This window comes from Vicugna pacos, chromosome 5 (assembly GCF_048564905.1).
Source record: "Vicugna pacos chromosome 5, VicPac4, whole genome shotgun sequence".
NCBI classification, from domain to species: domain Eukaryota; kingdom Metazoa; phylum Chordata; class Mammalia; order Artiodactyla; family Camelidae; genus Vicugna; species Vicugna pacos.
The window spans coordinates 78,689,703-78,761,791 of record NC_132991.1 but is presented as its reverse complement, the minus strand read 5'-3'; the positions used below and the strand labels follow the sequence as shown (position 1 = coordinate 78,761,791).

Here is a 72,089-nt window from a genome sequence, read left to right as displayed (position 1 = left end):
TCTCCTTCCTAGTTCTTGTTTCCATCATCTCCGCTGGACTATGGCTGCAGACTCACAATATGCTACATTACCCTCAGAGTGGGTACCATAAAACAGGAACTTCTACTGAAGTCTCACAACTAGCCTACTCGCCATCAATATCCCAACACCACGCCTTTCCCCTGCCTGGCCCCAGATTGGTATAAGTAGAAGATGGAAACAGTAGAGGAAAGAATCATTTTGATGACTTGCAGGCTGACTAGGGACTGAAATATGTTCCTCTTACATAAGCCAAGTGAAGGGCTTACCAAGAGAATCTCTCTTAGAAACTCTGGATGCCCCCAAAATAAAGGCTGGAACCCCAGTCCCCCATTAAAGGTTTGCCTGGGTAGCACACTTGATGAACTTGTTGAATTCCCTGTATGCATTCTTCCAACTCCCACCCACACCCCAGCAGAGAAAAAGAGATCTAGATAGAAAAGGGGAGAGTCTGCACTCCCTCCTTGCATGCTGGCATGGAGACATGAGATTTCTTTGGGTCAAAAGGACAGAATGGAACTGGGTATGTGCTATCTGGCTGTCTTTCCCATTTCTCCATTCAAGGTGGGTGGCCAACGTACCTTAGCACCCAGTCACGATAGGAAGTCACTCTGTAGGGGCAGGGGAAAGTGCTTCTGGAAAAAAAAAAAAAGAGCTAAAAACTAATCTCTCCAAGTCAGACAACTGATATGAATCTCCTTTCTCTGAAAGGGTCAAGAAAGCATCAGTGTGCTGGCCAGTGGAAGGTATCCACTATCAGCCACATTAGCCAGAAAGGCAGAAACAGCCAGTGGAAAGAGTACAACAGAGGCTACTTAAGCAAGATGCTCTTTATTTCCTTTTTCTTTCATTTCCAACATCTTGCATGGGCTAGAGCCTTGAAGAGTGAGGGGAATGCTTTGACCTTGCACTGACTATTCCCCTACACCGACCCCTAGGATGGGGAGCAGAAAAGAAGTGAAAGAACTGACATCTCTCCTTCTGGTATCCTCTAACCACAAAAAGGGAAGAGGATTATTTCTAATAACTGAAAATGATCAAAACCTGACCACCAGGAAGCTGAGTCCAAGATGTCATTACAAGGTCAGCAAGGCATGCCTGAAGGCAGTGCCTGGGGAAAACACCCCAAAACTACTTCATGTTTGCAGCCACTGAGTAGAGAATGTCCAAAAAATGAGTTGTCATAATGACACGCAAGTCCCATCATGTCATTCTCCTGATGAAAAGTTCCCAGTGACTCCTTATTCCCTACCCTACAGGATAAAAATGTACTGTTTGGATGACTCACAAGGCCATTTGTGATCAGGCACCTTTTGCCTCCATGGTGTCATTTACCCCTTAATTTTAGGTTTGACATTTGCAATTATCCCAGTGTGTCAGGCCTCCCATCCCTCTGCATCTTTGCAAACACAGCTTTCTCTACCAGGAGAGAGCCCTTTCCCAACCTAATCTATAAAGGAAATTCCACTAAGTCTTGGTTTAAGCGTGATTTCTTCTATAAAGCCTTTCCTAATACTTGCAGAAAGAATTACTTATTTTTTTTCTACCATGTTCCCATTGTACACACAACTCAATGATCATATTGAGTTACTTCTTAGGGCAGTAATTGTGTGTCTGTCTTCTCACTAGACTCCAAGTTCTTTGAAGGCATCAACTGTGTTCTCTCTTACAACCCCATGCCTGGGTGGGAGGGGTGTGATTTAAAAAACAAATCCAGAGCCAGGGCCAAGAACTAACCAGACACTGTGAAATTTGCTTCAAAGAGATTGCTGTAAGTCTATTGATGTGGCCTTTGGGCTGAAGAGTCAAAATCTGACTTTATCTGCTGGGGTTCTTTCTGTTAGATATGTTAGATATCTCTCCCACAGTCTAGCTGACCCTGAACCCATAACTTTAGTTAATTTTAAAAGGCCTATACCCACCCTGACACCACAAACTCTCATCGCACCACAGCAAAGTCTCAGTTGTCTGTAAGAAGTCAGTTTCCCCACTTCTCTGACCAGTGCCTGTTTTTGATATTGTCATGATAAGACACATACAACTCACTTATTACACATTGTCTTTGGTTGTCTCTCCCTGGGTAGAAATCCAGTTTCATTTAGATGATGACCCTGTAGAAGGCAGGACTTACTTTGCTTTGTATTCCACATGGTAGAGACATGTTTAATTTGGTGAGTGGCTTTTTGAAGTCTGACGTGGGCCAGACACTGCAGAGTGGCAGACATCAGAGGAAACACCCTTGGTCTCTGCTCTTAAGTGCTTCAGAGAGGCTGGTCCTTCTCTATCTTGGAAGGTTGTTTTCTTTGACCTTGAAGAAAGCTCCGGAGAGGGCCGGGGGAACACTGAGGACAGAGAGAGGTGCCAAAGCAGCTGCCCAGGTCATCAGGGGAACCAACCCTGCAATCCCTGGGATGACAAAAGTCCCATCGAAATTATCCTTACAGACTCTTTGGGTTCCAGCCCTTCAGACCCTTTTCGTCTGCCACACTCAGTTTTGACTACATAGCAACTGCCCCAAGAATGTGAAATAGTAGAAAGAGATGGGCCTTAGAATCAGAAATGATTGAATTTAAATTCAATTTAGTCTAAACTGAGCTCCTTAGATTTAGTCACTTATTTTTCCTATTAAATGTTGATTAGGTTGACCAGCCTTTTATAGTCCTTTTATAAATACAGGAGGTTGTTGGGATCAAGGCATAATGTTCCAGATCACTTCCTTGCCTTTCCCCGTGGCCTGATAGGCTGCTGCCTCTACCACCAGCACAGATTTTCCCAACACACACACACACACACACAAACACACACACACACACTCTCTCTCTCTCTCTCTCCCTCTCTCTCTCCTAGTGGGCCCTTTCTCTCACTTCTCAAGTAAACCCTCTCATTTTCCCTGAAATGATTCCTCTCCCATCACTATCTCTCAAAAATCTTACTAAATTGCAACAACATTTTAAAAGCTTTTGTTCCTATAAATGAGATTTCAGGCCTCTGAGGTTCTTTATCGCCATAATCAATGTTTCTGGAATTCTAAATATAAGTAAATCTGGCTTTTTATTTCTGTAGACTTGGGAATAGAGAAGTGCACATCTAGTCTATACACACAGAGACCATGCACATGTGAATTTGTGTGTTTGCGTATCATATGTGTTTGTGTATGTAGACACTATACATCTAACAAACACAAAGTGGAAATTACTTTCTATTGCTCCTTTACTCCTGCTCTAGCCTGAGACAAAAGTTTTGCTTCCCTCCCTCTTGCTGACATCTCCCTCTCCCTCCTTTCATTCTGGCTTTTTGCATTTTTACTCCCCTCCTTCACTCTCTACCCCCCTCAACTCATTCTTTAAACCTAGTTTTATCCGGACCCTCTTAAGGAATTGCACCGTGATACTCTGAGAGCAGAGACCTGGCCTCCAGGCTAAACGCTGGTGTGTCTTTTAGTTACTAAGGACATAAATCTTCCCCTTAGTTCTCTCTCAGGGATTATTTAAATTGGTCAGATTGAGAATCCATCTATTTCTTTAAAGCCCAACCCATGAAGAGCTGTTAACACAACACAAGAGTTTAAGGCATTAAGCGTGTACCTGCAAGTACTTTGCCGTCTTGGTTCTTCATTTCCTCCCCGCTGGGAGTGCTCTCCAGTAGACTGGGGGACAGGGGAGAGAGCAGAGCCTAAATAAGCTGACCTATCTGGAAAAGCACTCCTCTCCATCTTTGCCATGTTAATAAAGCTTAGCTCAGGGAGAGATGTGGAGTCCTTCAAGAACAGGCTCCGCTAAAACAATCGAGGAGTGTGTAAAACACAGCTCAGGCCCCTCGAGCCGGGCTGCAAACTGACGTCACCTCATAAATCCACGGGCTCTGTTCTTGGCCCCAGTCTGCGAGGTACAGCCTGGACTCATCAGCAAGCTGCTTTTTCTGAAGATTAATTATTTGTTCAGACAGAGGTCATATGGAGGGTCTTTAAAAGATTGCTTCAGTGTTTTGCCCCGCCCCCTCTCATCTGGGTAAAAGAAAGTGGACTTCTCTGTGCAGACAGGCTGTGGAAATAACACAGTGTACACAGAGGCCGAAGCAGAAAGGACTGGGGCGTTGTTTGACCTGCACTGCCCTTTAAAGGGGAGAGACTGAGAGGCAGGGAAGTGAAGGGGCACATCCTTGGGTTCTTCTTATCTTACTGCCCTAAGGTCATAGGTTTCCAACTGTCCAGAGTGGGGTCTGTGGTCAGATTGGAAATGCAATGAATTGAGAAGGGCACAAGGTTTGGGGAAGCCACCCGACAGCGGGGCAGCTGGAAGTGCCCGCATCCAAGGAGGCCTGGACGCTGTTGGAGGCCTCAGATCTTCCCAGGGCATCCTGGCATTGTCCCATCAACCACCTTGATCTCTCCCTGGGGAACCTTTTAAACACACCTGAAGGAAGGACAGCACTCACTTAGCAGAAAGCAGAGAAGAGGAGAAAAGGCTGACGTGTAGCAGTTGTCCAATGCCTGAGAGCTTCCAGAAGGATAGCAAAGGCTGGGTCCACTGAGGGCAAGATAATGGGAAATGGATTTTTTTTTCTCTAGGAAAAAGAGACAGGAAGTGATTAAACTGGAGTTGGCCAGAAAGTTACTAAAATTTTGTTCACAAATTCTAGGAGAGTGGCAAGCAGTGTTTTGTTGATAAATATTTAACAGTTGTCTTCCTAGAGAAGGGTGAAAAAAAGCCTTGTTTTACAGCGTTTACTGATTTCTGTGGTGTAAATACGCCTGTCAATGCTGATTTCCAACATCAGTGTAAGGCCACGGCACGTGGCGATGGGAAGTGATGTACACAGTAGGCTCTTCTGAGCTAGTGGGAGTGGCTCCAGTCCATGGCTGGTTGGAACGAATACATTAAAAGGTGACTAAGGCATGTTCTCAATTCTTGTCCTGCAAGAGTCTTCATGGTACAGCTAAAAATGCTGGAGCCCCTTGCTGGTGTGAATTCTACGCAGTTGTCTGCTCCTAGCTGTGCATTTATAATTTGTATACTTTACTCTATATACTTCAATAAAAAGTTGAAATATTAAACAGTGTAAAGTAAAGAATTCTTTCCATCCCTTGCAATTACAGACGCGTCATTTCTCATCATCATCTCTCCAACAGTTCTTGTCTTTGAGAAGTCTCAGGGTTGGATTGCATTGTCAAGGGGTGAAAAGTGGAATTTCAGACGGCAAGTAGTGTGTGGTCCCCTTTTTAAGGAACTGGAGAGAGAAAACCTAGCTTCCTTCCAGGTAAAGGGCCTGATTGACGTAGCCTGATGGGAATCATGGTGAGTTCTGTAATGCAACTCTGTTCATAGCCCCTGGCTCCTCTGCATGCCCCAAATAAACACAGACTGTTGATGCTGCTTTCAGATGAATCCCCTGCAAGTGCTGGCATAGCAAACTGAGCAGCCATGGGCCCTGCCCTCCGGGGAGGGAGCCCCGAACACAGCTGCCATGCAGGGGATGGAGGGGTAAAACGGGGGCGGTCTCTGAAAGCCAATCCCAGCCTCCTGCGGTTTGGCAGTTGGCCTGGGAGCCCTGGGGCTTTCTGGGGAAAAGCCAAGAAGAAAGGACAGGGTGAGGGAAAGAGGGAGGAGGAGAAGGGGGACCTGCTTTTACAGGCAGGGTAGGGCTGCATGTGCCTGTCAGGGCCAGAATTGTTGACTCTTTCCTGGAATGACTTTCTATAGAGGAGAGGAAAGTCAACCCGACCTGCACAGTCTCCTTTCAACCTCATAACCACCAACCCCATCAGGTAGATTTTCACATTTCTCAGATGGGGAACCTGAGGCCTGGAGGATAAAAGAACTGGCCTGTGCCCCACAAATGTTAAATGCTAAAGGAGAGATTCAGTCCCACTGTCTACCTGTTTTGGCACCTCTGGATCAAATCCTTTGATCTACTGGCTAATTGAGTGCAACACTTCTTTGTCTGCTTGTCTTATGCTCCATTCTCTCCCTTGTAAACAAACCCATTGATGGTTGAAATGACTAACCAGACTGATCATGCTGACCTCCAGTGATGACAGGGGAGGGGTTCTTCTCTGTAGGGGTAGGTTCGGTGTGGAATTAGCATCTGAAAATCTTAGGCACCAGTGCAACCCTCCTGTCAGAAGACAGTTAATAATACCAATGATTTATTTCTTCAACTTCTGGCTTGGGAGAACAGCAACTTGTGTTAAATCAACTGTGTGTCCTCACTGGAGCATCAGCACGGTCAGCTGCTCTGTCATGAATCCAAGCACGTCTATCTCTCTGTCCATCAGTCCTTGTGGTTGCATTCTGCCCTTCAAACCCTCCCTGCACAAACACGAAAATCAGCACAGACTCCTCACAAGGGCATTCGCCCCTTGGCTCTCAGTCAGAATAAACAGGCAAGGCTCTAGATGCTAAAACCCTGCCCCAAAGTGAAACAAAGCCAGCATGGCCACTTGCTGTCCTTACCCATCACACTTTCTGTGTCCTGTCTCCTGCTGCCATTTTGTACTTCTCTATTAAAAAGTCAAACGCTGAAATTTCTAATTGCTCTCTTTGAAGAACTTTTGTTGAATTTTCATGGCTTAGATGTTCTATTTTCTCTATTGATATGGTGGTAGTTTGGGGACTGGGAGGAACAGCAGGAGCTTTTTCTCTAGTTTGAGCAGGTCTACTCATGTGTAGGCATTAGCAACATTAAGCTGAACCATACAAAAGGGTCATTTTGTAAGTGAGAAACAATCCAGTATTAGCAATTTCATAAGGTTCAACCTACATCACCAAATGCAGAATCTGAAACTGAGCAGGATCTTGCAGGGCTCTCCTGGGTACAAAGCCCCTTGGTGTCCCCCATTTCTTGTTTGTAAAAAAAAAAAAAAAAGGCTATAGTCTCCTAGGCCTTTTCTGACTTCCAAAAAGCAGCCTTAATCAGTTACTAATTAAGGAAGTGAGGGAAGGCAAAATCAGAAGAGAAGTAGTCAAGAAACAACAGTTCAATGATAAACAGAGTCCTATTTCCTCTTCAAGGGATATACATAACAATCTGATGCATAACTTTGTGATGTTCTGCAGGGACTAAGACCCCTGCACCCAGATAGAGGATGGTGACTATATGCAGAACACAAGAAGGTAGATTCAAGACTGGTTGGAACGAGAAGGCTAATGATTGAGATTCCTCAAACATCATCCTGTTACTTCACCACCAACCGATCAGAAGAAAGCCATGCACCCTGCAGCCCTCACCCCAATTGTTGCCTTTAAAAGCCCTTCCCTGAAAGCCATTGGGGAGTTCAGGATTTTTGAGCATGAGCTGCCCATACTCCTTACTTGGCACCCTACAAACAAAGGCTGTACTTTTTCCTTCACCACAACCCAGTGTAAGTAAATTGGTTTTGCAGCATGGTGGGCAAGTGAACCTAAGTTCTATTTGATAACAAATCCTCTGAATGTGGTTACCAGACTTGATTATCTTTGTACTTTGATGCATTTCTTAGATCAGGCTTCTATCACTAAATGTTTTCTGAGCACAAGAATGAGGGATTGAGTGAGTGTGTGAATAGGAGAGACATAATATATGAATTATCAGAAACAAAGGTAGGTTTCAACTTCAGAGGGGAATGAGCCTGGGGACAGGGTAAGGGTTGTGTGTGTGTGTGTGTGTGTATGAGTGTGTGTGTGTGTGTGTGTGTGTGTGTGTGTGTGTGTGTGCACATGCCAGGAGCCAAGCCATTGATAGGTGGGGGTCCAAGCTTCTTAAGAAAGCTCCACCCTATCTTCACCTTCCCTGTACAACTGTCTGACCACTTGTGTTGCCATCCTATATTCCTCACTGATGTCACTAAGTTCTTTTTTATCACAGTGTCAACATATTACTTCCAAAATAAATCAATGAACAGATGTTCTTTTGAAGTAAGTGGTATGGTCTTAAGAAACTCCCACAGCTACTTTCTAACAGCCCAACATTGCCAGAGACAATGTTCTGGGCATCCGAGGAGCAAGGACATCAAAACTTAAGATTCAAGAAGTGGGAAGCCAAAGCTCATAGCTTACTGTCTCCTCCCTGAGAAGCCTTTGGACATGATTCAGAAGAGCAAATGAATAAAAGTCAGCACAAAGGAGTGGAAGGAGGGTCACACACCATGGGAGAAACACAAAGAGGAGAAACATAAGAGAGACAAGAAGACAGACCCCCTGTTTGCTCCCACAAAGCATAGTCTTTATGTGTTTTAATTTTTTGTTGTACATTCTTATCAGTAAAATGTTTTTATTACATTTCCAAGTAAATATATGTTCATTTTGCAAATTATATGCACTTGCTACTATATTGATATACTATGTACGTCTGAGACAGACTCAAAATTATAAGTTACAACATAGATAAAATAAAAATGCATAAGAAGTTACACTTTCTTTCCACACCCTTGTAAAATCACCTTGTGCATCCCCTAGGTGAGCTCATGTCATTTTGGAGACCTTTGGGTTGGAATAGCATTGCCAGTAGAAATACAATGCAAATTGCATAGGTAATGCATAATTGTATAGTAATCCCACTTAAAAAAGATAAAAAAAATAGATGAAATTCCTTTTAATAATACATTTCATTTAACCCAGTATGTTCAAAGTATTATTTCAAAAGGTAGTCAATATAAAAGTCATTAATGAGTTATTTTGTAACTAAGTGTTAGGAATCTAGCATGTATTTTACACCTCCAGTACATCTCCATTTGGAAAAGCCACATTTCGAGTGACCAACAGCTGCACATGGCTAGTAGCTGCTGTATTAGTCAGCGCGGGGTTAGAGGAATATGACAGCAGGAGGAACGGGAGTCCTGGGAATGTGTGTCTGCAGTCAAGGCTGGGAACTATAGAATAATTACGTTAATCAGCCATTGCCACATGGAGAGTTGTAATCCTCCAGTTCCTTTAACTAGACAACCTTAAATAAGCATATCAAGTTCAGAGTAATGTGATCTTGTTAAAAGGGAATTTTATGTAAGTACATAAATGTATGAGAATAGTAAAGATGTGCATAAACACACAGCAAACAGTGGATACTGGTCACTGTGGGGTTAGATTGGAGGTCAGTGAGTAATAGGTTATTAAATTTTCTTTATATGTGTCTATATACCTTGAGCTCTCAAAATGTACACTTTTAAAAAATAATTTTAAATGACAACAATCTTTTGAAGGATATGCACTATTTTTTCCCCCAGAGAGTATACAATATTAATCCTTATTGGTAAAATAATGCTTCTCCAGTCATCCAGATTTGGACCTACTCATCTTACCCACACAGTCAATGCATTCCTCTTAATGAGTAAAACAGACTTTTTTTTTTTTTTGGTGGAAGGAAGGTTGGGAGAGGGAAGCTGGGTTTAAGTTTGCCAGATAAAATACAGAACTCTCAGTTAAATTTGAGTTTCAGATAAACAATGATTAATTTTTTAACATAAGCACGTCCCATGAGACATTTCCTATGTATGATCCAGGGATAAGCATAATATTTGCATGGGGCATACATATTTATCCTAAAAATTATTCATTGTTTATCTGAAATTCAAACTTAACTGGGCATCCAATATTTACATTTACCAAGTCTAGCAACCCCACTTGGGCTGCCGTTTTCACCTGCGAGCGGCAGTTGGTTATCTCGACGTGCTGCTTTTCTCTGCACTTACAGGAAAATGCTACCTCCAAGGGAATTATTCTCATTCCTGGTTCCCAGCTGGGATCCCTCTTGCCATGATAAAATAATTATGAAAGTAAATTCACCTTTCAGTCTTTCAATCTTTCTCCCTATTTCCCACCTCCCGCCACAAATAAGGTCTTAAATTTGTTTAATCTGAATTTCTTCTCTACGGGTATTTTCAGAAATTTGACTGGAGAGAAATATTACAATTCTTGAATGTTTTGAACAAGCACACTACTAACCACATTACTTATGTTAGTCTCAGCTCTCAAAGAATGTATAGTATTTTGCAAAGAATATGTTCCACTATTTTTATTACATATTTATATGTTAACACAGTGCTAGAATCATGACGAGTGTGTATCTGTGTGTGTGTGTGTGTGTATGTGTACCCTCACCTTATATCCAGGGCATTTCCACTCTTTCATTGCTTGTCACTGATTGCTGGTGTTCAGATGGACATTGATTTACATTAGGCTTGCAAGAAACCAAAGGGCCTGAAATCTCATGCATCTCTATTCACTGAATTCAAGTTTTAGATATACCATCCAAGGGTTTGTTCTTTTCTTTGCATAATCCAGGGAAAACCTCAGCCTCCAATAGCTAACTTGTCAATCCACTCCAAAATGCAAATCCTTAAGAAATTAGCCTGGGCACTCATGTCAGGAAATCACAATACTCTCCCTGAGGTTTTAATGATGCATGAATCCTTTGATCCAGAGCTTTCTAACGTCTAATCCATTAGCAGAATTGCTTTTTTCCATTGTATCCCCCTTCACCAGATTCAATTAGCTCTGTCTATAGAGTTCAAACCACAAATAGAAGGACAGGTGCTTACCCAGTCTCCAAACATCCCTGTATGCATTTTGAATGTAAGCCCAGGGCTGAGTGATAGTCACATTGGCTCTCCTGAGCTCATGCCTTCATCTTACCCTAGCCTCGTTTTCTCAAGCACACAACTGCAGGGCCAGAGGACTAGAATGAGGGAGATTTTCTAAAGACATAAGTCACATGAAGCGGAAATCCTAATTTTAGGGCTGGGATAGGTCCTGTGAAGTCATGTTGTTTATCCTCCTGTTCCTGGAAAACAGCAGAAATCATTATAAGGACAAGTTCTTGGATAAAAGAAAACATATTAAAAGTGCCTGACTGAGAGGCTACAAAAAATCAAATTGTGACAGGGTTAATGAAGAAGGGCAATGAAAACAATATTTGCACTGCTTGAGAACCTTGTAAGAAAAAGAGTGCTGCTATCTTCTTTTCAAATAGAACAGAATAAATTGAGATTAAATGAGTCTGACTCCAACTACAAACAAGAGATCATCTTGATTTGCAAGTCACAGCAAATACTCATCCCCAATTTCAACTCAGGCTCTTCTTCCTTTGTCCTGAAACTTTTGTTTTATTCTTTCCTCCCAATTTCTTATCCCAATTCTTTTTCTTTCTTTCTTTCTTTTTTTTTTTTCTTTTTCCTTTGGAATTGATTTATTTTCTGTCCTCTTGGAGGCAAGGAGCCAGTTCACTTGAGAAATGTGCTTGCTCTTTGGGTCTGGGTTCCAGAACACCATGAAAGCTAAAGTCTTTCCATGAACCCAACTACAAGAAAGGTTTTTATTTGCACACAGAATATTCTCAGGAAAGACAAATGTATCTTCTGAAAATTATAAATGGTCATTAAAGCTTAGTCTTTTAAAATATGAACCATGCTGATGGCGCATCAAAACCCACATAGTACCCTTTCTCAGGACACTTTACACAAGGAAGGATTTACTAGTTTTTTTAAATTAATTTCTCTAAGACACTAGACAATAGCTAGGTCACCTTTTGCAAATATATACAAGATAGTAATCTAAGCTCAGTTGGAAAGATACACCGTGTTCATGGATTAGAAGAATTAATATTGTTAAAGTGACCATACTATCCAAAGCAATCCAAAGATTCAATGTAATTCCTATCAAAATACCACTGGCTTTTTTCACAAAACTAGAACAAGTAATTTTAAAACTTGTATGAAAACACAAAATATCCTGAATAGCCAAAACAATCTAGAGAAGGAAGAACAGAATGGGAGGAATCACATTCCCTGACTTCAGACTATACTGCAATAATCAAAACAATATGGTACTAGCACAAAAACAGACACACAGATCAATGGCACAGAATAGAGAGTCCAGAAATAAACTCATGCACTTATGGTCAATCTCTGAAAAAGAAGGTAAGAATACATAGTGGAGAAAAGACAGTCTCTTCAATAAGTGGGTTTGGGAAAACTGGATAGTTACACGTAAAAGGATGAAATTAGAACATTTTCTCACAACATTTACAAAAAGAAACTCAAAATGGATTAAAGACCTAACTGTAAGACCAGAAACCATAAAATCCCTAGAAGAAAAAATACACAGAACACTCTTTGATGTAAATAGTAGCAATATTTTTTTGGCTCTATCTCCTAAGGCAAAGAAAACTAAAGCAAAAATAAACAAATGGAAACTAATTAAACCTAAAAGCTTTTACACACCAAAGGAAACCACTGACAAAATGAAAAGATAATCTAATGAACAGGAGAAAATACTTGTAAATGATATGACCAATAAGGGGTTAATATCCAAAAATATACAAACAGCTCATATAATTCAATAACAACAATAAAAAAAACCTGATTAAAAATGGATAGAAGACTTAAATAGACATTTTCCAAAGAAGACATATAAATGGTCAATAGGCATATAAAAAGATACTCAACATCTCTAATCATCATAGAAATCCAAATCAGAATCACAATGAAATAGCACCTCACGTCTGTCAGAATGGCTATCATCAAAAAGAGCACAAATAACAAGTGTTGGTGAGAATGTGGAGAAAAGGGAACACTTATACACTGTTAGTGGGAATATAAATTGGTATAGCCATTGTGGAAAACAGTATGGAGGTTACTAAAAACAGAACTACCATATGACTCAGCAATTCCACTCCTGGATATGTATCTGAAGAAAAAAAAACACTAATTCAAAATGATACATGCACTCCAATGTTCATTGCAACATTATTTACAATAGCCAAGATGTCCATCAAAGATGAATGAAATATATATATAATGGAATATTACTCAGCCATAAAAAAGAATGAAATTTTTGCCCATTTGCAACCACATGGATGGAACTGGAGGGTATTATACTTAGTAAAGTAAGTCAAACAGAGAAAGAAAAATACTGTAAGTTGTCACTTATATGTGAAATCTAAAAAAAAAAACTAGTGAAAACAGCAAAAAAGAAACAGACTAACAGATACATAGAACAAACTAATAGTTATCACTGGGGATAGGGCTATGGGAAGAGGCAAAACAGGGGTAGAAGATTAAGAGGTACAAACAACAATGTATAAAATAAATAAACTACAAGGATGTATTTTACAGCACAGGGTATATAGCCAATATTTTGCAATAACTATAATTGTAGTATCATCTATAAAAATTTTGAACCACTATGTTGTACACTTGAAACTAATATAATATTGTACATCAATTGTACCCCAATAAATAAAAGTATCATTGTATTATTTAAAGATGAATGGTAAAATCCATTTTAATAATTTATAATTTTAATTTTTCTTTACTTAAAATAATATTAAATTGAAAAAAATTAAAAGTCAAGAAAGAGTATGGAAAAATAGAAAAATTCTTACATTCCTATCTTTATGCCAGCTTTCCTGTGAATTTTGAGCAAGAGGCCCCACATTTCCATTTTTGCACAGAGCCTGAAAATGAGGTAGCCACACTGTTCTGTTTCTCTCTACCAGTTTCCTATATCATTACTACTCCCAAATAATTCATTTCTCCATCTTTATGTTCCTCTTCTATAAAATGGACATCCCAGTAGTATGTATCTTATGAATTTGTTAGAAGGATAAAATAGCAAGATGATTAAAAATATTTAGCATAGTGTCTGCCTGGATCAATAAAGGAATGATAAATGCTGAATGAGTGAATGATAGTATTGCCAATTGGTAACCACTGGGGATACAGCTCTACTCTGGTTGTGGCGGGTGGGTGGCAGTGTGAAGGAGGTGATAACAGTGGAGATGACAATAGGAGTGGTGGTGTGGGAGAAGGTGGTCGTGTTAGTAGTGGAGGTGATGGTGGATATAGTCGGGAGGTGCACATGGATAGGTGGGTAGAATAGGATGCAGAGAATGGAGATGTGACATAAGAATCAACCCAGAGTTCTCCAAAGGATTTAAAAGACCAGGACCCTGATCAAAGCATTCTCTGCTCAAAGGTCCTAATTCGTGTACATCCTGGCCCATGGGTTTTATCTGCCTCTAAACTCTCTACTCTTCTCCCATTTCTCTCCATTCAAACAGATACACTTGAAATTTCCCAGGCATACTTAGTGATTTCATGCCACCCGATTATGTAGTTTTGGTCCTTGCCTTCGTGAATGCTGTCTCCACTACACTGGGAGGAAATGCCCTCTGCTCTCTTCTTTCTATTCACCCTTGAAAACTCAGTCATTCATCAAACTTCTTTCTCACTTCCTTCCCAGAGCCATCCCAGACCCATGTGCTCACCTCATCCCTTTCAGATTTTTTCACTGTACTGGCTCTTGGTTTGTTGGACTAAGTGGAAGGTACCATTTGTAGTGGAGGGGTATGAGGAAGGACTGGAGATTCGGAGAGGATTGATACATAACTTGTAAGTAGGAGGGAAATCTGAGGAGAAATGAGCAGAAGGAGTGTGTGTGAGGCATTTTTTGTTTGTCAGACAGGTGATGGCAGAAGGGAGTGAAATGAAATGAGACAAGGAGCCCAGGTCAAAAAGTGCCTCAGTCTGGACTCTTCTGGCAGTAAAGCCCATGGTGGGGTCTTAATTTCCTCTAGAGATGGAATTTTTCCTGTTTGTCTTGGGATGTTAATTTACTCTCTGGTATACAATGTCTCAGATGAATTTTCACTAGGATTCATCTTTGGAGGATTCTGATGTTTGATCACTATTACTTTTTCTCTTTGAATGTGTATCTCATCCACTTAACCTAAGCCATCAACTGAAAGGGAGATGCTGCCTCATTGCTAAGTCCTTGGAATTTCACAGTCTACCTCCAGTTTCTCAGCTATCGATGTCAGTTCCTTCCTGCATTTGATTGAACGGGAGGGGGAATTTTCTTCTACCCATGAGCATCCTTGTCTCACTTCAGAAATGACATTCCTAGTTCTTCTAGGGGCAGGCCATCTTACTTAGTCCTTGCCCCCAGAGAGCTCTGCCTCTCACGCATCCCAGATTGTGGGAAGAGAAAAATGCAAAGTTAAATATTAAAAAGGGTTTAATTACAGTCTCTTCTGCTATTAAAACCACTGTTACTCTGTGAAAATGAAAGTTAATGTTAGGAGATGTAGACTAACTTTTTTCCCTGAAGAAATACAAAAAATAAAGTTGATTTTAATAATTTTAAGTTATTTTGTTGTGGCTAAAGTAAGCAAAATATAACAACTTGAGAACCAAAATAAATCTAAATGTCTCTGAGAAAAATTCTCAAGGGAGCAAAAAAAGTCCTAAATCAGCAAGTACCTAGGTAAATTTTAGGCCAGTTCCCAGCTATCAATGTTAAACAAAAACACAAGCTGCCAAATGAATAGCCAGCTACTCAGACAAAGCAGCTGTGAATTCTTATAATATTTTTGGAAAGATTTTTCCCCCAAATTTGCCTTTGTGCCCTATTAGCCACCAATTGTGAAAACATTTTTACCAACAATAGAGGGCAAAGTACCAGGTACTTGTAAGAGGTTATATAACCTTGAGTAGTGACAGAAAATGACTGAAATTCAAAGGGATGATATTTTGGTAAGGAGATGAGTGTAAAAGATAAAAATTAGCATCCTCAAGTCATTTTTTACAGAAATCCAAAGATGTTGCTTATAAAATGAACTCCATAAATCTTTAAAGGAAGTATGTCCACAGAAGCAAAATGTGGTTCAAGCTGAGAAGCAAAGGTGATATTCATCAGGCAGGTCAGGAGGATTGGTTAAATTCAAGGAGAGAGATTCCTATTTCAAGAAGAAAGAAGCTATTTTCATTTTTTTCTGATGTACATTGATAGTCTACAAGGGTTCCTTTTTCTCCACATCCTTGCCATCATTTGTTGTCTGTAGACTTTTTGATGATAGCCATTGTGACAGTGGAATATTACTCAGCCATAAAAAAGAATGAAATTCTGCCATTTGCAACAATGGGTGGACCTAGAGTGTATTATGCTCAGTGAAATGTCAGACAGAGAAAGACAAATATTCTATGTTATCAGTTACATGTAGAATCTAAAAAATAAAAATAAATAAATAAATTCATATAACAAAACAGAAAAGACAGATGTAGAGAACTAGTGGTTCCCAGTGGGGAGAAGGGAGAAGGGCATGATGGGGGAAGGATTAAGAAATACAAACTACCATGTATAAAATAGATTAGCAACAAGGGAACTATACAGCATAGGGAACTATAGCCATTGTTTTGTAATAACTTTAAATGACGTGTAATTTATAAAATTTTGAATATGTTATACACTTGACATAATGTTATAAATCAATTATGTTTCATTTAAAAAGAATAAAAAGAAAAAAAAGAATAAAAGAGCTGAATAGGAATAAGGAACTGAGAAGGTGAAAAGCAGACATGCATATGGCAGGGCTAAGGTAGAGGATCTGGAGTGAAGAGATTAGGAATGGAGTCAAAGGGAGAAGACAGCAGGAGAAGAGACAATCCAAGACCTTAGTTTAGACACATATTCCTGAGGACAGAGCCAGGGCACTGGTAGACCAGCTAAGTGATGCAGTCGTGATCTCCAACTCAGAGAATGTTAAAGTGAGAGAGACCCCAGCACTCATCTAATCCAAACCATTCATTACCAGGAGGGTAAACTGAGGAACCAAGAAAATCATGACTTACCCAAAGTTATGGAACTGAATGTTCCAACATTAATTCAATGTGTTTTCTGCTGCACCACAAATTATAGGTCAGATGGGAATACCTAGGATCTATATCAGAATGTATCTTTCTCTTCTAGAAACATGTGGTGGAAAGATGATCAGTTCCACTTGGCAATAGTAAATGTGGTAAAAGAACTGGCCCCAAGTCCACTGCCTAAATTAACATTTGATTCTCCAGCACTTATCAAGTTCAAGGCATGTGCTAGGCTCAATGCAGAAGCCACAGGCTTGAAGATTATTTCCTGCTGGACTGTAAGCCCCTTCGTGTCAGGAACTGATCTCATGTACTTTTCCGTCTCCAACCCCTGGATGATTGTCATTTTTTAATACATATTTGTATCTTTTAACAAGTAATTAATTATCCCAGGGTCCCACTGGAGTTGCATCCCTATTGCCCTCATATTACATAGAAGTTCACTGAGATCAGAAAAGCAAAAAGTCTACAGTCACAGAATGAATTAAGAACAGAACTCTAATCTACCCTACTCATCCTCGTCACCATTGCTGTTGCTACCTCTTTAAGAGGCCTAGGAAAAGGTAAGAGCTGAAGCAAAAATGTATACAGAATTGAATCATAATACTATTATCATGAACAATGATCATATATACAATCATCATTTGAAAGGCAGAGTCAGGATGAAAGACCTATGAACTGAAATAGGGATACTCAGTAAAGACTTCTTTAGAGTCTAAGGCTGGGACTGTTCATAGCCATCTTGGTAATCACAGCATCTAAAACAAGGCTTGGCATATAGCCCCACACTGATACTAGAGGGAACAGCTCCAATTTTAAAGTAATAAACAGCATATCCTGTAGTTAAAGTGCTTACCAATATCTATTGAGTGCTAGCTTAGTGCTTCAAACTTGAGTTAAGTTGACAGAAGCCTTCAAAACAATGTTGTGTGAGATAAACACAATGGTTATAGTCTGTGGCCTGAAATTCTTTTACTGTGGGAAAGCCAGTTTCAGTCATGATTTGAAGGTCAAATGAGGTCAACATCAAAACAGCACAGTGTACTGAAGTGTGGGCAGTAGGCAAAGAGAAGGAAAGAAAATTTTTTGGAGAACTAGACATTGGGGAATAGTCATGCTTTGATAACATTATCCAAAGATGGCAACAGTAAATGGAATTGAATAATCAGACTATGAAAGAACACAGTTGGGTTCTATGTGTGGAGGAGAGGGAGGGAGAGCCATGTTCCAGGGCTTCAGGGCTTCTCAATCTTTAAATATCCTCAAAGAAGGGACACCCCACAGCCTCCCCAGAACCATCATTCCAGTTTATTATTATATCACAATGATGACTATATGATTAATGACATTTCACCAGAATGGATAGTAATTCATATGGGTTGGATTTTGTTTTTTAACTACTAGGGGAAAATAAATTCCAGTTGATTTCTTGGCCTAGCAAAGCAGTTTTTTGGATTTTTGTTTTTTTTTCAGAAAAGGGGATAAAGCAATCTTGATGAGGAACAAACAAAATTGTCTTGGTGAAGAAACATCAAATCAGAATGCAATTCCCTTGTTCATGTTTTTCTTAGAAAGCATTTCCATTCTGCCTGGTTCTGGGAACAAAGCCAAGGTCTGCTTCAGAAGAACAGAGATTTCCAGTAAATGGGGCGGGTGAGGGTGGCTGGCTGGGTGGGAACCTGGGGGAGGTTTGTAGGGGGGAACTGTTCAGAAACCTATACGCAAACCGGAGAAGGACAAGGTCTTGGTCTGCCTCTTCCTCCTGGACTGACAAGGCGTCTGAGAAATGTTTAAGACCTGGAAGGGGTGAGAGTGAATCAGAAAGCAGAGGCTAGACGTTCCCTGGCCTCAAATAATTAATAAACCGCAAAAGCAGGGTGGGGAGGGAGGAGAGGGAGGAGGGGAGGGAGGGAAGCCGATGTGGAGATGGGCACTGTCTCCCACCCTCTCCTCTGGTTTCACCTGCCAAGGTCATGCCAGATGCTGGGTTTCACAGCAGCATCAGCCTCGTCCTCAGGAGCTTGTCTTAGAACCGAGTTCAAGCACCGCATTTTCCCTCCTTTCCTTCTCTCCAAATCACTCCCTTTGGTCTATTTTTCTAGCATGGTGTGTGGAAAAAAGAGCAGCGGACCGGGATTCAGAAAGGAAATGAGGAACGAAACGAACACATTCTGAACAAAATAATCACAAGACATTTTGTTAGCTGTTTTAGCTATCCGCCTTATTCGTATGATCTTTACAATTCAGAAAGCTTGAACTTTAAACTTTTGAACTGGTACTTCCTTATACCAAGCATTGAATGACTGTGGACGAGTCACATAACTTCTACGCTCCTTACTAAGGAGCTCAGGGTGTGTATAAAATGGGGATGATGGTATTTTCCAACTAACCCTGGAGAACTGATGTAAAAATCAAATGTGACAACATACAGAGAAGCACCTGGTAAGCTGTGAAATACTGAACATGTGGAGGGGATTATTATTTAGTTAATAAACTTCTCTCCAAGACACCGGTCCCTGAGATCCCCCTGCTTGAGAGATGATGTTTTCTCCACTTATCCCAAACATGTGTTCTGACTCCAATCCAAAGCCACTTGGGAAATTGGCCTCAAAGATTTAACTGTATCTTTGGCACCAGCCAGCAAATCAAAACTCAGTTCCTGCCACTGTCTTTATTTGCAATGTGGCTTCTGAAGTGAGAAGCCAAATCTCAGGTTCCATTAATGGTGAAACAAGGGCGATCAGAGCCTCACATTCTGATCCTGTGCTTGACAGAGAAGGAGGAAGAATCAGGTGGTGATGATGAAAGGTCCAAATACACAGTGAGAGTGGGAGTTGAGCTTCAGGAGCGGGGAGATTGCCCAGATCATGAGAGTAGGGGCTTAAAGGATGTTTTTCGTAGATGGTCAGGAATATCAAATCATTCAGGGACAAAATACGAGTTACTGGAGGAGGAAATTAGAGAGGGAGACTGTGAGAAAGTGGCAAGAAGAAATTTTAAAAGCAAGGGAGAACACCAAATCGTTCGATCACCGGCATTGTGCCTGCTATGAGGCTGTATTATGCATTTTTCCTTGTGTCTGTGATCTTGTGTCCTCCAGCCCACCTCCTGCTTTGCTTGCTGTGATGTTACATCATTGGAGAGCAGACATCTCTCGGTGGGAATATTCTAGTAGCACAAATTCTTTAGGAATCCAGACACGACCCACCCACTGACTGCTGGAATTAAAAGTTTGGGTCAGGAAGAGAATCCATAGAGAAGGGTGGAGGGAGGGAGCTCAGGGTGATGGTGGTTTTAGAAGAGCATTTAGCACTATTAGGAAAAATTACCAAACAGCAACCCAAATGCTTTTACAAACAAAGTGCAGTTTCGCCCAGTGACCCTTCCTTTCCCCTCTTCCCACATCTTGCTTCTACGGAACATTTGACGACACTGAGCTCAACCAGTAGACTCTATTATTGCGGTTAAAGCTGAGGTAAACTTGGATTCAAATCCCGGTTCCTCTGCTTACTAGCTGTGTGGCCCTGCTTTGTCAGTTGACTCCTCAGACCATTCCTCTTCTACCCAGTGGAGTTGATAATGCCTATTGGGTGTACAGAAAAACTGAGAAATGCATGTACAGTGTTGAACCCAGTGCCAAGTTCAATAATTGGAGTGTTTGTTATACCTTTGTTATTACTCATCCAGCTGTCATCTCCTATCTGTCACCAAGCATCTATTAGATGCCTACTATGTGCCAGGCTACCGCACTAGTCACTGAGGCTGTGGAGATGAAGCAGACAGAACCCTGACCTCAAGGAGCAAACAATCCAATGTAAACAAACAGTGAGAGTCTCAGGCCACAGGGAGACACACAGGCGGTGGTACTGTGTTTGAAGGTGTGTCACATGGACAAACGGTAGGCTTGTTTGAGGGGCTCCAGAGGACTCTGGGGGTGGAGAACAGGGGGCAGCCTTAGCTCTTGTGAAGCTGCCATGAAGTCCTATGAGCAGGGTGGGGTCTTTGTCAGGGATCCTGCCAAGATGACCTTTCTCATGGCATGTGCTGGGGTGTCAGCAGTTTTCAAGACCTGTTTAAGGCTGATTAGACTGGAGCTCTGAGGAGGTGTCTCAGAGGCCATTTGGTGGGAAAGAGTTGGGCAGAGGTGGTAGGTCCTCAACCCCCTATTTGGACCTCATCCAGAGCAGCTTGATTACGTCTGTTTTATAAATAAGAAATCTGAGTTAGATTTAAAGGGAATTTCAAGGTGATAGAAATGTTCAGGTACCCTCAGCTAAGTGAGTTCTAGGGCCCTTACCAAAGATGGGATGTTCGCATCGTCTCCAGCCTGCATCAGTCCAGAGGTGCCTGGAACTGACCCATCTTGGCTTCAGGCGCAGCCATCTTAGGGCCTGTGGGCTTCCTGAACAGCAGCGGTTCTCTGTCCAGAGCTCTTTCATTTCGCCATGCCTTTCACCGAGTATTTCCTAATACTTCCCAACCATCCCAATCCTTCCCCACTTCCCATATCAACATAGCTCATTCCCACCAATTCAGAAATCAGGGAAAAGTCCAAGTGATGCAAAGAGAGGCCAAATCTGCTGAAAATTACTAGAGAAGCACCTTTTCGGTTTGTGGAATAACCAAGTGAAAACATAACAATAGGTCAGAAAACTATTGACTTAATTTCACTTGAACTCTATTCCATCAGCCAAAGCCTTGACCTTCAGGTCTAAAGGCAAGCTGTCAGAAATATGCAAAAACAAGCCCTTCATGGTAATGGGAGGCTGAGTGTCCCACTAAGGAGGTTTGCCTGCAGTGTGAAGTTCCCGAGCAGCTGGAAGGGGACTCTCAGGCCGGAAACAGGACCTGGTTTAAATTTTCTCACTCTGTGAGGACAGCTCTTAAATTGAATTGAGTTCTATGTTCTAATACAGCTTGGATGTCAACAGTAATTCAAGGTCATTGTTGCCTTCTTTATTGCTTTATGATAAAGGACAAAGTCCCTTGTTTAAAAAAGGAAGAAAAGAAAAGAAGAGAGAGGAGGGAGGAAGGAAGGAAGGAAAGAAGGAAGGGGACGAGAAGAAGAATCTTTAAAAAATAAGAATCACAATTAGTGAATTCCAACGTGCTTCTTCAGAATAACAGTTGTGTGGTACAATCTTGAGTCTATAGTTTAAAATTTGTAAATATTTTAAAATGGGGTAATAAATTTTAAACAGAACATCAAGTTGTCAAGACCTGTTTGCAACCAGTGTTAGAAGCAGCTGACCGGGCAGTTCAGCCACTCAATACAAAGCATACAGTTTGTACTTTATACACTGTGTACAAACCTCTTCATGTTCGGTGGTTCCATCCAAAATCACCCTCTTGTGTCACATGTCATGGTCACATGTTAAGGGAAACGCCCATCTTTCCATGAAAGTAGCCAGAATTAGCAATGTGAAATAATTACACTGTAAGCTTTTCTAATTTCAGTGATCTGTTTCTTATTAAGCAGATGTCAAAATCCAACTTTATATATCTATTCACCCATCTCTGAGTAAAATAGGCTGAAATTTTGATTTTATGATGCTCCAAGTGTTTAAAAGCAAGGATCCTAATACAAATTTTAAAGTCATTTCTCTGTAAGGGGATTTGTCTCATATGCAACATGGATATTTTGCCCATAATACCGGGAACTCTGCCTGACTAGAAAGACGTTCTGCCTGGGGCAATTCATCTGCTCCAAAGGGAGGGGAGAGTTATGCAGCACTGCAGAAATAAGCTGGCACAGAGCACAGCTTTACGTACGTAGAAGTAAGTCAAGGAAAGATCGATGGGAGCCCTTTCTTTTCACTCTAGAGTTATCTAGTGCCGTGGTCCTACTTGAACCTTCAGAGGGAAGCTCTCTAAAATGTAGCTCTCCTGTGCACTAATAGAGCAGTGTTTTATTTAGTTGGCTTTGTCAACATTTATTATTAGGGTATATGTTCTCAACATTTTAATATGTAAGATAAGAGCCTCCAGATTTAGTTTCTTAGAGCCAAGAGCATGGGCCAAAGACCACTGTGGTGACTTGCATATCAGAACGTCTTGTTGGAGCTTCTAGTTAATGATATTCATTCCTCTCTCTTTTCAGAGTTCTGAACTCTGTGTTGAGACCCAGATGCAAGAATTAACCATAGATCATTGGCTTAGTTGCTTATGAAATTGAACTGGAGAGCGCTTTGGATGTGAAGTCAAAACAGGCTGCCTTATACCTGCCCTCATACTGAAACCTTGGGACCCAAGGCTGAGTTCCATTTGCAGAGCTAATGCATATTCAGTTTGCCACGAGAAAAACTGCACCTTCCCCATGGGATGAAGAGTAGTCCTGGAGGGATGGGGTATGTATGTGGAAGGTAAGCTCCCATGTGTTTCTGACTTGCTAACTGCCATCAGGCAGGAACATAGATTGATGGATGTTGGTCTTCTATCTCACAAATCAAATAAACCTCTCTCTCCCAGAGGGAGAAGCCAGCTGGGTCTGGAAGCAAGATGGGAGGAGTTCTCAATAGCAATTTAGTCGGGGCAGAAGTCACTCTTCTTTATTTCACCAGGGATGGAGGAGAGAGAAACACGATTATCTCTATGCCCTTGACATAGTACACAGGAGGGTAGTGGAGGAGGGATAAGAGTGTGGGGGCTCTGGATGCTGACTGCCTGTGTTTAAGTCCTCCTTCTGTCACTGGTTGGGTGACTTTGGAAAGGTTCTTTTAGCCTCTCTAAGCTTCAGTTTATTCAAAAGCAAAATGGGGGTGAGAGGCTTTTTTTCCATCGTGAATGCTCCCTCACTTAGGATTGGCCCGTGTTCACCCAGATGATCGAGGAAGACACTGGTTTCAAAGGAAAAAGTTGTTAGTGTACACCTCTTGTCTGAGATCATCCCCACCAAGAAGATGGAGCTAAATCAAGGAGAAGTTAGTGAAGCTCATTTTTTTGGCAAGTCATCTCCCTCAGGGGCCCTTTTGTAGTCAAACTGAGAGGCCAGTTTGAAATGCTCGGTTGAACTGAACTGAATGGGGAAGACCAGAGTTCCTTGCGTCAATCTGAGGGAGAGAGAATGAAAGCTTTAATGAATTATGACTGTGAGAATAAGAACTAAGATAGTTGAGAAACAACATTTTAATAGATTTTCCAAATTGTACATGCTATACTGGTTTTATTTAAAAAATTAGCTCTTGGGTTTAGTCATCAATTTTATTGGAAACACAAGTTTTGGTTTCCCAGTTTATTGATTTCTGTACTTGTTATAATTTATCATTCCTCCTGTTTTTATACTTTGTTTTTTCCAAATTAAGATGAATGCTTGGTTTAGTTATTTTTATCCTCTCTTGCTATAAAGGGAAAAGTTTAAGATGATTAATTTATCCTCTCAGTAAGGCTTTGGCTACATCCCATACATTTAGTAATGTAATGTTTTATTGTGGTTTATCCGTTTAGAAACAGTATATTCCAATGAATACTAATTGCAATTTTGATCTCTTACACTCAACACTCACACAGGGGAGAGTTTCTTTTTTATTAATAGTAGTTGTTTGTTTTATGCATTTTTTACTTTTAAGTTATTAGTAATTGATTTATTAACTGTGTGTTAAGGAGGAAATGTTGCCTGGATGACATTAGCTTCTATAATCGTGTTAAAATCTTTTTTTCTTTCTGGTGTAGTATATTACCAGTATTTGAGAGACTAGTGTGGACAAATGAAAAGGAGGCATGGAATCTTCTTTACAGATTGAGAAAACCTATCTAGCTTTATATATATCATGTATCTAGTATGTGTATCTATATAATATTAATTTTGTTGTTTACATTTCACTGACTTTATTTTTTATCTACTTCATCTGTCAAAAATTAATGTGCATGTTAGAGTCTCTCACAATAACTGTGTTTGTCTTTACATTTTTTCGTATTGTATTTCTAGCCATTTTACATTTTCATTTTGGTTTTGGTTTCAATTTGCTGTGAAATTTTCAGTGTATAAAGTCACCTTCATCACTGATTTTATGATGACCAATGTAATATTTTTCAGATCATGTTGTCTTTTGCCTTTTAATTCTACATTTGGTTTGAAATTTATGACACTGCTGCTTTTGGTTTTCAGTTTTTGTTCATTTTACATTTGCCTGATAAACACATTGTGTGTGTGTGTGTGTGTGTCTTTCTCAGACCCTTTCTCTTAAAAGCAACATATCATATTCCAAATCTTTGTCTTTAAATTGAGGAATTCATAAAGGTATGTCTGGTCTCCCTCCTCTTATCTCATTTATGGAAGTGGGACAGGGCAGTGACTAGGACTAAGTCTGTAGGTCAGATAAACCAGGGTTTAGGCCTTGAATCTTACATCTGTGTGACCTCAGAAAAGTGATTTATTCTCTGTGAGTTCCTGCTGATTCATCTGTAATATTGAAAAGATAATATTACTAAAGTTGCTATAAAGAGTCAATAAAAAATAACAGAGCAAACAACCTAATGGTGCCTAACACATCAGAGTCAGGCAATAAATGTTGACCGGCATTTTATATATAAGTATCCTGTCATTCTGTACATATATCCCATTATTTCAAGTTTTGTATTTGTCATTCTTTTTGTTACTTCCTTATTTTCTTTTGACATATGGACTAGATTTGTTTGCTTTTCTCTTCACTAATGATTTGAAAGGCAAACATTTGTTTTTAATTAACTAGTGGTCACCTTCATGTTTTCCAAAGACAGTATTTGAATTATTTTTCTGTGATTATCAAGGCCAAAATTACTTCCCCTTATGTAATACTTATAATTTAAAATGTCTTTACTCATCACCCTCCCTTGCCTCCCCAATTTTTATTAACATAATTTGGAGTTTCTGGTGATAATTGTTTTATAATAAATTAATATTTATATAAAGTATGTTTTCTTCATAAAAAGAAACATTTGCTTTGTTTTGTAACCATACTTATAATTACTTAGAGACAAATCTGTGTTTAACAGATTTAATGCCAACCACTGGTCCTAATATACCTTTTTTTTTTTCCTTGTTCATTTATTTCCCAATTTCTTGAAGTGTGTCATCTAGAAAACTTTTCAAGATGAAAATTAAATGATATATATTTTTAAGCCCTAATATATCTGGAAATGTTTTCACACCAAAATCATCCTTGTATTTATAACCCTATTGTCCAAAACTCCGAGGCCCTTGCCGTAGTCTGATCTGGCTTTATAGTACTGCAGGTAATTCTGCAGTGGACATAGGTTCTGGCCCAGTGTTTTGTTTTGTTTTGTTCCACTTGTTAGTGTGGATCAGATGCCTCCCTGCCCTCACCTTCTCACACCAGCGTAGAGGTGAAGGATGGAGACCCACAAGAAGGACTAAAATTGTTGTCGTTTCTATCATCCAGGCAGAAGGTGGCTTTGATACAGAAATCCAGTTAAAACTTTACATTTTACAATTCATTGTATATCACCTGAGTTTCTGCAGAGATATTCAGAGTTGCTACAGAGATCAAATAGATAGAGCTTTAGGAGAAAATGGGGAATCTCCTGCCACTGGAGGAAGGGTCACAGGAGAAATGTAGGATCAGCGCCATACAGAGAAAACTATGAGGAAGTTCAGGTTTTAATCCTTCTCCATGCCTGGCTTCATGCCTTCAAATAGAAAGTCCCCAGATATGTTGATTTTAATTTTCTTGAATTCATTTAGTAATTCATCTGTTACTCTGTCAACAAAAATAAATAAGATGCAATCCCTGTCTGCAGGGTGCTTAAACTCTGCCAAAGGGAAAGAGAAAAATTGAATACAAATTTTATAACACATAAACGTCAAATGTGAAAAGCATTTTTAAGAGTCCAGTTCCCTGTTGACTGGGGTTGGGGGTGAAGTGAGCTCCTCATACACATGTTCTTAAGAAGTTCTCTGGACCTAAAAGCCACCAAAGGAACGCTGGATAACTGTTAATGTGGTATATCTGTAAAAGGATAGACCATTGGTCTCTAAGGTCCTATGAGAATGAGCTTAAATAAACACTGTTTTGGGACACCCCCTAGCTGGAGTTTTCCCATTCTTCAAAACTTCTATACTTTATCCAGTCTTCATGGGTGCACCCCAAACCTCCATCATTTCCACAGCCCCACTCCACGGGAGCCGTATCATCTCAGCCACTTACAGAGCTCCTGTGTACACAGTAATTACTTCTCGGCATGCATGTCCTTTCCTCTATGAGGAGTGAGTTCTTGAGAAACAGGAATGAGTCGTAAAGTCCGAGGTCACAGAAAGATGTGAAAGGGTCCCTATCACTCTCTCAGCACTGGTTTCCTCGGGAGGATAGACTGGGGAGACCATCATTGTTTTCTTTATATGCTTTCATATAATTGGACTTGTTGCCTCAAGGATATAATGTTTTACTTTCATTATAAAGTCATAGAAGGAAAAGAAAAAAGAAAAACAAATGGGTGAGAAAAGAGAAGAAAAGAATAAGAAAGAAAGGAAAGACCTATGTATCTTGCCATAGTGTCCCACCCAGAGAGAAACTGTGACGATTTGTGAAATGGGTTCTCTACTTGCCCGTCTTGACTTCTGCTCCTGGTATCTCCTCTGGCCCCTTCTCTCCTGGTCACTGATTTCCTTGAGACAAGGCAGAACCATTATCATTGCTACAGCTTAATTTCACTCTGCTTACTCTGGCCCCATCAGACCAAGGATACTCCCAAACCCACAGAAGATCATTATTATTTTTATTATTATTTTCCCCTCCTCTATTTCCAAAGGGGGAAAGGACTGAAAACCACAGATAACAGAGGAGCGTTTCCTTTCAGGCTGAGAGCCCCTGGGTGGAAGGGAATGCTGGCCTCAGATCCTTTACGCCAGCTCCCGGTTTAGTGTGGAACAGACCCATGTGGTGGTTTGAGGCTGAGGGCTGAGCTTTTTCTTCAACTCAGGATCTTAAAGAGCTTCCCAGATGCCCAAAGCCCCAATTTCCTCCACCGCTCCCAGCTGCAGCTGAGTCAGGACTGGCCAAGCATCATGATGAAGGGGTTGTGTTTGCCTTTGGTTCCAGGCCTGCTCCCTTCTGCAGTGCTCTGGCCCTCTCCTGGACTATCCTGGGCACTTCATCTGCCTGGTCCTGCTTCCTCTTCTCTACTCAGCAATTCAGAGACCGCTTGCCTTCCATTCCTATTGAAACTTGCAGAGAAAAGTGGATGTGGAAGCAGGGCCCTGTAGGCAGAGAGCCCGTGAGCTGTGAGAACTTGCACCAGTGACTCCTCTGAGCCTGGATTTCCCCTGAATGCAGAGAGGGTGGGGAGCACCAGGGACCAGCAGGTTGAGTTGCCAGAGCATACGGCACATGCCATGGCTACTTGCCCATTTGTAAAATGAGCATAAGAATTACTGCTCACAGGGGAGAGTGGAGAGTTAATGAATCAGCGAATGTCACATTGTTGATGCTCCATATCAGCTCTTCACAGTATCCCATTTCCACCAGGGCTCACTCTCTGATAATTCCTTCACATCCCCTTGCTCACGCCTCCAGCTAAACCAGAGGTATGGCTTAATAGGAGAGTCAGGTAACAGCTGTGCTTTCTTGCGGTGATGGCCTTCTGAGACATGACTCCTGCTTTTCTTATCTAACCTATTAGAGGCGGTAATGGAGAGAGAGAGGCGAACACTTGCGGATTTGCAGAGTCTGCCAGTCACCAGATATTTGATACACAGGAGTCTTCAACTCCGCTTATAGAGGGATCTCTCATCACCTCCTCACAATCTGATCTTTGTCTCCTCTACCAAAAATGAATGATATCTTACCCAGCCCTTTCACCAAGTCCATTAACGGACAGATGGATCTTAAAAATCTATCCCCTGGGCATGGGCATTCTCCAGTCACACATCACTTAAGCCGGTGTCTGGCAAAGTACATTCTTCTTACAAAGAATGGAAATAAGATGAGAGGAAAAGAAATGAACAGCAGAAAAGAAAGGCCTTGGGGAAGCTCAAATCTAGCAAAACACAAGATGGGGGACTCTACCAGGGTACTAAATAAATGTTGAATAAACCAGCTGACACGTTACTTTTTCCTTTGTGTCTGAAGTTCTCAGACCAAAGGCTCATCTCTGCTTTTTCTCCTTGGAGGATCCGCTACTATCTTAACAACTGGTAAATGGGACATCTGGGAGGATGAGGGGTTAAAGAGAGGAGGAAGGACAAGGTCAGCATCATGTGTTCCATGACTTTCTCCTGAGTCTGGGCTTCATACAAGTGTATTTACGGAGGAAGTGTTAGAAGAAGCTCTCGACTTCTTGAGGGTATTAACTCATCTAATCTTCATAGCAAGTCCGTGAAAACGGTACTATGGTACCTCCATTGCAGAAGTGAGGACTGTGGGGCTCAACAAGCTGTGAAACTAACCCAGGGCACACAGCTGGGGAACTGCAGGGCTGGGTCACTCACAGGATTTGAACCCTGCTCTCACCAATGCCCCACTGTCAGCTCACAGTGCGACCCTAGACCCCTCATGTCCTAGCTCTGGTCTCGCTTTCCTTCTTTACAGCACGGAGGGGTGAATGAAATGTTCTCTCTGCATCTCTTCCCCCATCACCTTGCCACAGCTCTTCCAGCTCTTCTCTTTTCCAGTGCCAAGGGAGATTGAACAAAACCCACTTCTCAATTCCCAGGAAAGCTAGTGAGATTCCACACTCAACATTGAATGCATAAACATTTGTTGGCAAGCCCAGGCTGCCACAAAATCAGAACTTCTCCTATAAGTTGTCACCCCAACCCACCCATCCATTACCCACTGCTCCCACCCTTTGGTAGAGACCAAAGCTGTATTATGTTACACACAAAAACATCTATTTCTTTCTTTTGTAACTCTCAGCAGGCTATAGGCATATCCGTGATCTCTGAAATGCTTTCCCAGGACACTCCTTTTCCATATATTTTCACCCGCAGCAGCCCACTTTCCCTGAAGCCCACAGACAGGCTTGGGCAAGACAACACCAAGTCAGAGTTATACAAATAATATTCATTTCCCCCTCACATTCAAAGTGAAAGAGGAAGGAACTAACTTCATTTGAGCATGGAAAATAAAATTGAACACAACATATGCCAGTTCCAAAGCCCCAAACCAGTCTCTCACATTCTGTTGCGGTTGCATAGAGTTGAAGGAAAAGGGGGAAAACAAATGCTATTTTAAGTTTCTGTAAAGCATTGAGGAAAAGTGCAGAAATACATCCAGACCCCCAGGTCTGTGCAGAAGATATCCAGTTCCTTAATTCAGTGGAATAGCAGGCTAATATTAGAATTTCCGCCTTAATAAGCAGCTTTTTTAAAGAGGGAAAAAAAAGCTACCTTATTATAGGGAGGCACTCTCGTGTTGTTGGTGGGAAACTCCCAGGAAGAATATGGGAAGGAATCTGCAGCCAATATACACAGTCTTAAATGTTACTTTCAATTCAGTTTTAAAAGGGGGATTTAGCAACAGTGATTAAAGTCTCTTGTCCCTGAATCTGCAAACATAAAAATATGCTGCTGAGGAATTTAGACATTTATCATGGGCTTTAGATAGCTGCTAACCTTTCAGCTGCCTTGAGATGTTTAAAAGATATACATGTCTGCTTTTCTTTCTGAAAATATGCAGCATTGGGTTTATCTAGTGGAGGATGAACATATTCTTATAGCAGAAATTTCCTCTGAGAAAGATTGGAAGAACTATTGAGGGAGATGGAAAGAACTGAGGCAAAATAGAATTCTTAGGACTCCTTGTTTTTTGCTTTTTGACTCAATTAGGATTGTAAGTAGAAAACTTGACTCTAAATGGCTTAACAATGATAAGAAAAATGATAATTTATCAAATTATCTTCTCAAGTTCAGATTAGGGTGGTTTCAAGATTGCTTCATTTAGTGGCTCAAAGATATCATCATAAATTCAGATTTGTTTTTTTTTTTTTCTCTCTCTCTCTTTCTGCTTTGCCATCCTCAATTTATCATCTCTTTCCCCGGGCTCATCTCCTTCATGATCACAAGATGGCTGCAGAATTTCCAGACATCACCTGCATATGTTACAATTTCAAGAAGAAGCAGCAGCTTTCTCTTTCTGCACTTCTATTTTTGAAAGTAAGGACATAATTTTCAGAAGTCTCTATATACTTCCTCTAAGATTTGTAGGCCAGAGTTTCATCATATTTCTATTACATGGCCATGGTCGTGAAACCACCATGACAGACTTAGACCAATCAGGACCCTCCTGATACATGACTTAGCAGTAGGGTGCTCAGTTTATGCTGTGTTTTGTTTTAGAATGAGTGAGTGAGTCAATATAACTGCTTTTATCTCCCTCTAAAGTCAGTTGTGATAGACGTGGTCCACAGCACAGACTCAAGGAAACATTGGGTAAGTAGAAATATTTCCCTTAGGATGATCTCAATCTTTTTTCCTCAGTTTCTTTCTTTGGCCAAAATTACTAGCCCCTACCTCCATCTTCCATCTCTTTGCAATGCATCCCCTCTTCCCCACTGAACTTGAAAGTATCTAAAGATGAACAAATTCACAGTGACACAGCAAAGTGACACAGGCAAAAACAAAATGAAACAAAACAAAAAACAAAAACAACCTCAAGGGTGCCTTCTGCTTCCAGCCATGACAGAATAAGTCACATTAGACTTACCCTCTGTTGTGACTTTAATTGTATCTTCTAAAAAGATGTTGCTTCCAATAACTGTGAATATGCCTTATTTGGAAATAAGGTCCTTGTAGGTAGTCGAGTTAAGATGAAGTCATTGGGGTAGACCCTGATCCAATATGACTGTCAAAAAAAGAGGGGTGGAATTTGGACACAGAGGCACTCGTAGAAGGAAATACATGAGATGGCATAAGAAAAATTCTACCTACGAGTCAAGGAATGCCTGAGGCTACCGGAAGCTAGAAGAGAGGCATGAAATGGAGCCTCTCTCAAAGCCTCCAGAAGAAACCAGCCTTGGACTTCTAGTCTCCAGAACTGAGACAATTTCTGTTGGTTAAGCCACCTAGTTTGTAGTAATTTGTTATGGCAGTTGTAGCAAGCTAATACACCCTCCTACTGAAAACAACTATAAAACTGGACAGCACACTCATGAGAACTGCTTTTAGATATTTGGACAACCGGCAGTGCAGGATTGTGATCCTTGAGAAAGGGAAAACACATGAGATAAATAAAGTTATAAGAATCCACTGCCAGGAGATCTGCAATACAAGAAATATTAAAGGAGGTTCTTCTGGCTTAAGAAGAGTGACCCATTAGATAGCAGCTGAGTCTACAGGAGGGATGAGGAGAACCTGAAATATCAGATATGATGGTAAATGTAAAGACCACCTATTTGCTTCTCTTCACTTCTCTGAAAGATTACAGACTGTTTAAATAAAAATAATAACATTAAACTGTATGGTTCATTATATACATAGATATAAAATATATGTCAAATGTAGCAGAAGGAATGGGTATAGGATACATGGGAATTTTAGAATGGTAGGACTTGAACGTTTTGTAAAGTGGTGCAAGATCAACTCTAGGTATCCTGTGATAAGTTAACATTTTATTTTGTAATTCTTGGAGAAGCCACTTAAAACATTCAAAGAAGTACAGCTAAAAAGCCAATAGAGGAAAAAATGAATATTTTTAAATATTTAATTAATTCAAAAGAAGGAAGGGAAAAAGAAATGAAGAACAGAAAACATGATGGGAGAAACAGTAATCAAATAGCAAGATGGTAGAATTAACCCCAAATATATTGCAAGATTCTCAGACAATAAAAAAGCAAGATACACTTTAAACGTAAAGACACAGATAGGTTGAAAAAAAATGATGGAGAAAAGATTTATCATACAAAGAATCAACACAAAGAGAAAATTCCACAGACATTAAAAGGATAATAAGGGAATATTATGCAAAGCGAAGCATTGGGCCAATAAATTCAACAACCTAGGGGAAAAAAGGATAAATTCATTGAAAAATAGTAAATTACCAAAACTAATAAAATGAGTTAAAAAATCTGAATATCTACTGAAAAAATTAATTCATTATCAAAAATCTTCCTGAAAGACAACTCCAAGCCCAGATCGGTTTGCTAATGAATTCAATCAAATACTCTGCAAGATTCTATCAGACACAACAGCAAAGAAGATAGAGGGATAGTTAATAAGCCCACAAAAATAAATAGTCTTCAGGGAAATGCAAATCAAAATTCTACAAGGTGGTATTACCCCATACACATCCGAGTGGTTAAATTTAAAAAGACCTTGGGACATCAGATATTGACAAGTATGTGATGCCACTGGAACTTTCATACATGGTTTACACACTATCCCTTTGGAAACTTTCTTGCACTTCTTATAAAGTTAAAAATAAACTTATTCTATGACCCATCAATTTCATTCCCGGGTATTTACCCAAGGTAAATGAAAACATATGATCATAAAAATACTTACACAAGAATGTCTACAGGAGCTTTTAAAAAATTGGGTACAAACTTTTGGTTGTAAGAAGAATAAGTTCTGAGGCTCTAATATACAGCATGGTAACTATAGTTATAATATGGTGTTGTACACTTGAAATTTGCTGAGAGTAGGTCACATATGTTTTCAGGATACACATAAAAAAAGAGTTAACTATGTGAGGTGATGGGTGTTAATGGACTAGATCTTGGCAATTAGTTCACAATGTAAATGTACATCAAATCATCAAGTTGTACAATTTAAATACTAATAATTTTATTTGTCAATTACTCTTCCTTAAAGGTGGAAAAATAAATAAAAATTAACAGTTCCAAATTAAACAAACGAATGCCCGTCAACAAGAAATTAGATAAAATACAGCTTATTTGTGCATTGGAATTGTACTAAGCAAGAGAAAAAGAAAAAATTAAATCACAATACTGATAAATCTCACAGACATCATGTTGATGAAAAGAAGATAAAAAATGTAATTCCATTTGCTTGAAGTTCATGAGTGAGTAAAAGTAAACCTATGGTGAATTGCCTCTCTGGGCATGGGGGACTGGCTAGGAAAGGGCATGAGCAACAGTGTGCTGGTAAACTGACTCTTGGGGGGCAGAAATCTCTTCTTTGTAGTGTTTGCTGATTTTGCACCATGGCCATCTTTAAGCTAACAGCAGGCTATGGAGATGAGATGTGTATAATTGAGTAGGAGCTAGCTCCAGTACACCACTGGCCTAAGGGACTTTTCTGCAGTGATGGAAGTTCTCTGTTCTTTGGGAGCACATTGCCAAAAGTCAATGCACTGTGTAATAAAGATCTCCATATTTCACTGTATGTAAATTTTGTCTCAGTACAAAGAAATGGGTACCAATGTTCAGCTATAAGATGGGTCTGAAGATCTATGTAAAACATGATGACTATGTTTGATAACACTGTATTATATACAGATATATAAAAAGGAAAGACTCAAGGGGTTATCCTGGGATACAAGTATTTGAGAGACTGAAAAGCCCTCAAATCAAACCTACCTGTAAATGGAAGGCATGAGAGAGATGACCCAGGAAGATACATTATGGTTGCAGTTGCTCAGCATGGGTGGCGCCCTCCACCTGGTGTCTGCCCCGTTTGTGTCTCTGTCACTCTCCCTGTATTTGGCCTGATTGTGTACATACACCAGCTTATCCCAAGAACTAAGTTGGCCCCATTCCCCACGCAGGTTAAAGAGTTTGAGTTGAAACCTGCTCTTCTACAGCCATGCCAATCACTGGGGCCATTATCCTGGAGCCCATTCCTCCTTCCAGCATCATTCTCACTGCATGTTCTTTGTGTTCTCTGTATTTTTATCTCCAGGAATTTTTGTCTTAATCTCTGACTTCAGGAGCAAGTTCATTGTTTCACTGAATTAATTCATTCATTCTTAAAACTTTTCCTAAATGTCAACTTTGTTTTTGGACTGCTGTAGGAGGCCATATGTAGCTGGTTAATACAAACTCTTTGAAGATGGTGTTAATGACTCCAAGAAACCAAGAGCTCAGCAACAAATAATGAAATACTCACCCTTCAGCAGATGACTCTGAAACAGAGCTGAAATCCTGCTTCCCTACTGTGAGGCTCTGAGCCCTCCCAAACAAATCTCCCATTTAGACCCCACCCGTCCTCGAATAGATAACAGGCCTCCCTTATTAAGGGCTTTGTTGCTGAGTATTTTGGTTTTTAATTTTATTTTGGGTCAGAGGCCTCAAAGCCTCACCATTTTTTTCTCTGCAAAACCCCCATTATCTCTCCATGTATATCTGTCATTAATATGGGTCTATAAATACACATGCCTTGTTTATAGACATACAATATGTGCACCCGATTGCTATCTGTGTGTGTGCACCAGGCTTATATTTGGAAGAAACCTTTTTAGAGCCAAATTTGACAGTGCAGAGGCAGCTGGTGGGTTAGAGGTCCCTGGGGTAGAGTCACTGGTTATCAGTATAGAAAACTTGGGTGAGGCGTGGATAGTCCAAATGCCAAGTGCCAAGTCTTCACTGGAAGCAGGAAAACTGAGGGTGTAAGAAAGAAAACAGAGAAAGAGAGGCAGGCACACACCCATTCAGCCCCTCTTTTGTTTAGCTTTTTCTACCAGTAGGGACATGCTAAAAAAATAAAAGTCTTAGTGGAGGGACCTCACAGCCCAGCTCTGCCAGACAATCGTCTCCTGGCGCCTTCAAACATTGCTGTGTGAGTGAGAGAGCCACTTGCTCTTAAGCAAAGCCTGAGGACTGGGAGGTGGGGCGGGGGGAGAATAATTAAAATAAATTAGAGGGTAAATGGGGGATGGGAGATCATGCCTAGTCCTGCTGCTCAGCCTGAGGCTCCAAGGCTTGAAAGGGACAGGGCTGGGCAGGATTATTCCCAGGAGATGGGCTTCCCCAAACCCGGTCCTCCATGAACAGCAATGCACTGTCCTCCCAGAGCACTGCTAGTATCCGTGAGGCCTGTGGCCCCAGGATCTCATAGCTTTGCAGGTAAGAAGCTACAACTGCCAGCTTGTACACATTTTAAACAGTTCCACATATTTTTCTCAGTCTTTCATATTTGACAAGGGTTTTTATTTATTTATATTAAATAGATTTGTAGTTCTCAACTGAGGGTGACTTTGCCTCCCAAGGGATATTTGGAAATGTCTGGAGATGTTTTTGCTTGTTGCAACAGGGAAGGGAGCGGGGGTGGGAGGGTGGGTGTGTGCTACTGGCATCTACTTTAGAGTTGACAGATGAAATGCAGGACACCTAGTTACATTTGAATTTCAGATAAAGAAAGAATTTTTAAAAAATTTTTTAGTATTAGAATGTCCCAAATATTTTACAGGGTAGGCTTATTCTTAAAACAATAATTATTCATCTGAAATTCAGTTTTAACTGCATTTCCTGTGTTTTTATTCACTGGATGCTGCTAAACATCTTAAATGCACAGAATAGTGTCTCCTCTCTCCAAAGAATTAGCCCAAATATCAACAGTGCTGAGGCTGAGAAACCTGACAGTAGATGATAGCAGTTATAAGTACAGTGCAGATGCTGGAGAGTAGGTGATTTTTAATTCTGAACATGTTGAAGGAAATACACATGCTTCAGATACATTTAGGTACATAAACTTTTTCAACTCTAACTTGTGATCTTTCGGGAAGGGTGTCGTGGGGCTGGTCTCCCTCATCTCTCTGCAGCATGGCCTGGGAGGTATTTGTAGCAGGCTGAATAAAGTTCCCTAAAGACATCAGGTCCTAATCCCTGGAACCTATAAATGTTACCTTATTTGGAAAACAGGTCTTTGCAGACCTGATTGAATTAAGGATCTTGAGAAGGGGAGATTATTTTGGATTCTCTAGTGGCCCTAAATCACAAGTGTCCTTATAAGGGAGAGGCAGAGAGAGAACTGACACCCACAGAGGAGAAGGCATGTGGTAGAATCAGAGAAAGTTATGGAGTTCTTGGCCTTCATGTGGGAATGATGCAGTCACAAGTCAGAGGCCACCAGAAACTGGAAAAGGCAAGGAACAGGCTTTCCCGTAGAAACTCTGGAGGGAGTACAGCCTTGCTGACACCTTGATTGCAGCTCAGTGAAACTTATTTCAAGCTTTTGGCCTCTAAAACCATGAGAGAGTACATTTCTGTTGTTTTAAGCCACCAAATTTGTGAAAATTTGTTACAGCTGCCACAGGAAACTCATACAGTGTTGCTCTGAATCCCCTGTTTCCAGGACAGCATGTACCAGGGACCAAACAAACACGGCCTCCTGGATGCAGGATGGGGAACCAGAGGAAACAGGGGCTTTGTTGATGCTCACCTTTGTGTCCTAACACAGGTTATTTTTATTCATGGGTTGTGAGTTCCAGAATGGTCTGTAGCTGGAAAATGGGTTACTCCTCAGATCACCCTGGGATTTTAGTAGAAAACACATGTGTACGTTTAGTACTGTAAAGCCCACGTCTAGAACTTTGGAAGAGAGTTGCTTAAGTGGAGGGTTGGTTATGCCTGCTTCCCAGCTGTTGTGAGTCAACTCAGCTATGGCCTTGAGCAGGCTCTTGAGGGACAGAAGACTTTGTGCCATGTGACCCCATCTAGGGCTTAGGCCATAGGATTGGGGGAAATGAACTTCTGGTTCAGAGAGGGAAATATTTTATGTTGTGTGGTATGTGTGTATTTTCTGGAAGGTCAATCATTTGGGGTCCTTAGGAAATACCTTATGAAGTGTTTGAGTCCCAGAGGATAGCTGTACATTTCTTTGAAAGCTTCCGGATACTTGGCTGTGCTATCAGGATGGGTGGCCAAAAGCAGGAAAAATACACACTTCCAAATGAAAAATAGAAAAACATGTGAAAGTGCCAAGAGTGATAAGAAGTCCTTATTTGTGGAGTAACTAGAAAACATCCCGCGGTTATTAGAGGGAAACAAACAAGTAGATACGCTGTGGTCTGTTCTGGGTCTGCACCTCTGGCTATAACCCCAACTCTTTTCCTGTCTTCTGTAGTCAAACCTGGGAGTTGGGTATTTTCAAGGCAACCCATGGAAGTGCGATGAGATTTGCCAGTTTGGTATTGGAAGACCAGCAGTTATCTCTGTGTTGCCCTCATTTCTGGAGAGAGTTGCCTAGTTACTCACTGTACTAGAATGCAATAGAGAATGGTGGGGGTGGGGTGGGGAGTAGGGTGTGCAGACTTGAAATGGCTACAGCTCAAACAGCTGTATCCTGCTGGGCCTGAATATTCCTCGAACAACACTAAGATGGCCAGAGTTCAATGAGTGGTCAGCTGTACCTCCAAGGGGCAGGATGCTCAGAGGAAAGTCTTGCTCCAGATGGCCTCTTGAAATCACTCATGCTGTTGACCAGAAAAGTTAGGCTCTTGGGGTCAAGCTCAAAGGTCTTGGGGGAGGTTTTCATTCCTGGATTGCAATCTAGACCCTGCATCCTACCAGCTTTGCAATTTTGGGCAAATTACGAACCTCCCTGAGCCTCAAAGTCCTTAAATGTAAAATTGGAAGAAAAGTTCCTACTCTATAGTATTGTGACCATGATTTGAGAAAACATATATAAAGTGCTTAGCACAAGGACCTGGTATATGGTAAGAATTTAATAAATACCAGCTGTTATTAGATGCTTCATTGGGATACTGGGCAGTCATCAGGGAGGAGGAGGGTGAGAATTACTGTGCTTTACACTATACAAAGAGACTTTCCATATATGTTATACCAGTCTTAATAATAGATACTACAAGTTTTTCCAAACTGGTCTGACAATATGGAACACATTATCATGCTAAGCAGCTGTCACTGTACTGCATTTATAGGACCCCCACCTGTCACAAAGAATGCAAAACATGCTCCACAAATACCTGGGATCATGCCCTCTGTGTGTGTATCATCATGTGGGTGTGTTGGAAATATCTGGACCCTACCATTTCATGTTAAAGTCAGCTAACATTTTAATCCAAAACCTTTTATCTTGTATGTCTTCAGCTTGAGATAAACAGAATGGTGAGATATACAAATGTGCCAATGAAAATAGTTATTTTACTTCATTTTCTTTTCGGCTTTCCATTCTTCACTAGTCAAGAAAGGATACTGCCTAAAACTCCTGTGATGCCCTTTTCATTCTGACATTACAAACTAAGATGTGTTTCTGTGGTAGGTCCACTGGCCAAAGGGGATTTTTCTCATATCTCATCTCTTATCAGCAAGACTGCAATAAATTATTTCTCTTCGCTTGTGCTCCTTCCAAAGCACTCTGCCCACCTCTCTTGGTTCAGGGTGAAAATTATAAAACAAAAATCTGACCTTGTTGCTCTCTCCTTTAGTGATCCCTCTGCTCCAGAGGGAGGCTTCTCAACCTTGGCATGATTGACATTTGGGGAGGATAACTCTGTTGTGGTAGCTGTCATATGCATTGCACAATGTTTAACCGTACCGTTGGCCTCTCCACAATAGATGCCAGTTGAACTTCTTCAGTTGTGACAACCAAAAATATGGAAAGACATTGTCAAACATCCCCTGAGAGAGTCAGATCACCGCTGGTTAAGAACCACTGTTGTAGGGTATTTTCATCTTCGTACCTGCGTCTTACAAGGTCCTGCATGCTTCCATCTCACCTTTCTTTGTGGGCTGCTTTCTCAGCACTGCTCCTCTGTTCTGTGATGCAGCCGAGTGGAAACTATTTGAGGTCCTTGACTATGGCTCTTTCACTTTTGCTGAAATTCTGAGTTACGGGCTCAGTGTTTTCACTGCCGTAACACTTACTATATTATAACTGCCTATATGTTTTTCTGTAACATGTTCCCTTTCCAACTCCCTCCCATAGCCTGTAAGCATGATGAGGACAGGACCCTATCTCCTATACTCACTCCTGTGTCCCAGTAGCTAGTACAATGCCTGTTATAACATAGATGCTCAATAAATATTTAATGTGCTCCTTGAAAAATCACTCCCTGGAAGAAAGGAATTTTTCCTTTGGAGTCCTTTAATTTGTGGAGCCCATAAGTAGGTCTTGCTGACCTGTTTGTCCATACATTAGTGGACCTTAATTATAGGATGAATGTTCTGGATTTTGAGGTTGATTCCATCAATCCCCTTGACTGGGTGCAAGTTTATGCTTGAGCATTCTGGGCCGAGAACTGTTATTAGTTCTTAACATATGATCATCAAAACATTTTTTAAAGGAAGAAAGGGGACCTGGAGCCAGCAATTCCCAGGTCTGGCTTCTGAGCTCCTGAAAGGAGCAAAGCCAGCACAACATAGGGCAGGATAAAAATTCAGCTCAGTGCAAACACAGTTAATGAGAGAGCCTTTGAGTAAGAAAAGTTGCTGACAAAAATCAGGACTATTTAGTCTAGAGGAGAAGATTGAGAAGCAATCTGATAGTGGTGCTTTAAACCACCTGCAGCCTGGGGCCATTGCAAACAATTCAGATGGATGGTCTGTTTGAGGTGAGTGGACAGGCCCAAACTTGTGTCTACTGAGAGGGGATTGCTTGTTAAAGGAATTTAAGTAGGCACTCTCTAAGGTGTAATTTCAACTGAGCTTTTGGAGCAAGTCTGAGAGTTAAAAAGCAAAACAAACTTTGCTTAGGGACTGTCCCCAAATTTCCCACTAATAAGTTGTTTACCATGGATTTAAATTTGGGACTTAGATGAGAATTGTAGGCCATCTGGCTTTCTCCCTTGGCTCCAGATGAGACAGCATTTAAACTAAGGCAGGTGTTTGTTGCTTCTTAAAACATACACACACACACACACACACACACACACACACACACACACACACTCCTACCTTTGCACACAAGTACACACTAACTCATGCTATTCCCTGTGATACAAAGTGCTAGATGCCCCTTTTCTTCCAAGGTCCCTGTCACAAGTTGGTTCTTCTACTGTTACTTACATATCTGGTTGCCTTTATCCTTGTTTAGATTATGAATTACAGAATGCTGGAAGAGAACATAGAGGCCCTAGTTCAGTCAAGTTCTTATTATGCAGAAGATGAAGCTGAGGCACAGAGAAGATAAAGAACTTTTCCAAAGCTCAGAGAGATTTAGAAGACTAGGTCTACTGCCAGCTCTTTGGTCAACTCTCAACAACATCCTTTACTTACGAATAATACAGAGGCAGCATAGAGAACCAGAAGGTCCTAGAAAGTCAGATCAGAAAAGAACTGGTGGAATGTTTAGGGTTCCTCAGGTGTAAGCAGCCTTTCTTGGCCAAGGTTTTATGCAAAAACAAAGCCCTATAGAAAGTAATTTGAGTTAACTATTTTCTCAGTTCTCCCAAGTGTGGTACATATCTGGTACCAGTCTAGATGCATAGAAGAAAAGTTAATCAATTGCATAACAATGACTCTCTTAGGGTGTTGGGGATTCATACTCTAGTGCAGTGTGTGGCAAACTTTTTGTAAATATTTTTGACCTTGTGGACCACATGGTTTCTGTAGCAACTATCAGTTTGTAGCATGAAAGCAGCAAAAGACATTATATAAATTAATAAATGTGGCTGTGTATCAACCAGACTTTACATACTGAACTAGGCAGTAGCTGGGTTTGGTCTGCAGGCTGAGTAGGAGTTTGCCTGTTCATGCTTCAGTGGAATTCAATTGAAGAGGGTTGGGTGCAAGCAACAGAATATACTCATACTGACTGAAGGAGAAATTATTCAAGGGACCATAGAATGACTCAGAAACTAAAGGCCCCTGAGAAGCTCCAGGGATCCATTTACAAGTTCCCAAGGGTATTCCAATTAGGAAAAATCAGTAAGTCCTTACAGACAGTCTCATTGGCTTAACTGGGCAATGAGCCCACCACTTAATAGACAGTGGCATCATAAGTAAACTCATAGGAGAGGGTTAAGTCCACACATGAAAACTGAGGAGCTCTAGAAAGAAGGGAGAATGGGGATGGGGCCACCAAAAAGCAATGCCTGCCCACTACAGAATCTTTCTGTATATAAAGAGACATGTTCTTTCTGAATCCTGGCATCAGACAGTTGGAAAACAAACAAAGCACCTTTAGAGTCAGATGCAATCTCAACTCCTAGCCCAAATCTTGAAATCTCCTGCATAAAAAGTGTGGAATGGGGTTAGAGAAGAGTCGTGGACATCTTGTCCAAATTCTAAAGCCAGACCCTGACTTGTCAATCTCCATGCTTAACCAGCACTAGACTAGAAGCTCCACAAAGGCATAAACTAGGTCTGTTGTGCTCACCGTAGTAATGTCCAGGGTCTGAAATAGTATGAGATGCCTCCCAGGTCATTTAGGCATTGATTAGCTTACTTATTTACTTAACAAGAATTGGAGAGTCTGCTCTGTACCAGGCATTGAGCTGGACTCTGGAGATTCAATGGTGTGCAAAGACAGAGTTCCTGCCCTTGTGGAGCTTAATATGTTGGGAGTAGGAGAGAAGAGATGGATTATAATAAAAAATAAGTCAAATAAATGTAAAATTATAATATTGATAAATGCTGCAAAGTAGTGGGAGGAGGGTCCGTCATACATACAAGCAAAGGGCTTGTAGATATGGTGAGAGGAACTCAGGGAAATCCTCCTTAAAGAGGGGGAGTGAAGTGGGTTGTGGGGAAGAGCATCAGCAAAGACGAGGGATGTGCAATGAACACTTGCAAGGGCAAGCTTTGAGGATTCCAGCCTCACGGGAGTTAGAGGGAGCAGAGTAGGGCAATGGGAAGAACATCAAGAGGTTGTCAGATCTTGTCTTTAATCTTCATTCTGTCTCTTTACTTAGCTGGGTGCCCAATGGTGAGTTGCTGAATTTCTCTTAGCTCCAGGGTGGATAACAATAATAGTAATAATAATAACAAGAATAACAACAACACCTACTAAGGTGTCAAATAAGAAAATGCACTTGGAAGTGTGTGTTTTGGAAACTAAAGCAGTGGTATAGACTTCATCTTTGTGGGGCTCTTCCCAAAGAACTACTGAATCAGAATATCTGGGTTGGGGGTCACAAAAACTATTTTTTGAAAGCCCGAGGAGTTATTTTGATATGTTACCAGTTTTGAAATTCAGACCTCCAAACCTCTAGGGGAAAAAAATGTAGTTTATGAGGTTGTTGGCAAGAAGCTGGAGAAAAGTGGCAGAGGCTCAGTCCCGGAGGGCTTACAGATGAGAGGGACAAGATGAAAACTCCCAGTTACTCTTAGTCCTTTCCATTTTTCAGATGCTCAATAGCACCTCTAGGGTAAAGCCTTTAATGCTGAGTGTTTATTAATCGGGATCCTGGCTTACAGTCTCCCTACCCTGCTTATCCCTCTACTGCAGATCTGGTTCCCCAGGAAACAGACCTAGGTGGTGAGGAGGCAGGTTATTGTGGCATGAGCTCAAGGTCAACATTTGGGGGAGGGAAGAGTGCAGGACAGGATGAGACAGAAAAAGCTGAGCTGTGGTATAGTCACAGCAAAGGCCTCAGCTGATCCCATGTGGTACTCAGGACCTGGGGAGCCCCTGCAGTACCCCACATCAAGGCAAGTATACCAGGTACTGGGGAGGGGTGTGACCTCAGGTGAAGCAATTCCCAGAGGTCAGCTGTGTGCTCTCAGAGGCCAGCACTCATAGCATATGGGGGAATTCATCCTTCGGTCCTGAAAGGATCTGGGCAGCACAGCACAGGCTTCACTGCGGCCTCATTGCTTTAAGTCCACCTTCCCCTTGTTTAAAAGCCATTTCCCCCCATTGCCCACCAAAGAGGTTGGCACTCAGAATTTAGCACCATCTACACCTGAACTACACTTCTAGTAGATTTTCTGCTATTTTATTATATGGTCCTTTTGTTCCAGCTGAACTGGACTGCTGCCCTTTTCCTAAGACTAACCTACACTTCCCTTGCAGCTTGGATCAGTTGGCCCTCATCCCTTCTCATTAATTTCTCGCTATCCTTCAAAGTACATGTAATAGACAATTAAAAATTTTTGACTGGCTACAAACTCCTCTTTTCTTCCATTAATAATATGTGCTCCCTCCCAAGCTCTCACCTCTCTCTCTTTCTCTCTCTCTCTCTCTCATACACACACACACATGCACACACACACACTCCTCTGTTTTGTGCTTGGAGTATCTTGGCCAGAGGTGTTAGTATATGATGAGGTTCTAATCAATTGTGAAAAGAGCAAAAGACGCACTTACTTAGAATATAAACACTTCCAAATTACTCTCTAAGTCAAAAATGTGTGAAAACAATCAAAGGGAATACATAAGAAGTTAGGTCTTTCAGCCTGATTTCCAATAAGCTCAAGCCCACATTTTCAATAGGTCTCTAGTCTAAGAATGCTAAGTCAAATGTTTCTATGTCTTCAACTATTCCAAAAAAATAAATAAATAAAAAGGAAAACAACCAGACCATGACAAGAACACACTGGACTTAGAGCAGGAAACTGAAGTCAGGTTTGTGTATTCTTCCAATTTGAAAAATTATTCCTTTGAACAAGTCAATTTCCTCCTCTGGACTTGTGTTTTCCCATTTCTAGGAGCACTAATGTTCCCATCAGTCCTAATGGTCTGTAATGGTGAGAAAAGGAAAGAGGAAAAGGAAGCTTACCAATTTCTGTCTCTTCCTGTCCTCCGACCCTCTTGTCCTATAGGATACAGTTTTATTGAAACCTTTATCATCTCTCAATGAGCCATATTCTCTTGCCCTCAGGCCTTGAGCATTCTCCTTTCCCGAGCCAACTTTCTCTTGCACTGATTGATCCCTATGAATGCTGTAAGTGTCAGTTTATATGTCACCTTCCCTAAGAAACTTCCCTGGACCATTTGTATGGTTGGCAGTCAATGCTAGGTACTCCTATAACATTCTGTACTATCAAAATATGTATCTCATCTTATGTATTTACTCATTTAATTGTGTCCATCCTCTACCCTTACTTCCTAGACTAATTTCTACCAAAGCAGGAAAACATAGGAGAAACTTAAAAATTGACCCTTGGATGAATTAATCGATGAACAAATGTGACATAAACCAATGAAGAAACAGTGCAAGACCAATGAGCATTTGCTTCTGGTCCTCATTTTTAATTCAGATATCTATTCATCCTTCCCTCACTGCAAGACAGATGTTCACATCCAGCCCATGAATCGCCAGTGAGAAAGGTCATTAACCACCAGAGGGAAAATAATGCCGACTGAGGTTCTAACCTCCTTTGACTTTCCAAGAACTGCTTTGAGTACATTCTGTTTTCGAAGATCAACCTCTCTCCTGCTTCCAAAATCCTGTCCCAGCCTGTCCAGCTCATCCCTGGCCCTGGTTGCAGGGGGGGATATTGAGTCCTGCAGTTTCTGAGCCAGTTCTAGCCAAAAAGCAGAGATTGGAGAAAGCAGGATTTGATTTTCTTGGCCTCTGAATGCTCCCTGATTATTATTTTTTAATATCCTGAGCAAGATTAGGATGAAGCAGATTAGGGAGAAGTCATGAGATTAAGTCATAACTGAGCTTCTCTCTGCTGCAGGCTTTCCCTTGAGAAAGGACTCTGGACGTATCCTTCTGTATAACAGGATAGGACTTGGGAACCAAATTAAATGCATTCCATTAATAATCTTTCCTTCTTTGCTGCCCCCCACTCATTAGTGGAAACTGAATGAGATGAAACATGCAAGAAAGACTCAGTCACTGAAGGTAATGTTACCACGTCATCTCTCCTCCCAGTACAGACATTGGTTCTCCTCATCCTTGGAATTCTGTTCTAGGATCATAAAGGGTCCTGCCTTTGCCTTCCATGCCCCTCTCCCCTACTGGATTACTGTTATTTCTTGAAATCTCAAATCCTAACTTTGAGCTTTCAGTACTAAAGTTTGAAGTCCCAACTGTGTCAATTCCTTACACCAGGACGTTAGGGAAGTCCCTCTCTCGGCCTCACAAGGGTTTGGCGAGTGTTAGACATGATGGCAGAGATGAGAGAGCCTGACACAGACTCTAACACAAAGTGGGTTATCAGTGAAAGCTCATTCATCCAGTCACTCTTATGGGTGACCAGAGGCTGTCCCAGTGTATGCCTGTTGTCTAGAATAATTACAGCTAATGACCACCTTCCTCTAAAAAGTGTCCCATTTGGATGGTCAGTTTTATGGCCACCCTAGTTATGACTCAGACATCAATGTGATTCACTTTTTAATTGTTCACTAGAGAGTTCCTCTGAAGCAGTGGCATCTACCATAGACACACTTTACCAAAAATACTCAGTGGTCCCACATCTTTCTGTCTTTCTTCCTTCCCATTTTTAAGCCAAAGGCAGTCTCATGTACTTTCCACTCTTTTGTATTGAGAGGGACATTTTTGAGATCAGAAAGAAGTGATAGAAACCACCCCACCCTGGATCTCTTGGCAGGGCCCCACTAACTTTTATTTTTTCCCACATTTCCTTCTAAGGAAGTCAGATCCCTTAAGGCAAAGGCCCAGAACATTCCAGAGTGCTCTGGGGTAATAAATGTGTGCAAATGGTAGGTTCTTAGAGAATTCAATGTGGCATTTTGTCCAACAGGATTCAGGCATGAATGGTTAATCAGCAAGTGCTAAAGGGAGAAATTCTTAAGATAGGGAAGTAGAGGGGCATCTACGCCAGTGCAAAATGACCAGAAAAATACAGAAAATGCCTTGAACATCTATCTGCCCAATAATGCCAGCCTGCTTAAGAGGAGATTTGGTAGAAGACTGTGTTTTTACTATTTGGATGAAGCCAAGGAAGCCTTTAGGATGAACAGGAAGGCCTAGTGATATATTGATGAGGAAGGTGGGGATTATAATCAGTATGGCACCGTTCTAGAATATACAGCTAGATAAATGAAATGGTGATGCTTTAACTTTCAATACTAGTCTTCTACACAGTATTACTCTGAAGCCTCATGTCCCATGCATACGTGTTTACATCAAAGTTCTACACCTTCTTTTCTAATCATTTTTTATTTGAGCCTAGTTCCATAAGCTTCCTCATCTGGTTTATTGACTGCACTCTTTAGTCTCTTTTTCAGTGGGCCATTCTGCATAAAATCTGGTCAGCACGCCTCCACGCACATGGCCCTGGATCACCTCTGGACCAGAGCAATGCAGGTGGAATTCAGAGTGTCCTGTCCATGCCAAGTCCCTTTTCCTCTGACACCTCTGTAATAGGGAACTGGTCAGACTGGTCTCCATATGTTCCTCCAAATGAGGGAAAGGCATCAAAGCCAACTGCTACCAGATTTTAAAATATTAATAATAATAATGATTTTGTAAAAATCCAAAGGGATGCCTGTTCATGGTGTGTTATGTTTCCTAAGCAAATGTGGAAGGGAAAAAAAGGGGAGGGGAAATAGAGCCAAAACCAAGAATAACATCCGACCTGGTGCTGCCAGCCTGTTCCAGGTCTTGAAAAACAGGAGGCTGTATCTAGGCTGGTTTCTGGGAAATAAAGTGGATCTGTGTATTTGCTTGTTGGTGTAGTAGGAAACGTCTGCCTGCCAGCGCAGCAGGGAGCAACATGTTGCCATTGGATCAATGGACCAAGGTGCAGCTGTGTTCTCACTAAGTGAGGAGCTAATTACTGAAGAAAGATACAAATTGCAAATCTGTGACTTCAGGTGGAAACTATGACCTAAGGTGAACAAACAAGACTCTTGCAGATGGAGGTATGCAAACTAGTAAGAGACAAAGGAGAATCAAATGTTGGCATGTTAAGTTTCTGCAATTTGAAATAGGCTCCAAAATTGAATGCAGAGCCAGGAAAAGGTTAGAAGTAAAGAAGACAGAAAGAGAACACCCTCCTTAAAGTGCACAAGACAAAGACCCAATACATGTGGTCATCCAGGAAGTATCAGAATATGTCCATCATACACTTTCTCCCATCTATACATTCTTCTTATTCAAAGCCTCCAATGGGTCAGCTGACCCTGGAAAGGTTATCTTTTTCCTTTAAACAGGAATGAAAACATCCTCTCTCTGTCAGATGACTGTTTTCAATGATCTTTCCTACCAATAAGCAAGGTGCTTATTACCACTTTGATAATGTTTTTTTGAAGTTTCCTAATCCTCACTAGTTGAACATTCTTTCTGATATGTGATCTGCTCTTAATTTGTTCTCTCATGCCACTCAACTAGTTGGAAAAAAAATTAATAAAAGGAAAATGCATTTTACTATGGCCACTAGTAATTCAGGGAGATAGACACAGTGTGAAAGTTATTACGGAAAACAGTATGGAGATTCCTTTAAAACACTGAAAATAAACTTACTCAATGGTCCAGCAACCCCACTCCTCGGCATATATCTGGACAAGACTCTAATTTGAAAATATACATACACCCCAATGTTCATAGCAGCACTATTTACAATAGCCAAGATATGGAAGCAACTTAAATGTCCATCAACAGATGACTGGATAAAGAAATTGTGGTATGATGTATATATATATGTATATGTGTGTGTGTATATATATATATGTATGTATGTGTGTGTGTATGTGTATATATATATACACACACATATATATATGTATATGCAATGGGATACTACTCAACCATAAAAAAAAGAAAAAATAATGCCATTTGCTGCAACATGGATGGACCTGGAGATTGTCATTCTAAGTGAAGTAAGCGAGAAAGGGAAAAAAAATACCATATGATATCACTTATATGTGGAATCTTAAAAAAATAAGAGGGGGGCAAAAAATGAACTCATTTACAAAACAGAGACAGATTCACAGACATAGAGAATAAACTTATAGTTCCCAGAGGAAAAAGAGGATGAGAAAGGATAAGTTGAGAGTTTGGGATTTACAGCTCTAACTAGTATATATAAAATAAATAAACAACAAGATCCTACTGTATAGCACAGGGAACAATATTCAATACCTTGTAATGGTCTACAGTGAAAAAGTATATGAAAAGGAATATACATGTATAAATGACTCACCAGGCTGTATGCCAGAAATTAACAAAATATTGTAAATTGAGTATACTTCAATAAAAAAGTTAAAATTACGGTATCTCACTATCAGACTGTTTGGTTACTAACATGTTGTGTAACTCTGAAACTCAGTTTCCCCATTTACAAGGTTAAGAGGACTGGTCCCTTCTACCTTATATGGCTATTTTAAGAACCCAGTAAAAAATAATCTAAAAATGATTTGAAAAGTATAAAATGTGTTTGCAAGGCAAATTATGGTTATGACTTAACAACAAAGACTGTCTCATTACTGATTTAATTCTTAAATTAAAAGATTCACATTTTAGAAATTAAAAAAGGAATAAAGGAATCTCCAACAGTTCTTTCTTTGTCAGAAAAAAAAATGCTTCCAGAGAGATTCCTTGAACTCACATTCCATTTTGCACACTCCTTGAAAATTACATAAAGAAGTTAAATTTCAGATGTGGGATAAACCTTTTGTCTCTATCTGGAAGAGTAAATGTCTGTTTCCATTAAGTGATCCCAATTTCAAACATTTCATCTCAGCCATAAGTCATCATTCTCTACTTGGAAGGCAGAGGGATAAATTCTGACACAGAATGGAAATTCAAGAGGTTGGTGACTGACAAAGATTCTTTATTTTTAAGAAACTATGATGAGAATTGCACTGGCAAACAACAACTGTGTATGTGTACGTGTATACGTGCAAGTGTGTTTTTCCGTTTTAGGATCAAAGTAAATTGTAATGATGTGAAAGCAGAAAGTAATTTTTACTTTTCAAACATCACTCCAGAGAAGCATGACTGACTTCAAAAAGGGACACCAAAAAAAAAAAAAAATTAAAAGAGAAAAAAATCCCAGGGGGAAAAAGAATACACATATAGTTTGAGTTTAGTTACTGGCTTTAGTGACTGTAGATTTCTATTGCTTTTCCACCATTTCACCCCTTTCCTCCTTTCTAACAGAACCCTGCTGTGGATCAGGAATTATACCCTTCCCCACAAAGCCATATGTTTCACATCACAAGCATGGTGATCCCATTGCCCTGCCAGCAATTGGTTTTGAATGGGCATGTGCCCCCACTTTTGGTTAGACGCTGATATATGAAAGGAAGTCTTCTGGGAGGTTTGTGGAAAAGATTCCTTCATTTATTTCATGATGCAACCTCTTGTTCTGTTGGAAGATGACATGGCTGAAATGAGACAGCCTTCTTGTGATCCTGAAAGGAGCTAGCCTAAGGGTGGCACATCAGAAGAGTAAAGTTACTCCAATGATAAAAGTAAAGAGATCCTCGTGCTATTATTAGTGGCAAATAGCTAGCCTTGGAATTGCCCTCCCCCTGGGTTTCTTTTTGTATGAGCTGTAAACATCCCTGTAATGTTAAGTCAACTTGAGTTGGGGTTTTTTTTTTCAGTTGGCTGCCAGTGTTACCCTAACTGACTAATTCTCTGTCTGTGCTTAAAAGTTGGTGCTGACTCTGTGATGGCATCAATACAACACTGAATGAATGTGAGGTAAGTGAGCTGAGTTGGTACCATGGAAACATTAATCAATCACAGTCAAATGACTTGTCAAATGGACTGAATGCATTCTCTGTCCTAGGTATTGTGCTAGATTCTTAAGTTAAGAATTGTCATCCAAATATTTCAGCCATGCCCTCCCAGTTCTGGGCCATTTCAACATCTGATCAGCCCTATCCTGCCTGATCAGGGCAGGACATCTCTGTCCTATTAAGAACAACAATTTCTGTTCTTTGAAAGCCCAAGAGCTAGTGCTCCCATAATTTCAAGTATGTGGCACTATAGTCTCACTAGCCATCAGGTATATACACACTGCTCTGAGCCACAATTTCTCCCACAAATTAACCTCTGCTTCTTTTTGTCACAAATCGCTTATTTGCCATGATATACTTGCTGTATATATATTTTTCTCAATCCACTTGAAGTAAAAAGGAATGTTTTAGAGCACTGCATCTTGGCTCAATTAGGACTTGCTAAATGGATTATTGTTTTCCATAAAGCACCTGTTATGTACTAGGCATAATGCCAGTGGCTTTAGGGGACATAAAAGTTAAAAATGCAATCCTTGTCTTCGAAAGGTTTACAATTGAAGAGAAAAGACATGTAAATAGTTGGTTACTGAATGAGTCAGTTTGTAGCCTACCAACAGTATGAGTGAGGAACTCAAAGGAACAGAGAGGGACAAACTACTCTGGTTGGTGTCATCTGGCAAGCCTCCATGAAAGACACGGAATTTGAGCTACACCTTGAAAGACATGTAGGCTTTCAGTAAACAGTGGGAGTCCAGACATGAGCACCATACACGGAAAGAATAGCATCAACCCTGGGGTCAGAAGCAACCTGCAAGGCAGGCTCACTAATAGGGCCGATCAGATGCTGAAATGGTCCAGAGCTGGGAGGGAATGGCTGAAATATCTGGATGACAGAAACCAGACTCCAAGATATCTTGACAGGCTGGAACGATAGACTGAATCTAACATGAACTGGGCTAAATGTACCATTTTGCATTTAATTATTAAAGGGAAAAAAGTTCACAGTCGCAGCTGCTTATGGGAAAAAGACTCTATGTTTTTGTTGAATGTAAGCTCCATATAAATCAATGCTATCATTGCCAGAAAAGCTGAGGCATGCCTAAGTCCTATTTCTCTCCAAAAATATAAGATTCCTTTCTTTTTCTGTTCAAAGCTAATCATAACAGACAGATCAGTTTTCTACTGCTGCCATAATACATTGCCACAAATGTAGTGGCTTAAAAGAACACAAAATTATTTTGTTATAGTCAGAAGTCCAGTACAGGTCTCACTAGACTAACATCTAAGTGTTGGCATTGTTTTCTGGGGCTCTGTGGAAGAATTCCCTGTTTGTTCAGATTGTTGGTAGAATTCTGTTCCTTGGGTTTGAGGGACCAACGTCCCTATTTTCTTGCTGGCTGCAAGCTGAGGGCCACCCAGAGCAGCTAGAGGCCACCACATTCCTTGGCTCATGGCCCCTTCCTTCATCTTCAAAGCCAGCAGTGGCAGGGTGAATCCTTCTCATGTCACATCTCTCAGACCCTCTTCCATCACTGCATCTCACTCTTTACTACCAGGAAATATTCTCTTATTAAATTGTTATTAAGTTGGGCCCACCTGGATAATCCAGGAAAATTGCCTCATCACAAGGTCTGTAACCTTCGTCACATTTGCAATGCCCTTATCCCATATAAGGCAACATATTCACAGTATTGGGGATTAAAGCATGAGCATCTTATTGGAAGCATTATTCTGCCCTCTCATCTGAACTGTTCTCAGTCCTGAGTGCCACCCTTGGCTCAACATTGATAAACTGGGGTGAATCTAAGGGAGAGTGACCACAGTAGAAAATTCAAAACTGTGTCATGTAAAGCATGTTTGAGAAAACTGGGAATATTTTCCCTGGAAAGTCAGGAGTAAGGGGAAGCATAATAGCTGTTTCATGTCATCTTAATGCTTGTCATACAAAATGGACTTATTCTGTGTTACATAGAATGCAGAGCAGAATCAAGGGAAAAAGAAATAAGTTTTAGCTCAATGTAGGGAATGTGATTATTGGTCTCGAAAAATGGTCTTAATGATATGAGCCATGCCTCTTGGTATTCATGCCCTTATTAGTGTTTCTTCCCTCTACATTGAACTTGGGCTGGCCTAGCACTTGCATTAATCAGTGGAATGCAGCAGAAGTGACTATGCAAGACTTCTGAGTCCATCCATTAGGAAGCCCTGGCAGCTTCCACTCTCACATTTTGGTGAACCCTGACCCATCATGACAGAAGTCCAGGTACCCATGTGGAGCCATGTGGAGAGGCCAGATGAAGAGGAGAGGACCTAAGACCACAAGGAGAGGGAGAGAATCCTTAATGTCCCAGTTGAGTCTCCATGTAACTGCAACCTCATGAGAGACTCCAACCAAAATCAATAGTACTGACCAACTGAACCCAACTCAAACTGCCAACCCACAAAATCATGAGCTAAATAAATGGCTGTTGTTTTAAGCCACTAAATTTTGGGTTGATTTGTTATGTCCCCAAACCTAACTGATACACCTGCTCAGCTAATTCGATGTGTGTGCTTGTGCACACATTAAAGCACATTTTGAGTTTTTCATTTTACAAGCCAGAGATTCTTTTTCTTTATTTTTGATTGCAAAATAACACCATTGGCTTTCCCAAGTCCTTTCATCTTCCTGCCAGCATTGTGCTTGATTTAATGTTGTTTATAGACATACGCCTGCCTTATTTGCTTTTCCTGACCTGGTGATTTCCTCTGTTACCCAAATGTATGGAACACTCTTAGTCATTTGCTGTCATAATTCATCTACATTTAAAAAATTTTAAAAAATAAGTATATCTCAACTGCAGCATAAGTCAGTAGTTAAAAACAGATAGTATAAAGAATATGTTTGAAACAAGTGAAAATACACAAGATAATGGAAAGAGAAGCAGAGAAAACAGAAACCCTCCAAAATTTTGACAAACATAGTGTTGTCATTGAGACTTCTTGTGATGAACTTAACAGCAAAGATGATCACAACATTTCCCCAAGGAAAACAGATATCAATTGGTAATAAGCATAACTCATCAGTCTAAAGAAACACAAACACGCTTGCAACTTGGGTTTTGTTTTTGTGGCAATTCAAGTGAGCCTGAAGCTTGGTGTTTTTCCTCTAAAATAACTGCATGAAATGATAAGACTTATAGACACACACACACACACACACACACAACACACACAGAGACATTTCCACAACAGTGTACAAGGTTCCAATTTCTCCATATCCTCTTGAACAATTGTTATCTTTTTTTTTTTTGGTTTGATAATAGCCATCCCAAGAGATGTGAAATGATAATCTCACTGATTTGCATTTTCCTGATGATTAGTGATATCCAGCACATCTTCATATACCTGTTGGCCATTTGTATATCTTCTCTAGAGAAATGTCAATTACAGAAGTTCCTCAACATATTAAATGTAGAACTACCATATGGGATCCTGCAATCCCACTTCTGGTGTATAACCAAAGAATTGAAATCAGGATCTTGAAGAGGTATTTGTTCATGTTCACTGAAGCATTATTTATTATAACCATATCCATAAAGATATGGAAACAACCTAAATATCCATCTACAGATGAATGCATGAAGAAAATGTGACTTATATACTTACATACATACAGTGGGAAATTATTCTTAAGATTATTCTCAAAATTATACTCTTAACAAAGGAAGTCTGTATAAGATGACTGATGTTAACTAAACCCATTGTGGTGATCATTTCACAAAACATGCAGATCAAACTATCATGCTGTATACCTTAAACTTGTACAGTGATGTGTGTATCAATTGTTTTATCGAGAAAAAGAAGGAAATCCTGCCATATACAACAATAAGGATGAACTTGGACGGTATTATGCTGAGTGAATAAAGCCAGTCCCAGAAGGACAAATGCTACATAATCCTGCTTATATGAGATATCAAAAATAGTCAAACTCATAGAAGTAGAGAGAAGAATAGTGGTTACTAGGGTCTGATGATGGGGGGTGGGAGAAATGGAGAGCTGTCCAATGGGTATGAAGTTTAAGCAAGATGAGCAAGTTCTAGAGATCAGCGATATAACATAGTGCCTATAGTTAACAATGCTGTTTGTATACTGAAAACTTTACTGAGACAGTAGATCTCACGTGAAGTGTTCTCACCACAAAAAGGAGGGAGCAGAGGAAACTTTTGGAGGTGATGGATGTGCTCACTATCTTGACTGTGGTGATAGTTGTGCAAGTATTTGCAGTATTTTCAAACTTATCAAACTGTATGCATTAAATACGTGCAGTTTATTGTGTATCAATTACATTTCAGTAAAGCTATTAAAAATGCCGTTTTGACTTACAGTCTCCAAAGTTCAGGACATCTGAGAAAAAGAGGTGACACAGGGGCAAAGAGTATTAACAATGACTATTTTCCATGCAGTATTTATTGTTGCTGTGTCCTATGCAGAGCATTTTAGGTATAGCACACTTTTTTTTTTTTAGCACACCTTTTAAAGCTGATGACAATCCTATAAAATAGGTACTTTTTAAATATTTTACAGGTAAGGACATCACCACTTAAGCAAAAATTTTTATTGCTTGCCTAATTGTACACTTTTAATGAACTTTTTAAAACAGATTATTTCCAGAATCACCTTAGTTAGGAAAGCTCAAATAGTAAGAAAATGTGATGAAATTCTTTTTTTCAAATTGAAGTATAATCAGTTACAATGTGTTGTATATTTATACAATGGAATACTACCCAGTCATAAAAAAAGAATAAAATAATGCCATTTGCTGCAACATGGATGAATCTGGAGATCATCATTCTAAGCAAAGTAAGCCAGAAAGAGAAAGAAAAATATCATATGCTATCACTCAAATGTGGAATCTTAAAAAAAAGAAGAAAAGAAGACACCAATAAACTCATCTACAAAACAGAAACAGAGCACAGACATGGTAAACAAACTTATGGTTACTGGGGGAAAGGGAGTGGGAAGAGATAAATTGCGAGTTTGAATTTCTATACCTCTGGTATGCCAAAATCTATTTGGGCTGAGGGAGGAAGCATCAAGTTAAAAAAATGTCCTCATCAAATAACAATATTAAATATTCTAAAAAGACATGCCAGATAACCACTTGAAAGAACAAGGTCTTATCCTATAGTTCAAAGAATGTATGGATTTTTGTGATTTTACTATTTCACTGAATTTTTTTAGTGTTTGTATATTTATTATGAAGATGTTTGCAAAATGAAAAGAAATCTGTGGGAAAAGCTGTGGGAATGCTACACTAGTAAGAAAGGGACAGTGCTCACCTTTTTAAGCATGCTGCCATTTAATTTTCAAAAACATCCGCTAATAGAGGTGCCATGGCATCTACATTTTCTGCAGTCAGGAACGGTGCCAGAGAGAGTCAAATCCCCTACTTCATTTATTCCTCATGAGCATCCTGCCAGTTGAGTAGTATCACTTTTACATAAATGCATTGGGCTCTGAGAGGTTAAGTGACATATTCAAGTTCTTGCAGGTAGAATGAAGTGGAGCTGGCATTATGATTCGTGTTTTCTTTCACTGCATCCTTCTACATGGAAACTAATAGGAGGTACTAGTAGTAGTGACAGGAAAACAAAAATGGGCATTGTATTACTCTCAGGGCTCCAGAACCTGCCAGACTTTTAACCATAGACAGTTGTTGGTATGTAGCTTCTGAGAACAAGGGCAGAGGCTCACACAGGCTCTAGTTACAGCTCTGCCACCATCTAGTTGGGTAGTTTCAACTCCCTCAACCTTAAATTCATGATGAGTTAAACAAGACCTCAAATAAGACAAACTCTTAGAACTTTAAATTTGAAGGAGTGGGTGTGATGAGACAGGAAATCTTTTCCAAATGGCTTACATCAATTTACATCACTATTGGTAAAAGAAAGCAATATGGAAATAAATATTAGACTCATTTACTTAAACTGCATCAAATTCACCTCTGGGAATTCCAGAGTATCTTGCACAAAGATGTTCATTACAATGTTCATTTTAAGAGAAAAAAGTTGGAGACAAGTTGTTGTCATTACTTCATAAATTAAAGCATCACCTGACGAAGGCTCAATTACCAGCACAGCTACACTCTGCTAATAGGATATCATGGACGGTTGGTATACTTTAACCATTTACCTTTGTTCCTCAGTGGTATAAGTGGGTGAATTCTCACAGCATCAACCATGTCCTCAGTACTTTGTAAGCCCCTGGAAAGGACATTAAAAAAGATAAGGAAACTAGAGGTGCCACCTCAGAAGTGGGGCTGCATTTCCCTCTTTCTCTTTTACTCTCTACTTTGTCTCTCCCTCCATGGGGACATGGGACAGGTAGCGCTACCTCCATCAGAATAGACTGATTTATAGAGCTAGAGATTCTGTGCCCTCAAAGCTTGACACAGAAACCCATTATACTCTCCTGCTGACCACACACACACACCTGGTAGAAGTAGGAGGGAGGAAGAACCCGAGTGGTAGGGGTTCTATGAGATCACAGGTCAAAGCATTTCTGAATAAAGTGGAGAGGTGATGTTATCTGATCCTGCTTCCAGAGGTGGAGCTTTGGTTTCACGTTGTTCTATCTCCTTTGCCTTTAATTTTTTTTTCTTAATTGACTGGGCACCTAAGATTCTGCATTTGTGTTTAATTACTTAACCCTTCCAACTCTCCTTAGAGGCTGAATACAGCCACTAACCCTGACATAGTAGAAGCAAAATATGTTACAAGGAAATAGGGGAAAAACCAGCTCTGAGAGCAAGTTTAGGAGAGGCAGATGAGAAACAGACACATGCACACAGCTACGTACATTCCTGGGTATACAACGCACATACATGCACCGTCTGTCAACGGGCAGCCCAAATTATTGTGGGAGTGTTTATTCCCGCTGCCATGGTTCTCCTCCTGCCTTCATAGCCCACCTCTCCATTTCACTGACCTTCTCACAGGAGGGACTGTAGGAACTCTTGATGAGTAGAAATAATTCTAGAGATAATGAACTTCCTGGGACTATTCACTGGAGTACAGGTCTCCTTTCCACTAGTCTTTTCTTATGAGATAATTTATTCTGGGTACTTTAGTAAATAAAACTTCCCTGGTGAAGCAGCCAGTAAGCTTAGATTACTCCAGAGAGAAGAACAGGAAGCTAGATAACATAGCATATCTTGGACAGTTACCCTGTACTGGTTGTTTTATATGTCATATCTCCTTTAATCACAATAATCTTAAGAAGTAGATGCTATCACCCTTATTTTATGAATAAAGCAGGGCTCAGAGTTTTACACACAGCAGAATAGATTCAAATCAAGGACCTTTATGATAAATCCATAGGCTATCTCCTTTGTGTAGACATTGCTTCAGGAGCAGATCCAAATACGGCAGCTTCTGATTCCACAGTATGTTCAGACTAGTATTTGGGGACCACACCTGACAAGAACCTTTAGAAAACTCTTTCTTGTTTTCTTGAGAAGATGATAGCCATGAAAACTGTATATCGATCTCTCCTTGACTCATTTTGTGCTTCGCACGACTTTTTGAGGAATATAACACTTTTCCATACATGTAGGAAACAGAGATGGACCAACAATGGAGCACCCAACTTGGAAATTTGTTCTTGCTGTTGTTGGCCAAGTGTATGACTGCCTTGTATCATCTGATAAAGAATCTGTGGCTGGGATACAGGTCTCTAATACTAATGCTGAGCTTTGTCCCATTGTCTCATATTTCACTTTACAGTGATGAATAATGATGGTGGCAGCTAAGAAAAGAATGGAGACAATCAAAAAATGTTACCATTGATGGAAAAGTGGTAAGGAAATAGTTCTTTACCCATTGAATTTATGAGCAGTGAGTCAAAAGTCTGGATGGGGAGAAAAAAAAAACAACAACAAATGCATTGAAAGGTAATTATCAGAAGAAAGAAGGATGAAGAGAACTGTGACCCTTGAGAAGAGAATTAAGAGTGAAAAGACCTGGATACAAATCCTAGATGCTACAACACACCTGAGTGGTCTTGCACAAGTCAATTCCCTCTCTGGGCCCCTATTTTCACAAGAACAATGAGATGGGCAGGGGTTTGATGATCTCTAAGATCCTCTCCTGCTCTAAAATTCTGTGTTCTGTAGCTGTGCAGCAAGAGGTGAACACTGGCCTCTTTCCCCAGAAGAGCCTTGGGATATTTTGATCATTAAAGGGATTAGCTGTCCATTTGCAGGGATGTCTCTCCAATGAGAGACATAGAATAGCCCAACACAGTTTTAGTTTTGATTCACTTTATAAAGTACATATCCAATTCCCTGGCAAGTTAAGCCAAGCACATCTTCTCATGTGTTTTAGGAATCAAGGCATTCGGCTGATACAGAGAGCAAATGCCTCTTATTAATGTGTGACAAATCCATATGGAGGGAAAACACTGTTTCTTTTCTCCCATATGGCACAGCTGAGTAAGGCTGGCCTTTCTGGCCCTGAAATGGTTCCATGGACAGGTGGGTGGTTTATTCCACAGGCTGGTAACAATCTAGTGTGTGGAGAAGGGGAGGGATGAGAATTTCTCCATTATAGCCCAGGGCTGTCAGCAAGGTCTGTGACATGTGCCTTTGGCTCCTTTGTCAGGATGTAGGGTAGGTGAACTACTGTGAGGAAGAAGCGAAGGAAATCTCAAACTAATTTGAGTTCAGGACATGAGCTTTCCTCAACCTCAAGTTCTTTGGAGTTTTGGCCCAGCAAAGGTGGATTAACTTTTTATCCTGGAAAACCTTCAAACCCTTTCCACAGTCCCAATGTAGTGAGTGTGATGAGGTCTTTGGGGAAGAGAGGGAACAAAGTGGATGGCAACTGTCTAACCTACCTTCAGACTACAGGGCCAAAGGATTAAGACTCAGTGGCTTCTACTTTTAACATGATGTTAGCCCTTGCAAAAGCAACAACAAAAATCCAACTCAATCAGTACCTCTAGAATAATTCTACCTCTTTAAAAGGGTAAGGAATTATGCTGGAAAGAAACATGAGTCATGTCCTCTGCCCTCCAGTTAAGCCAATATGAACTAGAGAGGGATGGTGACTTTCATTGTCCCTGCAATTTGAGATAACAAAATCAAAACCTTATCTTTCATGAATAATCTTCTCAAGTTAAATTTTTTACTATTATCTTTTGATTGTGTTAAGGATAAGCAACCACTACAATAAGTATGTATTAATATACTCATTATAAGCCATATACCTAGAGTCAAACAAGTGTAAATATTTTTCTCTAATATCTAAATTACCATCATACACAATTAGGCACAAATGTGAAAGTTTTACTAAAAACAAAAAGCATTTAAGTGACAGCATGTCAGATTTGGAAGAAAACACCAAAGGTTTTACTACAATCCAGAAAACCAGAAGCAGGTAAGTTATGAGAATGGGTTTTGATAAACACACACATGCACACACATTTTGGTTTCCTAGAAATGGTGATGTTAATAGGTATGAAATCTATATGTATTGAGAAGGTTCCATATTGAACACTGAAGAACTTCCTAACTATGAGAATGATTTGAGTAGTAAAAGGAAGCTATATTCTTTCTTGGATATATTTGTGGACTCTTCAAATTCTAAAAATCTAAAATTTTTATCAAAGATCATCTAGTCCAATGGAGAAAACCGCCTGTAAAGTTTTTATGTCAAATTAATCCACCTTTGCTAAACTATCTCAAGGGATGGAAACTTATCCCCAGATATGATCCAGTACCATATAACTGCAACCATTAAAAAATTCTTCCTTATAGTGAATCAATATCTGTAATTTTCACTGGTGTCCATCTGGAGCCATGAAGCATATCTGATCTGTTCACATGATGAATCTTCGTATTTCCCAGATTACTTGTTACATCTCTTATACTTCTTCTCATAATTTCTTTCAGATTAAGCATACCAAATTATTTGAAATGAATGAGTAAGTGTGAGAGTAAATGGGAAAATTGGCAAGTATCACCAGGTAGGTAAAGGGATTTCAACCAACATTACTGGTCACGCACTGTTTCCACAGTGTACCAAGTTCTGAAGATCCTTTTTAAAGTCTGACACACTCCTAAGGGTTCTTCTTAGCTCAGAGTAGAATGGGTCTACTAACATTTACTGTGCTTTGCAGGAGGAGGGCAGTATTACTGAAGGACAGAAGGCAGAAAGTATGAGTTGACTTCACAGTGGCCTTCTCAAACCTGTGATTCCGCAAATAGCTCTATTTCTACAAAGGAGCTTAAGACTCTTAGTCTGAAAACCACAAGAGGGCACTGGACTACTACATGGACCCAGCTCTACTTCTCAACCAAAGTATAAAGCAAGGGTTGATATTGACATCACACTGACTCCGACAGTTGCAGATGGCAGCATCAGTTGTATGTCCTAAGCCTGTGTCTGAGACACAGTATGTAATCATGGATGATCTACAGAGATATTGGCTAGGAAATATGTATTCAGATGCTAAGCTTGGATTGTGCAAACTGCAGTAGAATTCACATACCACTTGAAAAAATAAAAAGGAGTGAAGTCTATTCCCAAAGTTCTAAGAAAAAATAAGGTGGTCATTAGGTCATTTAGGAGTTTTGAAAACAAGAGGGGCAATGTGGTGGTTGTCAGGAGCAAACAGCAGGAGTTAGATAAATGGAAGACTTCTGCATCTACTTTCAGAAACCCTGACACCTGACAAGGTTTGTGTTTGGCCCATGGTTTTCTCCAGACTGACATTTACACTGGACATCACCCAGGTTGTTTCTCTGCTCCTAAAGTGTTCTGTATTTCACGAGATTTTAGGAAAATCAGTCTCAGGCTAAAGGTACACTGAAAAACTCCCACAAATACAGCATGAGTCTACACAATGCCATCATACCATTTGAAAAAGGCAAAAATCCAGCAAAATAAGTTGTAGGTTAGTCTAAGTAACATCAACCAACAGATTGTTCGGGTCTGTGAAGAAGTGTCTGCCAATGCCGAAACAGTCAATCAAGTTAACTCAGTCAAATGTGAATCAACACGAGGAAAATAATCAGTCAAGTCAGTTGCTCAGAATCATGGAAATCAAACCCTAGACTGAAGACTAGTGTTTCTCACTTTTCAACAATTATGCTGAATATTGTGCATAAAATGACTCCTTTGGTATCATAATTATGTATGAGATACACTTATCCATAAAAATAACTAGGTAGATAGATAGATAGATAGACAGATAAAATAACTCAGATTGTTTCACAGAAATGAATTACTTGATCAGTTAAACCCAAGCTTCTTGCTATAGCAGGAAAGATAGGAGAGGGTCATTTTTTGAGGCAAGGTTTAACTCTTTGGAAGCAATGAGCACCTACAACAGTATTAATCCTCCTGAAAGAGGTTTCTGGCCATAGAATTGGTTTTTGGCAGAGCCAGTTGAAATCACTGAGGAGGAGTCTCCCCTCCTTCTCGTCTCTTGTTAATTTACCTGCATTCATAGTTATGGGTACGTGACTTCCATTTTTCAGTATGGCATAACCTTCATGATTTTGAACCTCTTACTTCTGTTATCCTTCTAACATTTGGCCCAGGCTCTGTGACTCCTTTATGCCATCATGGACGAATGTGAGCTCTCACTTTTTGCCTTCCAGTTTCATCCCAACTTTTCTCCCTAGGAATCTTGCTTTTCTTGGAATTGCTCTATCTATGTCATTGCCTTGGTTTTTAGGCTCCTTTTAGTGTTGGGTATATTGAGTCTGTTAAAGATATCTCAGTCACTTGACTTGGCTTTGATCAACTTGCCTGCTTGGCGTCTATCTTTTAAGCCAAATTTTTCCTCATGATTTTATAGTTTTCTAAGTTCTGGCCACTAATTTCTGCACATTCTTTGTTTCTTGACTCTTCTTAGCTTAAAACACTGTACTTGAACTTTTATCTTGACCTCCTCAGTTCTGTTTTCAGAGCTCTACCTTTAACATGGCCAAACTGATGGTGGCCATCCTCTTTGCAAGGCTCTAATCCCAGCACAGACCTCATCTTTTGGCATACTCCCCAGCACTACAGGGGAGGTGAGTTCAGAAGAAATTGTCCCAGCACCTTCTCTTTGCATTTTTTCCCCCAATGGTGGGACTTTGAAGCTGCCTTTCTGGCCTATCTTCCCTGTTACCAAACACACACTTTTTAAAATTAGGAAATGAAAATGATAGTTCTACTCCAAGCCAGGAGTTTGTCTAGTGTGCTCCAGGAAAAGAATGATTAATGGAGCTAAAGCTTTATGCCTGAGCCAGGGGGTGGCAGCTAGTGGGGAATAACTAAGACATACCAACCCAGCCATAGCCTCGGATCAGGTGAACTGCCTGGCCTTGGGCCTGCTGGAGGCCCTTAAAGTTAGCTGGTGGCCCTGGCAGAACGTGTGCCCCAGTATGGCCCGGGTGGCACACATGGCCCAAAGGAACATGGCAATTTTCCGATTTTTTGGTTTATACAGAGAACCTACAGGAACTTGTCAGCAGCTGGAATATCCAGACTGGTTGTGCAGACCACCTAAAGTATATGGATGATGACAAAAGTTTCCTTTTGCTGAATGTCATGTGGACTCATTCCAAAGTCCTCTTTGGGTTTGAGGTCCTGTCTATAACAGTCCTTCACCAGAAAGGCGGGGGGAATAAAAGAAAGAAAAAATGTAGGGAATTTGAGTCCTTCTTTGTCAAAAGCTCAGAACTGAGAGTAGGAAAATTCTGTATGGTCTTGGCTGAGCAGTGGTTTTCCACCTCTCTCAACATCAAAATTAACCAGATTGCATGAAATACTCAAAGATGCATTCGCACAGCCTCACTTCACTTGAGCTTTGTGTTGCCAAGGAGTATGGCTTAAGCCCTCAGATCACTTGGGTTTAATGTCAGGTGATACCTAGGAGTTCATGGGCATGGTCTGTGATGATTATCACCCTTTCTCCATCTCTGCCTGCCACACTCTCATGCACTATTACTAACCCAAATGCCATTTCTTCCATGAGATCTCACCTGGATCCTCTCTCAACTCTCTGTCCCCCTCGTGCTTGAGGCTTCCTTTGCTTAACTTAGTTAAGTCTTCTTTTTACCATGTAAGTTCATTTATTTTCCTTCATTCAAAAAAATTGTCTTCACTATGACCTCTGCGAAAACAAATAGAATAAAAAGAAGTTTGCAAAAATAAAACCTACCCTTTACTCTCTCCTCTCAGAAGAGAGAACTGCAATCCCCAGTTATCACAAGGAAAGTAAGCATGAGCATCAAACAAATGACGTTAAGATTTGATGATCTCCATTCTAAGTGAAGCAGGCCAGAAGGAGAAAGAGAAATACCTTATGATATCACTCATACGTGGAATTAAAAAAAAAAGATGCAAATGAACTTATTCACAAAACAGAAACAGACTGACAGACATAGGAAACAAACTTATGGTTATCAGGGAGGGAAAGGGTGGGAAGGGACACGTTGGGAGTTCGAGATTTGCAGATACTATTTTATATAAAATAGATAAACAATCAGTTTCTTCCATACAGCACAGGGAGTTATATTCAATGCCTTGTAGTAACCTACAATGAAGAAGAATATGAAAATGAATATATGTGTGTATATGTATGACTGAAACCTTATGCTGTACACCAGAAACTAACACAACATTGTAGACTGACTATACTACAATTTAAAAAAAAAGAAAAGATTTGATGACACCCTAAAAATAAAGCCAATTGTGATTGCTTTAAAATGCATGATCTCATATGATTTCTACATGGGGCTCTTTCTTCTTTGATAAAATGGAGTTTGTAATGATTAGACCTAGAGAGGTAAAGTCACTCAGCATATAAATGAGGAGATTGGAATCAGACCTGGATTTCGTCTGTTCCTTTCTCTCCACCATTTTGCATCCCAGTATACCCCAGCATCCTTAGAGACAAAGGTCTGGAGGAAGCACAAAGGGACTTCTATTTTCATCTTTCAGTTCTGACAAGATGAGGATCAGCAGGCAGACCGAGACACTTGGGAATAATGGCTCTGCTCTCTCAACTGGCCCCCTCCCCTGCCTTTATCCCCACTCGGGTGACCTCAGCAGAACAAGCTTGCTCTGTAATGACCACTTCGTCAGCAGAAGCTGTGTATTTAGTAGCAGGAAATATAAGCTTTTGTGGTTAGTGTGACGTCACCCCACCCACTGAACAGGCCTTTATAATTTGACCACAAAAAGACTTGAAAGGGATAGACGCATACACACAGAGAAAGAGGCGATAGGACTGTCAACAGTTGTCCGTGCAGTGAAAGGAGCATTGTATCTTCCAAATGTTTCCCAAAAGCCTGATGTTTGGTCTGCTGCAGACAAAACATCTGGATGATATATGGCATTTTCGCTTTGAGGTTGAGTGTCCCAACTCATCCATCTGTCTCTTCCTCTCTCCTTTCCTTCTCTCCTTCTTTCATCTCTCTTCTTTACTCCCTTCATACTTCTGTTTCCCTCTCCTATTTCCCTATTTCACTCTCCCTTAATCTAAAATATACAAAAATGTATTTTAGTAGCTTTCCAACATTTGGATGCCTAGTGCGTGCATGCGCACACACACAAACACACACACACAATTGCGTCACTTTTCTGGATACTTCACTATTAGAGAGAAAGGAAAATGAGAGAGCCACAGAGACAGAGAGAAAGATAAGGGGTGGACGGGAGAGAGAAGAGACAAGACATTTTGAAAGATGTGGCTGATATAAACATAAAAAAATTACTTCCCATGAATGTCTTGGTTTTCAAACTAATTTTTTTTTGATAAGTGGAGTAGATTTAATCCTGATTTTCCTTTTTTTGTTGTTTTTTGTTTGTTTGTTTGTTTGTTTAATATTTTTATAGAGTAATAGTCATTTTACTATGTTGTGTCAAATTCCAGTGTGAAGCACAATTTCAAACTAATTTTTTAAGAAAAGTAAATAGCCTATGTTTGAAAAGCTAAATGACCCAGTTCCTTTTAGGGTCATGTGGTACAAGTTCAAGGTAATATTTCACTTTACCTTTTGTTTTCATTTTTATCTTAGATGAAGAAATGGCATAATAAAGATTGATATGGGTAAGCCCTAAAAGCAGATAACCTGAGAAAGGAGAATAGAAAAAAAAAAGAAAAAAAAACCTGTCTATATGATACATCTGCATTAACTTTTTCCTAGTTTAAAGCTAGGGGGAACTCTGTCAGAGATGGAGAGACAGAGAGGAAGTCTGGTAGGTGATGGCGGATGTGTCTGACCTCTGAATTAAGGCTGGTGGAAAAGTATGGCTTCCTCTGATTTGTGCCACTGTGGGAAACTCCCTCCCAAGGCTCTGAGTCCTCCTCTGAGGCACAGGTAGCAGGAAACACCTGCTTTATTTCTCCCCTGATTCTTCCCCTTTAGGGAGTCTGGGACTCTTCCTCCCCTTTCTGCAGTGCACAAACGGACAAGCAGATTTCCACATGTCCCAGTCTTTCTTGAGAGAGGAAGTCTGGAACCATCTATTAGTGAGTGATGCACTTTGATGGCTTCCTTACCCCTAACTCAATTCTTTTTTTTTTTCTTTTCTAATTGACCTCTACTATTGCTTCCTCAATCCAGTTTTTTCCCTTCTTGTACTAATAATATTTTCTCCTAGAATAAATGAAGCGTAAGTCTATCCATAAAAGCTTATAAGCAAATGTGCATTCTGTTCATCATGATTCTTCATTTCGGGCTTTGCCATTCTCCTCCCTGTAAGGGGAAAGCAAATGGAATTCCATTTTAGAAAGGCATGAAAAACAGATGCAAATATGCATCAGATCAAGATAGCAGCCTTCAAATAGCCTCCGAGCCAGAGGCACTATGAAATTAGCAGCTTCTGAGAGTAGCCCTCATCCACCACAGAACACAGCAGCCAAGAAATCATCTACAGAACCATAGAAAGAGTATCAAAAATTTTTATTAAGTAAAAAATTATGATATCCAAAAAATTTTCATCAGGCTTGCAAAGATCTCTCAGGGTCACCAGGTCTAGTTCCCTTCCCCAAAAAGGAGAAATGTCTGTAACACTGATATCTCCTCCCCAGTGTTTCCTTCTTCTGTTCTCTAGTAAAAAGCATTCTTGGGTAGAAAAGAGCAAAAGGTAGAGAAGACCAACAAAATTAACTAAAGTGATATTTTTTCTAATTTTTTTTCCACAGGAAGGTCTCAACAATAGCAAATCCTGATCAGTTGGGAAACATGTTTTGCTTGATGAGAAAAGGCAGGGTGGTATACTAGAAATATAAGTGATCTGAGTCAATAAATCTTACTGAGTCAGTGGAAAAATCAGGAGTATAACCATGAGAACTTGATGAGTCACTTCCTTTCTCCAGACAATTTAATCTGTAAAATGGGAGAGTTTAAACAAAAGGATTTCTGGGGTTACTTCTATCCATGTGTTGTGACAGAACAAAGATGACTATCTTATTTAAATTGCTCCTAGAAGCCAAGAAGAAATTGAGAAACACCCAAATAAGAATATAAACAAGGGAATACAAAGAAGTAACTCATACACACAAAAAAAAATTACACTAAGTCAGATGTTCAACTTTACTAATGATCAAGATGAGTTTTCCTGATTACTTCTGAGTCTGGCCAAAAAGAAAAAGATGAATATCCACAATTTTCTATCATAACACTATTTATTATAGCAGCACATTGGCATCAGCATATATGCCTCAATATGGTATATCCATTTATTTGATTGCTACCCTCCATTAAAAATGATGATATGGATCTACTTGCCTTAACAATGGAAATTGAGCTACCACATGTGGAGAAAAAGAAAGGTTACCAAACCCACATAGCGCTACTCCCCTTCAGGAAAATGTGTGTATAAATGAGTGCATGTGCACAGGAAATAATTCTAATGGACACCCCTCACAATATTAACAGTGGTTATCACAAGGTGTTGAAACCATTTTGGTATAGCCATCTTCTTTGTACCTTTCTATATTGTTGGAGTGTTTTGTGTATTTTACAGTGAACATGGGCTACTTTTATAATCAACAAATTTTATCTCCATTGGTAATAAGAGATAACTAATCAGGTTCTATAAGCATGCTGCACATAAAAGAACACTGTAAAAAAAAAGTAGAAATGAGCCTTCTTTGGGCAGCAGGTGGTAAGGGGAACTGTTAACCTGGTCTGTCCATTCAGAGTGCCAGGGTCTTGGATACAAAAGTCAACTGGTTCTTTGTGGTTCAGATACTTCTCTATTATAAGTGACTTGTACTTGCTGAGCCTCAGCTTCTTCATCTATAGAATAAGGATAATAATTTTCACCTTGCAGGGTACAAGAATTCAGTGAAATAACACCTATTATTGCCTAGAAGGAGACCAATAAATATTAGTTATTTGAATTATACAAAATTAATACATTTATACTATAACAGATAGTGATTATTAAATTAATTTATAGAAACTATGCTGGAATGATATATCTATGTCATTTGTAATTGTTGTTAACTATTGAGGTTAGTAGTTAATAGGATATCCTTAAAAAGATAGTGATGAAAGCTTTGGCCATGAATGACTTGACTTCCTTCAATGGAGAGTTTCTTGAATTCTCTAATACGCAACCTCCATACCCTGCTTAGCCAGCTGGTCATGTGCTAACATATATGGAGCTCCTAAGATTAGCCAGCCTTGGCCTAGAAATAGTAGGGGGGATATAAAGAAGGAAAAAAGATGCAAATTCTGCCTCCAATGTGCTTACGATATAAACGAGAAAAGCCAATGCTTCACAAAACACAGTGTGATGAAATGCTACATGTGCAAAAAATATACACTTAAAAAATAGAGAATTTTACCTAATTTCCTCTATAGCGGGAGGTCTCAGAGAAGCTGCGGTGCCAGAGAAATTTTTAAACAGGAATCTACTACAAAGAAGATACAAGGAAGGGCATTCCAGGCAGAGAAGGAAACACACAAAGGCATTGGAAGATCATGCCAGGAAACACCAAGCATTTTCACAATGAGGGGGCCTGGCTGGTGCATCCCACACGTGCTGGGAGTTGGAATGAGATGGAGCTGGAGATGCACAGGGACGGGATGGCGGGGTCCCATAGGTCATGTCCTGAGGTCCACAGAATGCCACTAAGGAGTCTGATATGGAGTGATCCATCTTGACTTCAAATCTGGTCTGGTCATTTCCCAATGGGATACCCTGAAAGGCATAAAACATGAAAGCCAGTAGCATTAAAAAGATTTCACTCAGGTCCTACTAAGATATGATAAGGACCTGATCCAAGGCAGAGAGAGGATGTCGAGGGTGGTGAGGGGATACAGTAATTGCACTAATGTGGGAGATAAGGGGTTCTCTGCTAGCTCGATCATTGACTGGCTGTTAGATCTTGGGCAGGAATCCCTTAACATCTCTGAGACTGTGATATTTCAGCTTTAAAATGGAAGAGGGGGTATGGTTACCAGGAGGGGAATGGGGTGAGAAAGGGTAAAATGGGAGTTCAAGATTTGCAGATACTAAGTAATACATATAAATTAGATAAACAACAAGTTTCTACTATATAGCACAGGGAACTATATTCAATATCTTGTAGTAACTTATGGTAAGAAGAATATGAAAATGAATATATGTATATTTATGTATGACTGAAGCATTGTGCTGTACAACAGAAATTGATATAACATTGTAAGCTGACTATACTTCAATAAAAATATTTTAAAAAATGAAAGAGGATGCAGAGTATGGATTAAATCAACCTACAAAGCTCATTTGGTTATAGAACTGAGACCTTAAGTTATGATGAGCAGATAGTCGAGGTTATTCTTGTGAGGTCCAATAGTTAAGAATGTGGGTATCGAGGGGAACAAGAAAGATGCTGGAGGGGCTGAGTTGAGTCTCTTTTCCAAAGGAGGAGGTGGACAGGAAATGAGCAAAAATTTCCCTCTCCAGAGAGATGCACAGACAAGGTGGTGGTGGAATCCTTAGTGAACTCATTTTCAGTGACCTGAGAAAGGGTCAGTGAGGACTGGAAGGGTCAGGAAGATGAGTTTAAGAACAAGCTGAGAAAATATGATACCACAGGAGAGTGCCGCGAAAAAGCAGTCACCAGCAGAAAACTCTGGCAACTATCCCCACTGGTAAAATGGGCCAGCCTGGAAGCCAACAGAAGCTGGGCTCAAAGCAAGCAAGCAGCCTGGGACAAAGAGGATCTGGGATGTGGAGCAGAGGAAGAGTCCTACTTGGCCAGCAGCACTCGCACTGCAGGACCCCTACATTTTCTCCAGTGTATCTCACCCACATTCCCTGACCTGCCCTCCCAAACCCACCCAGCCTACTCCTCCAACTGCCTGATAACTTGGGCTGAAAATCAGGGGAGAGGTCTGCCATGGGCAGATAACTGCATCACTATCTGAGCCCTGGGGTATTTATCTGTAAAATGGAGATAATCCATGCCCTGCCTAGATTACAGAGTTTGGGGAAAGAACAAATTAAGTAAGGTAAAAATGTGTTATAAAGTTAAAAAAATACTCTAGGGTTTGAAGTATGAGCATCTTTATATCAGACCCTAAATAACTTTAAGGTTCACTTTTCCTTTAAGGCCAAGATGTGTTAGAATTTAAAACCAAAAATATCAGGGTATCTCGTTTTATTTGGCCTCCTTACCAATGGTTCTTGGATATCCCAACTGGCACTAGTTTATAAAGTATTACAAAATATTAGTGAAATTATAAAAATGTATAAAATGAAAGACCTACTAACTCAGAGTAAGAAACCAGACACACCTGAATTTAGCTGCATATTAATACATCTTGGATTCTGTTATCTGAAAAACTCTACAGACAAATGTGATTTTGCACAGAATCTTTTACTAAGAAATAGCAAGCAAGGACCCTGGCTGCTCTGTGTCCCTCTGAGCTTTGATTTCCAAGCAGAGGTTTGGTCTGGAAAACCCCTACCACCCACCTGATTCTGAGCATGCATGTCTTTAGTACTTATTGAGCATCTCCTGTATTCCTCAAGCTTGTAGGGATGTGCAGGCAGTGGAAGGAGGACCGGGAGTAGTGTACACGTTACAATCTCCACCTTAAGAATCTTAGGATCGTTGAAGGAGAAAGATGTAAGCATGCAGATACAGGAACAGAAAATTAACAATGATTTCTTCTCTCTTCTTGTTCCCATCAGGTGTTTGATGCATTTGCATATTATGGCACACACAAGTTCAAAAGTAATCTGTAAAGTGGGAAGGAATTGGAGGTGGAAGGTATAGGCTTGCAAATGCATTTGACAGCAAGACACTGAAGTCTCCCAAAGTGAGCAGTGTACTGAGCTAGCATAGAGACCCCGGGCCTCTTGGCTTCCAGTACAGGTAGGTGCCATGGCGTACTGGAAAGCCCATGACTGTTGAAGATAGGTGGGCCTATGTCAGAATCTTCCCTCTTGTCTGGGTGTCTTTGGGTGAGATGCAACCTAATATTCCCATTTCACAGATGAATTGGTTGGCTCAGGTGGGATCATGGTGAGGATTTTGAAAAGAGACAGTGTATGTCTGCAGATAGAGGGAAGGGAGTCGACAGGTGTCAGCTCCTTCTGCAACCTCAGGACATAGGGTCACAGCCTACTGGGGAAGGGCAGCTCTGGCACACCTTAGCAGGCTCTGCCCTGCTCTCCTTTCAGTCAGATGTATGCCTTGGACCTCTTGGCCTGGAGTCCAGAAGTAAGCAAGCCCAGGGCTGACTGGAAAGCTCTCAACCTGAGGTGGCAATGACGCAGCTGACCTGGATTCTGGGAAAGCCAGGGAAAGGAAAGTGCAGAGCCTGGCTCTTTGAAAAGGAATAGAGTTGAGCCTGGAGAACACACCTCCCTCTTTTGAGCCCTGAAACAGCTATCATCTCTTCTGGTACAGAGGAAAGGGAGAGTTGAAGGTAAAGGGAGTGAGGGAGTGTTTTATTCCTCACCTCATCATCCCTGAGAGGTGAGGCTTTGTCAAGGCACATTTAAATCAAGCTGCATCCTCTTGGCCATTTGATCAACCAGCTAGTATTTATTGAGTACATACAGAATGCACATATTTTGCTAAATCACCCAAAAGTTTATATGTATATGAGGAAAAAAAAAACCAACATGGTATGGTCAGGCACATTGTAAATGAATCTTGGCCCTATTATTTACTAACAGTATGATTTGGGACAATCCATTCAAACTCTATGAGCTTTAGTTTTTTAATCTACAAAATGGGACTGATAGTTCCCACCCTGCAAGATTAATGTGAGTACTAAGTACTCATATTAGTGTGTCTAGAACATAATAGAAGCTGGATAAATTGTAATTACAGTTGCAATTATTACTGTTATTATGTGATGCAGTTGGAGACTAGCTACAGGCTAAACCGTGTGGGTAACTCCAGGCAGAGAAGTTATTAAGAGCAAGAAAACCTTGGTGTGAAGTAATTGCTGTAAGTGGTGTAGTAATTGGTGAGCAAATTCTTAGATGATGTGTGACTGAGTTAAGATTTGAGATCTGGAGTGGATTTGGATTATCAGAAGGAGAGAGGGAACATTCTGGAAGGACAGAAGAAATAGTCACAGAAGCAGGGATATACAGAACATGTGCAAAAGGCAGAAAGGAGCTGGAGCAGCGCTGAAGTTGGGACATACTGGGGCTAACCCTGAATAGGAAAGATGGACAAGGTAGAGAAGGTTCATGAACAGAGCATGAGGTCTGGGCTTGAAGCTGTAAGCCATTGGGAGGACCCATAGGCCTCATACGGATGAGTTTTATAAAAGTAAATCTGAGGGCAGCAGCAGGGTTGATTGGAGCAAGTACACACGGCAGAAAGGAGATCAATGAAGAGTCTGGTGTAATAAACTAGGCAAATGATGATAAAGCCACAGGTGACAGGGAGATGGAGAATGAGTCTTACATGACAGCTATAGGACAGCTTTCATCTCTCTATCATGACCAGGTGTTTATGCCCACCCCCCTCTTTCTTTTCTTGGGCTTCTGGTTCTCTGACTTACCCCAAGTGCTGGGCAAGAGTGGTGGTGGTGGTGGGGGGGGGTTTACT

General features: G+C 40.4%; 1 long non-coding RNA gene across 1 annotated transcript; it reads left to right on the top strand.

Moving 5' to 3' along the window:
• Positions 1–35,505: 35,505 nt before the first annotated feature.
• Positions 35,506–60,039, top strand: LOC140696662 (uncharacterized). Its single transcript, XR_012073172.1, has 4 exons — positions 35,506–35,587; positions 49,893–49,992; positions 57,797–57,869; positions 59,965–60,039. It is a non-coding gene; the product is annotated as an uncharacterized lncRNA (long non-coding RNA).
• Positions 60,040–72,089: the final 12,050 nt, after the last annotated feature.